The sequence below is a fragment of the Hoplias malabaricus genome, chromosome 13 (genome assembly GCF_029633855.1).
Source record: "Hoplias malabaricus isolate fHopMal1 chromosome 13, fHopMal1.hap1, whole genome shotgun sequence".
NCBI lineage: Eukaryota > Metazoa > Chordata > Actinopteri > Characiformes > Erythrinidae > Hoplias > Hoplias malabaricus.
In genome coordinates, this window is record NC_089812.1 from 3537596 (window position 1) to 3609684 (window position 72089).

Sequence of the window (72089 nt, forward strand, 5' to 3'; positions counted from 1 at the left end):
GTATAACTGTAAATTTCATGATAGGATTCCTACTTCCAGTGAAGCTAGGTAAACACAAGAGTAAAAGGGTGCGATCAGAAAAGCCTAGTCAGTCCAATATATCCTACAATGCATCTGTATTTTGCTTTATTGGACATATAACAAGCTCATAAATTTAATTCCAAAATATTCAACACCAATAAACCTATTGAGAGAAAATCCAAGTTACGTTAGTCCTCATATCTCAGCTTTGGGATGAGATAGGCTGAAAATAATCACACCTTTGTGGAAGTCAGGACCTGCCTAATCAACATCGTGAGATTGGAAGAAATCTGAGACGGTCAAAAATTTAGTCTAAAAAACACAAAGGGGTACCCCTTAGAGTTTTTTTGGGTGAAATATGTGACCTTCTCAGATCTTCTTCAAACCCACACCGTGTGTCAGGGAGGTCCTGACAAAGACAGTGGTGTGGTAATTGTTGCCCTACCACATCCAAAAGCTGAGATATAGGGACATGTTGTGCTGCATAAAATATATAACTGTAAATTTCATGATGGGATTCCTACTTCCAGTGAAGCTAGGTAAACACAAGAGTAGAAGGGTGCGATCAGAAAAGCCTAGTCAGTCCAATATATCCTACATTGCATCTGTATTTTGCTTTATTGGACGTATAAAAAGCTCATAAATTGATTTCAATATATTCAACACCAATAAACCTATTGAGAGAAAATCCCAGTTAAGTTTGTCCTCATATCTCAGCTTTGGGATGAGATAGGCTGAAAATAATCACACCTTTGTGTAAGTCAGGACCTGCCTAATCAACATCGCAAGTTTGGAAGAAATCTGAGACGGTCGAAAATTTAGTCTAAAAAACACAAAGGGGTACCCCTTAGTGTTTTTTTGGGTGAAATATGTGACCTCCTCAGCTCTTCTTCAAACCCACACCGTGTGTCAGAGAGGTCCTGACGAAGACAGTGGTGTGGTAATTGTTGTCCTACCACATCCCAAAGCTGAGATATAGGGACATGTTGTGCTCCATAAAATGTATAACTGCAAATTTCATGATAGGATTCCTACTTCCAGTGAAGCTAGGTAAACACAAGAGTAAAAGGGTGCGATCAGAAAAGCCTAGTCAGTCCAATATATCCTACAATGCATCTGTATTTTGCTTTATTGGACATATAACAAGCTCATAAATTTAATTCCAAAATATTCAACACCAATAAACCTATTGAGAGAAAATCCAAGTTACGTTAGTCCTCATATCTCAGCTTTGGGATGAGATAGGCTGAAAATAATCACACCTTTGTGTAAGTCAGGACCTGCTTAATCAACATCGTGAGTTTGGAAGAAATCTGAGACGGTCAAAAATTTAGTCTGAAAAAACACAAAGGGGTACCCCTTAGTGTTTTTTGGGTGAAATATGTGACCTCCTCAGCTCTTCTTCAAACCAACACCGTGTATCAGGGAGGTCCTGACAAAGACAGTGGTGTGGTAATTTTTGCCCTACCACATCCCAAAGCTAAGATATAGGGACATGCTCTGCTGCATAAAATATATAACTGTAAATTTCATGATGGGATTCCTAATTTCAGTGAAGCTAGGTAAACACATGAGTAGAAGGATGCGATCAGAAAAGCCTAGTCAGTCCAATATATCCTACATTGCATCTGTATTTTGCTTTATTGGACGTATAAAAAGCTCATAAATTGATTTCAATATATTCAACACCAATAAACCTATTGAGAGAAAATCCAAGTTACGTTAGTCCTCATATCTCAGCTTTGGGATGAGATAGGCTGAAAATAATCACACCTTTGTGTAAGTCAGGACCTACTTAATCAACATCGTGAGTTTGGAAGAAATCTGAGACGGTCAAAAATTTAGTCTGAAAAAACACAAAGGGGTACCCTTTAGTGTTTTTTTGGGTGAAATATGTGACCTCCTCAGCTCTTCTTCAAACCCACACCATGTGTCAGAGAGGTCCTGACGAAGACAGTGGTGTGGTAATTTTTGCCCTACCACATCCCAAAGCTAAGATATAGGGACATGCTGTGCTGCATATAATTAATAACTGTAAATTTCATGGTGGGATTCCTACTTCCAGTGAAGCTAGGTAAACACATGAGTAGAAGGATGCGATCAGAAAAGCCTAGTCAGTCCAATATATCCTACATTGCATCTGTATTTTGCTTTATTGGACATATAAAAAGCTCATAAATTGAATTCCAATATATTCAACACCAATAAACCTATTGAGAGAAAATCCCAGTTAAGTTTGTCCTCATATCTCAGCTTTGGGATGAGATAGGCTGAAAATAATCACACCTTTGTGTAAGTCAGGACCTGCCTAATCAACATCGTGAGTTTGGAAGAAATCTGAGACGGTCAAAAATTTAGTCTAAAAAAACACAAAGGGGAACCCCTTAGTGTTTTTTTGGGGTGAAATATGTGACCTCCTCCGATCTTCTTCAAACCCACACCGTGTATCAGGGAGGTCCTGACAAAGACAGTGGTGTGGTAATTTTTGCCCTACCACATCCCAAAGCTGAGATATAGGGACATGTTGTGCTGCATAAAATGTATAACTGTAAATTTCATGATGGGATTCCTACTTCCAGTGAAGCTAGGTAAACACATGAGTAGAAGGGTGCGATCAGAAAAGCCTAGTCAGTCCAATATATCCTACATTGCATCTGTATATTGCTTTATTGGACGTATAAAAAGCTCATAAATTGATTTCCAATATATTCAACACCAATAAACCTATTGAGAGAAAATCCCAGTTAAGTTTGTCCTCATATCTCAGCTTTGGGATGAGATAGGCTGAAAATAATCACACCTTTGTGTAAGTCAGGACCTGCCTAATCAACATCGCGAGTTTGGAAGAAATCTGAGACGGTCAAAAATTTAGTCTAAAAAAACACAAAGGGGAACCCCTTAGTGTTTTTTTGGGTGAAATATGTGACCTCATCAGCTCTTCTTCAAACCCACACCGTGTGTCAGAGAGGTCCTGACAAAGACAGTGGTGTGGTAATTTTTGCCCTACCACATCCCAAAGCTAAGATATAGGGACATGCTGTGCTGCATATAATTAATAACTGTAAATTTCATGATGGGATTCCTACTTCCAGTGAAGCTAGGTAAACACATGAGTAGAAGGGTGCGATCAGAAAAGCCTAGTCAGTCCAATATATCCTACATTGCATCTGTATTTTGCTTTATTGGACGTATAAAAAGCTCATAAATTGATTTCCAATATATTCAACACCAATAAACCTATTGAGAGAAAATCCCAGTTAAGTTTGTCCTCATATCTCAGCTTTGGGATGAGATAGGCTGAAAATAATCACACCTTTGTGTAAGTCAGGACCTGCTTAATCAACATCGTGAGTTTGGAAGAAATCTGAGACGGTCAAAAATTAGGTCAAAAAAAACACAAAGGGGATCCCCTTAGTGTTTTTTTGGGTGAAATATGTGACCTCCTCAGATCTTCTTCAAACCCACACCGTGTGTCAGGGAGGTCCTGACAAAGACAGTGGTGTGGTAATTTTTGCCCTACCACATCCCAAAGCTGAGAAATAGGGACATGTTGTGCTGCATAAAATGTATAACTGTAAATTTCATGATGGGATTCCAACTTCCAGTGAAGCTAGGTAAACACATGATTAGAAGGGTGTGATCAGAAAAGCCTAGTCAGTCCAATATATCCTACATTGCATCTGTATTTTGCTTTATTGGACGTATAAAAAGCTCATAAATTGATTTCAATATATTCAACACCAATAAACCTATTGAGAGAAAATCCCAGTTAAGTTTGTCCTCATATCTCAGCTTTGGGATGAGATAGGCTAAAAAATAATCACACCTTTGTGTAAGTCAGGACCTGCCTAATCAACATCGCGAGTTTGGAAGAAATCTGAGACGGTCAAAAATTTAGTCTAAAAAAATAAAAAGGGGTACCCCTTAGTGTTTTTTTGGGTGAAATATGTGACCTCATCAGCTCTTCTTCAAACCCACACCGTGTGTCAGAGAGGTCCTGACGAAGACAGTGGTGTGGTATATGTTGCCCTACCACATCCCAAAGCTGAGATATAGGGACATGTTGTGCTGCAAAAAATGTATAACTGTAAATTTCATGATGGGATTCCTACTTCCAGTGAAGCTAGGTAAACACAAGAGTAGAAGGGTGCGATCAGAAAAGCCTAGTCAGTCCAATATATCCTACATTGCATCTGTATTTTGCTTTATTGGACATATAACAAGCTCATAAATTTAATTCCAAAATATTCAAGACCAATAAACCTATTGAGAGAAAATCCAAGTTATGTTAGTCCTCACATCTCAGCTTTGGGATGAGATAGGCTGAAAATAATCACACCTTTGTGTAAGTCAGGACCCGTTTAATCAACATCGTGAGTTTGGAAGAAATCTGAGACGGTCAAAAATTTAGTCTGAAAAAACACAAAGGGGTACCCTTTAGTGTTTTTTTGGGTGAATTATGTGACCTCCTCAGCTCTTCTTCAAACCCACACCATGTGTCAGAGAGGTCCTGACGAAGACAGTGGTGTGGTAATTTTTGCCCTACCACATCCCAAAGCTAAGATATAGGGACATGCTGTGCTGCATAAAATTAATAACTGTAAATTTCATGATGGGATTCCTACTTCCAGTGAAGCTAGGTAAACACATGAGTAGAAGGGTGCGATCAGAAAATCCTAGTCAGTCCAATATATCCTACATTGCATCTGTATTTTGCTTTATTGGACGTATAAAAAGCTCATAAATTGAATTCCAATATATTCAACACCAATAAACCTATTGAGAGAAAATCCCAGTTAAGTTTGTCCTCATATCTCAGCTTTGGGATGAGATAGGCTGAAAATATTCACACCTTTGTGGAAGTCAGGACCTGCCTAATCAACATCGCGAGTTTGGAAGAAATCTGAGACGGTCAAAAATTTAGTCTAAAAAAACAAAAAGGGGTACCCCTTAGTGTTTTTTGGGGTGAAATATGTGACCTCCTCAGCTCTTCTTCAAAAAAACAAACTGTGTGTCAGAGAGGTCCTGACGAAGACAGTGGTGTAGTAATTGTTGCCCTACCACATCCCAAAGCTGAGATATAGGGACATGTTGTGCTGCATAAAATATATAAATGTAAATTTCATGATGGGATTCCTACTTCCAGTGAAGCTAGGTAAACACAAGAGTAGAAGGGTGCGATCAGAAAAGCCTAGTCACTCCAATATATCCTACATTGCATCTGTATTTTGCTTTATTGGACGTATAAAAAGCTCATAAATTGAATTCCAATATATTTAACACCAATAAACCTATTGAGAGAAAATCCCAGTTAAGTTTGTCCTCATATCTCAGCTTTGGGATGAGATAGGCTGAAAATAATCACACCTTTGTGTAAGTCAGGACCTGCCTAATCAACATCGTGAGTTTGGAAGAAATCTGAGACGGTCAAAAATTTTGTCTAAAAAAACACAAAGGGGAACCCCTTAGTGTTTTTTTGGGTGAAATATGTGACCTCCTCAGCTCTTCTTCAAAAAAACAAACTGTGTGTCAGAGAGGTCCTGACGAAGACAATGGTGTGGTAATTTTTGCCCTACCACATCCCAAAGCTGAGATATAGGGACATGTTGTGCTGCATAAAATATATAACTGTAAATTTCATGATGGGATTCCTACTTCCAGTGAAGCTAGGTAAACACATGAGTAGAAGGATGCGATCAGAAAAGCCTAGTCAGTCCAATATATCCTACATTGCATCTGTATTTTGCTTTATTGGACGTATAAAAAGCTCATAAATTGAATTCCAATATGTTCAACACCAATAAACCTATTGAGAGAAAATCCCAGTTAAGTTTGTCCTCATATCTCAGCTTTGGGATGAGATAGGCTGAAAATAATCACACCTTTGTGTAAGTCAGGACCTGCCTAATCAACATCGCGAGTTTGGAAGAAATCTGAGACGGTCAAAAATTTAGTCTAAAAAACACAAAGGGGAACCCCTTAGTGTTTTTTTGGGTGAAATATTTGACCTCCACAGCTCTTCTTCAAACCCACACCGTGTGTCAGAGAGTTCCTGACGAAGACAGTGGTGTGGTAATTGTTGCCCTACCACATCCCAAAGCTGAGATATAGGGACATGTTGTGCTGCATAAAATATATAACTGTAAATTTCATGATGGGATTCCTACTTCCAGTGAAGCTAGGTAAACACAAGAGTAGAAGGGTGCGATCAGAAAAGCCTAGTCAGTCCAATATATCCTACATTGCATCTGTATTTTGCTTTATTGGACGTATAAAAATCTCATAAATTGAATTCCAATATATTCAACACCAATAAACCTATTGAGAGAAAATCCCAGTTAAGTTTGTCCTCATATCTCAGCTTTGGGATGAGATAGGCTGAAAATAATCACACCTTTGTGTAAGTCAGGACCTGCCTAATCAACATCGCGAGTTTGGAAGAAATCTGAGACGGTCAAAAATTTAGTCTAAAAAACAAAAAGGGGAACCCCTTAGTGTTTTTTTGGGTGAAATATTTGACCTCCTCAGCTCTTCTTCAAACCCACACCGTGTGTCAGAGAGGTCCTGACGAAGACAGTTGTGTGGTAATTGTTGCCCTACCACATCCCAAAGCTGAGATATAGGGACATGTTGTGCTGCATAAAATGTATAACTGTAAATTTCATGATGGGATTCCTACTTCCAGTGAAGCTAGGTAAACACAAGAGTAGAAGGGTGCGATCAGAAAAGCCTAGTCAGTCCAATATATCCTACATTGCATCTGTATTTTGCTTTATTGGACGTATAAAAAGCTCATAAATTGAATTCCAATATATTCAACACCAATAAACCTATTGAGAGAAAATCCCAGTTAAGTTTGTCCTCATATCTCAGCTTTGGGATGAGATAGGCTGAAAATAATCACACCTTTGTGTAAGTCAGGACCTGCTTAATCAACATCGTGAGTTTGGAAGAAATCTGAGACGGTCAAAAATTTAGTCTGAAAAAACACAAAGGGGTACCCTTTAGTGTTTTTTTGGGTGAATTATGTGACCTCCTCAGCTCTTCTTCAAACCCACACCATGTGTCAGAGAGGTCCTGACGAAGACAGTGGTGTGGTAATTTTTGCCCTACCACATCCCAAAGCTAAGATATAGGGACATGCTGTGCTGCATAAAATTAATAACTGTAAATTTCATGATGGGATTCCTACTTCCAGTGAAGCTAGGTAAACACATGAGTAGAAGGGTGCGATCAGAAAATCCTAGTCAGTCCAATATATCCTACATTGCATCTGTATTTTGCTTTATTGGACGTATAAAAAGCTCATTAATTGAATTCCAATATATTCAACACCAATAAACCTATTGAGAGAAAATCCCAGTTAAGTTTGTCCTCATATCTCAGCTTTGGGATGAGATAGGCTGAAAATATTCACACCTTTGTGGAAGTCAGGACCTGCCTAATCAACATCGCGAGTTTGGAAGAAATCTGAGACGGTCAAAAATTTAGTCTAAAAAAACACAAAGGGGAACCCCTTAGTGTTTTTTGGGGTGAAATATGTGACCTCCTCAGCTCTTCTTCAAAAAAACAAACTGTGTGTCAGAGAGGTCCTGACGAAGACAGTGGTGTAGTAATTGTTGCCCTACCACATCCCAAAGCTGAGATATAGGGACATGTTGTGCTGCATAAAATATATAAATGTAAATTTCATGATGGGATTCCTACTTCCAGTGAAGCTAGGTAAACACAAGAGTAGAAGGGTGCGATCAGAAAAGCCTAGTCACTCCAATATATCCTACATTGCATCTGTATTTTGCTTTATTGGACGTATAAAAAGCTCATAAATTGAATTCCAATATATTTAACACCAATAAACCTATTGAGAGAAAATCCCAGTTAAGTTTGTCCTCATATCTCAGCTTTGGGATGAGATAGGCTGAAAATAATCACACCTTTGTGTAAGTCAGGACCTGCCTAATCAACATCGCGAGTTTGGAAGAAATCTGAGACGGTCAAAAATTTAGTCTAAAAAACACAAAGGGGAACCCCTTAGTGTTTTTTTGGGTGAAATATTTGACCTCCTCAGCTCTTCTTCAAACCCACACCGTGTGTCAGAGAGTTCCTGACGAAGAAAGTGGTGTGGTAATTGTTGCCCTACCACATCCCAAAGCTGAGATATAGGGACATGTTGTGCTGCATAAAATATATAACTGTAAATTTCATGATGGGATTCCTACTTCCAGTGAAGCTAGGTAAACACAAGAGTAGAAGGGTGCGATCAGAAAAGCCTAGTCAGTCCAATATATCCTACATTGCATCTGTATTTTGCTTTATTGGACGTATAAAAAGCTCATAAATTGAATTCCAATATATTCAACACCAATAAACCTATTGAGAGAAAATCCCAGTTAAGTTTGTCCTCATATCTCAGCTTTGGGATGAGATAGGCTGAAAATAATCACACCTTTGTGTAAGTCAGGACCTGCCTAATCAACATCGCGAGTTTGGAAGAAATCTGAGACGGTCAAAAATTTAGTCTAAAAAACACAAAGGGGATCCCCTTAGTGTTTTTTTGGGTGAAATATTTGACCTCCTCAGCTCTTCTTCAAACCCACACCGTGTGTCAGAGAGTTCCTGACGAAGACAGTTGTGTGGTAATTGTTGCCCTACCACATCCCAAAGCTGAGATATAGGGACATGTTGTGCTGCATAAAATGTATAACTGTAAATTTCATGATGGGATTCCTACTTCCAGTGAAGCTAGGTAAACACAAGAGTAGAAGGGTGCGATCAGAAAAGCCTAGTCAGTCCAATATATCCTACATTGCATCTGTATTTTGCTTTATTGGACGTATAAAAAGCTCATAAATTGAATTCCAATATATTCAACACCAATAAACCTATTGAGAGAAAATCCCAGTTAAGTTTGTCCTCATATCTCAGCTTTGGGATGAGATAGGCTGAAAATAATCACACCTTTGTGTAAGTCAGGACCTGCCTAATCAACATCGCGAGTTTGGAAGAAATCTGAGACGGTCAAAAATTTAGTTTAAAAAACACAAAGGGGTACCCCTTAGTGTTTTTTTGGGTGAAATATTTTACCTCCTCAGCTCTTCTTCAAACCCACACTGTGTGTCAGAGAGGTCCTGACGAAGACAGTGGTGTGGTAATTGTTGCCCTACCACATCCCAAAGCTGAGATATAGGGACATGTTGTGCTGCATAAAATGTATAACTGTAAATTTCATGATGGGATTCCTACTTCCAGTGAAGCTAGGTAAACACAAGAGTAGAAGGGTGCGATCAGAAAAGCCTAGTCAGTCCAATATATCCTACATTGCATCTGTATTTTGCTTTATTGGACATATAACAAGCTCATAAATTTAATTCCAAAATATTCAAGACCAATAAACCTATTGAGAGAAAATCCCAGTTAAGTTTGTCCTCATATCTCAGCTTTGGGATGAGATAGGCTGAAAATAATCACACCTTTGTGTAAGTCAGGACCTGCCTAATCAACATCATGAGTTTGGAAGAAATCTGAGACGGTCGAAAATTTAGTCTAAAAAAACACAAAGGGGAACCCCTTAGTGTTTTTTGGGTGAAATATGTGACCTCCTCAGCTCTTCTTCAAAAAAACAAACCGTGTGTCAGAGAGGTCCTGACGAAGACAGTGGTGTGGTAATTTTTGCCCTACCACATCCCAAAGCTAAGACATAGGGACATGCTGTGCTGCATAAAATTAATAACTGTAAATTTCATGATGGGATTCCTACTTCCAGTGAAGCTAGGTAAACACATGAGTAGAAGGGTGCGATCAGAAAATCCTAGTCAGTCCAATATATCCTACATTGCATCTGTATTTTGCTTTATTGGACGTATAAAAAGCTCATAAATTTAATTCCAATATATTCAACACCAATAAACCTATTGAGAGAAAATCCCAGTTAAGTTTGTCCTCATATCTCAGCTTTGGGATGAGATAGGCTGAAAATATTCACACCTTTGTGGAAGTCAGGACCTGCCTAATCAACATCGTGAGATAGGAAGAAATCTGAGACGGTCAAAAATTTAGTCTAAAAAACACAAAGGGGTACCCCTTAGTGTTTTTTTGGGTGAAATATGTGACCTCCTCAGATCTTCTTCAAACCCACACCGTGTGTCAGGGAGGTCCTGACAAAGACAGTGGTGTGGTAATTGTTGCCCTACCACATCCCAAAGCTGAGATATAGGGACATGTTGTGCTGCATAAAATATATAACTGTAAATTTCATGATGGGATTCCTACTTCCAGTGAAGCTAGGTAAACACAAGAGTAGAAGGGTGCGATCAGAAAAGCCTAGTCAGTCCAATATATCCTACATTGCATCTGTATTTTGCTTTATTGGACGTATAAAAAGCTCATAAATTTAATTCCAATATATTCAACACCAATAAACCTATTGAGAGAAAATCCCAGTTAAGTTTGTCCTCATATCTCAGCTTTGGGATGAGATAGGCTGAAAATAATCACACCTTTGTGTAAGTCAGGACCTGCCTAATCAACATCATGAGTTTGGAAGAAATCTGAGACGGTCGAAAATTTAGTCTAAAAAAACACAAAGGGGAACCCCTTAGTGTTTTTTGGGTGAAATATGTGACCTCCTCAGCTCTTCTTCAAAAAAACAAACCGTGTGTCAGAGAGGTCCTGACGAAGACAGTGGTGTGGTAATTTTTGCCCTACCACATCCCAAAGCTAAGACATAGGGACATGTTGTGCTGCATAAAATTAATAACTGTAAATTTCATGATGGGATTCCTACTTCCAGTGAAGCTAGGTAAACACAAGAGTAGAAGGGTGCGATCAGAAAAGCCTAGTCAGTCCAATATATCCTACATTGCATCTGTATTTTGCTTTATTGGACGTAAAAAAAGCTCATTCTTTGTGTTTTTTAGACTAAATTTTTGACCGTCTCAGATTTCTTCCAAACTCGCGATGTTGATTAGGCAGGTCCTGACTTACACAAAGGTGTGATTATTTTCAGCCTATCTCATCCCAAAGCTGAGATATGAGGACAAACTTAACTGGGATTTTCTCTCAATAGGTTTATTGGTGTTGAATATATTGGAATTAAATTTATGAGCTTTTTATACGTCCAATAAAGCAAAATACAGATGCAATGAAGGATATATTGGACTGACTAGGCTTTTCTGATCGCACCCTTCTACTCTTGTGTTTACCTAGCTTCACTGGAAGTAGGAATCCCATCATGAAATTTACAGTTATATATTTTATGCAGCACAACATGTCCCTATATCTCAGCTTTGGGATGTGGTAGGGCAACAATTACCACAAAACTGTCTTTGTCAGGACCTCCCTGACACACGGTGTGGGTTTGAAGAAGAGCTGAGGAGGTCACATATTTCACCCAAAAAAACACTAAGGGGTACCCCTTTGTGTTTTTTATAGACTAAAATTTTGACCGTCTCAGATTTCTTCCAAACTCACGATGTTGATTAGGCAGATCCTGACTTACACAAAGGTGTGATTATTTTCAGCCTATCTCATCCCAAAGCTGAGATATGAGGACAAACTTAACTGGGATTTTCTCTCAATAGGTTTATTGGTGTTGAATATATTGGAATTCAATTTATGAGCTTTTTATACGTCCAATAAAGCAAAGTACAGATGCAATGTAGGATATATTGGAGTGACTAGGCTTTTCTGATCGCACCCTTCTACTCTTGTGTTTACCTAGCTTCACTGGAAGTAGGAATCCCATCATGAAATTTACATTTATATATTTTATGCAGCACAACATGTCCCTATATCTCAGCTTTGGGATGTGGTAGGGCAACAATTACTACACCACTGTCTTCGTCAGGACCTCTCTGACACACAGTTTGTTTTTTTAAAGAAGAGCTGAGGAGGTCACATATTTCACCCAAAAAAACACTAAGGGGTACCCCTTTTTGTTTTTTTAAACTAAATTTTTGACCGTCTCAGATTTCTTCCAAACTCGCGATGTTGATTAGGCAGGTCCTGACTTACACAAAGGTGTGATTATTTTCAGCCTATCTCATCCCAAAGCTGAGATATGAGGACAAACTTAACTGGGATTTTCTCTCAATAGGTTTATTGGTGTTGAATATATTGGAATTAAATTTATGAGCTTTTTATACGTCCAATAAAGCAAAATACAGATGCAATGTAGGATATATTGGACTGACTAGGCTTTTCTGATCGCACCCGTCTACTCTTGTGTTTACCTAGCTTTACTGGAAGTAGGAATCCCATCATGAAATTTACAGTTATACATTTTATGCAGCACAACATGTCCCTATATCTCAGCTTTGGGATGTGGTAGGGCAAAAATTACCACACCACTGTCTTTGTTAGGACCTCCCTGATACACGGTGTGGGTTTGAAGAAGATCTGAGGAGGTCACATATTTCACCCCAAAAAAACACTAAGGGGTTCCCCTTTGTGTTTTTTTAGACTAAATTTTTGACCGTCTCAGATTTCTTCCAAACTCGCTATGTTGATTAGGCAGGTCCTGACTTACACAAAGGTGTGATTATTTTCAGCCTATCTCATCCCAAAGCTGAGATATGAGGACAAACTTAACTGGGATTTTCTCTCAATAGGTTTATTGGTGTTGAATATATTGGAATTAAATTTATGAGCTTTTTATACGTCCAATAAAGCAAAATACAGATGCAATGTAGGATATATTGGACTGACTAGGATTTTCTGATCGCACCCTTCTACTCATGTGTTTACCTAGCTTCACTGGAAGTAGGAATCCCATCATGAAATTTACAGTTATTAATTTTATGCAGCACAGCATGTCCCTATGTCTTAGCTTTGGGATGTGTTAGGGCAAAAATTACCACACCACTGTCTTCGTCAGGACCTCTCTGACACACGGTTTGTTTTTTTGAAGAAGAGCTGAGGAGGTCACATATTTCACCCAAAAAACACTAAGGGGTTCCCCTTTGTGTTTTTTTAGACTAAATTTTCGACCGTCTCAGATTTCTTCCAAACTCATGATGTTGATTAGGCAGGTCCTGACTTACACAAAGGTGTGATTATTTTCAGCCTATCTCATCCCAAAGCTGAGATATGAGGACAAACTTAACTGGGATTTTCTCTCAATAGGTTTATTGGTCTTGAATATTTTGGAATTAAATTTATGAGCTTGTTATATGTCCAATAAAGCAAAATACAGATGCAATGTAGGATATATTGGACTGACTAGGCTTTTCTGATCGCACCCTTCTACTCTTGTGTTTACCTAGCTTCACTGGAAGTAGGAATCCCATCATGAAATTTACAGTTATACATTTTATGCAGCACAACATGTCCCTATATCTCAGCTTTGGGATGTGGTAGGGCAACAATTACCACACCACTGTCTTCGTCAGGACCTCTCTGACACACAGTGTGGGTTTGAAGAAGAGCTGAGGAGGTAAAATATTTCACCCAAAAAAACACTAAGGGGTACCCCTTTGTGTTTTTTAAACTAAATTTTTGACCGTCTCAGATTTCTTCCAAACTCGCGATGTTGATTAGGCAGGTCCTGACTTACACAAAGGTGTGATTATTTTCAGCCTATCTCATCCCAAAGCTGAGATATGAGGACAAACTTAACTGGGATTTTCTCTCAATAGGTTTATTGGTGTTGAATATATTGGAATTCAATTTATGAGCTTTTTATACGTCCAATAAAGCAAAATACAGATGCAATGTAGGATATATTGGACTGACTAGGCTTTTCTGATCGCACCCTAAGGGGTTAGTGTTTTTTTGGGTGAAATATTTGACCTCCTCAGCTCTTCTTCAAACCCACACTGTGTGTCAGAGAGTTCCTGACGAAGACAGTGGTGTGGTAATTGTTGCCCTACCACATCCCAAAGCTGAGATATAGGGACATGTTGTGCTGCATAAAATGTATAACTGTAAATTTCATGGTGGGATTCCTACTTCCAGTGAAGCTAGGTAAACACATGAGTAGAAGGATGTGATCAGAAAAGCCTAGTCAGTCCAATAAATCCTACAATGCATCTGTATTTTGCTTTATTGGACGTATAAAAAGCTCATAAATTGAATTCCAATATATTCAACACCAATAAACCTATTGAGAGAAAATCCCAGTTAAGTTTGTCCTCATATCTCAGCTTTGGGATGAGATAGGCTGAAAATAATCACACCTTTGTGTAAGTCAGGACCTGCCTAATCAACATCGTGAGTTTGGAAGAAATCTGAGACGGTCAAAAATTTAGTCTAAAAAAACACAAAGGGGTACCCCTTAGTGTTTTTTTGGGTGAAATATGTGACCTCCTCAGCTCTTCTTCAAGCCCACACCGTGTGTCAGAGAGGTCCTGACGAAGACAGTGGTGTAGTAATTGTTGCCCTACCACATCCCAAAGCTGAGATATAGGGACATGTTGTGCTGCATAAAATGTATAACTGTAAATTTCATGATGGGATTCCTACTTCCAGTGAAGCTAGGTAAACACATGAGTAGAAGGATGCGATCAGAAAAGCCTAGTCAGTCCAATATATCCTACATTGCATCTGTATTTTGCTTTATTGGACGTATAAAAAGCTCATAAATTGAATTCCAATATGTTCAACACCAATAAACCTATTGAGAGAAAATCCCAGTTAAGTTTGTCCTCATATCTCAGCTTTGGGATGAGATAGGCTGAAAATAATCACACCTTTGTGTAAGTCAGGACCTGCCTAATCAACATTGTGAGTTTGGAAGAAATCTGAGATGGTCAAAATTTTAGTCTATAAAAAGCACAAAGGGGTACCCCTTAGTGTTTTTTTGGGTGAAATATGTGACCTCATCAGCTCTTCTTCAAACCCACACCGTGTGTCAGGGAGGTCCTGACAAAGACAGTTTTGTGGTAATTGTTGCCCTACCACATCCCAAAGCTGAGATATAGGGACATGTTGTGCTGCATAAAATATATAACTGTAAATTTCATGATGGGATTCCTACTTCCAGTGAAGCTAGGTAAACACAAGAGTAGAAGGGTGCGATCAGAAAAGCCTAGTCAGTCCAATATATCCTACATTACATCTGTATTTTGCTTTATTGGACGTATAAAAAGCTCATGAATTTAATTCCAATATATTCAACACCAATAAACCTATTGAGAGAAAATCCCAGTTAAGTTTGTCCTCATATCTCAGCTTTGGGATGAGATAGGCTGAAAATAATCACACCTTTGTGTAAGTCAGGACCTGCCTAATCAACATCGCGAGTTTGGAAGAAATCTGAGACGGTCAAAAATTTAGTCTAAAAAACACAAAGGGGAACCCCTTAGTGTTTTTTTGGGTGAAATATTTGACCTCCTCAGCTCTTCTTCAAACCCACACCGTGTGTCAGAGAGTTCCTGACGAAGACAGTGGTGTGGTAATTGTTGCCCTACCACATCCCAAAGCTGAGATATAGGGACATGTTGTGCTGCATAAAATATATAACTGTAAATTTCATGATGGGATTCCTACTTCCAGTGAAGCTAGGTAAACACAAGAGTAGAAGGGTGCGATCAGAAAAGCCTAGTCAGTCCAATATATCCTACATTGCATCTGTATTTTGCTTTATTGGACGTATAAAAAGCTCATAAATTGAATTCCAATATATTCAACACCAATAAACCTATTGAGAGAAAATCCCAGTTAAGTTTGTCCTCATATCTCAGCTTTGGGATGAGATAGGCTGAAAATAATCACACCTTTGTGTAAGTCAGGACCTGCCTAATCAACATCGTGAGTTTGGAAGAAATCTGAGACGGTCAAAAATTTAGTCTAAAAAAACACAAAGGGGTACCCCTTAGTGTTTTTTTGGGTGAAATATGTGACCTCCTCAGCTCTTCTTCAAGCCCACACCGTGTGTCAGAGAGGTCCTGACGAAGACAGTGGTGTAGTAATTGTTTCCCTACCACATCCCAAAGCTGAGATATAGGGACATGTTGTGCTGCATAAAATATATAAATGTAAATTTCATGATGGGATTCCTACTTCCAGTGAAGCAAGGTAAACACATGAGTAGAAGGGTGCGATCAGAAAAGCCTAGTCAGTCCAATATATCCTACATTGCATCTGTATTTTGCTTTATTGGACATATAACAAGCTCATAAATTGAATTCCAATATATTCAACACCAATAAACCTATTGAGAGAAAATCCCAGTTAAGTTTGTCCTCATATCTCAGCTTTGGGATGAGATAGGCTGAAAATAATCACACCTTTGTGTAAGTCAGGACCTGCTTAATCAACATCGTGAGTTTGGAAGAAATCTGAGACGGTCAAAAATTTAGTCTGAAAAAACATCAAGGGGTACCCCTTAGTGGTTTTTTTGGGTGAAATATGTGACCTCCTCAGATCTTCTTCAAACCCACACAATGTGTCAGGGAGGTCCTGACAAAGACAGTGGTGTGGTAATTGTTGCCCTACTACATACCAAAGCTGAGATATAGGGACATGTTGTGCTGCATAAAATATATAACTGTAAATTTCATGATGGGATTCCTACTTCCAGTGAAGCTAGGTAAACACATGAGTAGAAGGGTGCGATCAGAAAAGCCTAGTCAGTCCAATATATCCTACATTGCATCTGTATTTTGCTTTATTGGATGTATAAAAAGCTCATAAATTGAATTCCAATATATTCAACACCAATAAACCTATTGAGAGAAAATCCCAGTTAAGTTTGTCCTCATATCTCAGCTTTGGGATGAGATAGGCTGAAAATAATCACACATTTGTGTAAGTCAGGACCTGCCTAATCAACATCGTGAGTTTGGAAGAAATCTGAGACGGTCAAAAATTTAGTCTAAAAAAACACAAATGGGTACCCCTTAGTGTTTTTTTGGGTGAAATATGTGACCTCCTCAGATCTTCTTCAAACCCACACCGTGTGTCAGAGAGGTCCTGACGAAGACAGTGGTGTGGTAATTTTTGCCCTACCACATCCCAAAGCTAAGATATAGGGACATCCTGTGCTGCATAAAATTAATAACTGTAAATTTCATGATGGGATTCCTACTTCCAGTGAAGCAAGGTAAACACATGAGTAGAAGGGTGCGATCAGAAAAGCCTAGTCAGTCCAATATATCCTACGTTGCATCTGTATTTTGCTTTATTGGATGTATAAAAAGCTCATAAATTGAATTCCAATATATTCAACACCAATAAACCTATTGAGAGAAAATCCCAGTTAAGTTTGTCCTCATATCTCAGCTTTGGGATGAGATAGGCTGAAAATAATCACACCTTTGTGTAAGTCAGGACCTGCCTAATCAACATTGCGAGTTTGGAAGAAATCTGAGACGGTCAAAAATTTAGTCTAAAAAAACACAAAGGGGTACCCCTTAGTGTTTTTTTGGGTGAAATATTTCACCTCCTCAGCTCTTCTTCAAACCCACACCGTGTGTCAGAGAGGTCCTGACGAAGACAGTGCTGTGGTAATTTTTGCCCTACCACATCCCAAAGCTGAGATATAGGGACATGTTATGCTGCATAAAATGTATAACTGTAAATTTCATGATGGGATTCCTACTTCCAGTGAAGCTAGGTAAACACATGATTAGAAGGGTGTGATCAGAAAAGCCTAGTCAGTCCAATATATCCTACATTGCATCTGTATTTTTCTTTATTGGACGTACAACAAGCTCATAAATTTAATTCCAATATACTCAATACCAATAAACCTATTTAGAGAAAATCCCAGTTACGTTAGTCCTCATATCTCTGCTTTGGGATGAGATAAGCTGAAAATAATCACACCTATGTGTAAGTCAGGACCTGCTTAATCAACATCGCCAGTTTGGAAGAAATCTGAGACGGTCAAAAATTTAGTCTAAAAAACACAAAGGGGTACCCCTTAGTGTTTTTTTGGGTGAGAAATGTGACCTCCTCAGATCTTCTTCAAAACCACACCGTGTGTCAGGGAGGTCCTGGCGAAGAGAGTGGTGTGGTCATTTTTGCCCTACCACATCCCAAAGCTGAGATATAGGGACATGTTGTGCTGCATAAAATGTATAACTGTAAATTTCATGATGGGATTCCTACTTCCAGTGAAGCTAGGTAAACACATGAGTAGAAGGGTATGATCAGAAATGCCTAGTCAGTCCAATATATCCTACATTGCATCTGTATTTTTCTTTATTGGACGTACAAGCTCATAAATTTAATTCCAATATACTCAATACCAATAAACCTATTGAGAGAAAATCCTAGTTACGTTAGTCCTCATATCTCAGCTTTGGGATGAGATAAGCTGAAAATAATCACACCCCTGTGTAAGTCAGGACCTGCTTAATCAACATCGTGAGTTTGGAAGAAATCTGAGACGGTCAAAAATTTAGTCTAAAAAACACAAAGGGGTACCCCTTAGTGTTTTTTTGGGTGAGAAATGTGACCTCCTCAGATCTTCTTCAAACCCACACCGTGTGTCTGGGTGGTCCTGGCGAAGAGAGTGGTGTAGTCATTTTTGCCCTACCACATTCCAAAGCTGAGATATAGGGACATGTTATGCTGCATAAAATGTATAACTGTAAATTTCATGATGGGATTCCTACTTCCAGTGAAGCTAGGTAAACACATGATTAAAAGGGGGTGATCAGAAAAGCCTAGTCAGTCCAATATATCCTACATTGCATCTGTATTTTTCTTTATTGGACGTACAACAAGCTCATACATTTAATTCCAATATACTCAACACCAGTAAACCTATTGAGAGAAAATCCTAGTTACGTTAGTCCTCATATCTCAGCTTTGGGATGAGATAAGCTGAAAGTAATCACACCCCTGTGTAAGTCAGGACCTGCTTAATCAACATCGTGAGTTTGGAAGAAATCTGAGACGGTCAAAAATTTAGTCTAAAAAACACAAAGGGGTACCCCTTAGTGTTTTTTTGGGTGAGAAATGTGACCTCCTCAGATCTTCTTCAAACCCACACCGTGTGTCTGGGTGGTCCTGGCGAAGAGAGTGGTGTAGTCATTTTTGCCCTACCACATTCCAAAGCTGAGATATAGGGACATGTTATGCTGCATAAAATGTATAACTGTAAATTTCATGATGGGATTCCTACTTCCAGTGAAGCTAGGTAAACACATGATTAAAAGGGGGTGATCAGAAAAGCCTAGTCAGTCCAATATATCCTACATTGCATCTGTATTTTTCTTTATTGGACGTACAACAAGCTCATACATTTAATTCCAATATACTCAATACCAGTAAACCTATTGAGAGAAAATCCTAGTTACGTTAGTCCTCATATCTCAGCTTTGGGATGAGATAAGCTGAAAGTAATCACACCCCTGTGTAAGTCAGGACCTGCTTAATCAACATCGTGAGTTTGGAAGAAATCTGAGACGGTCAAAAATTTTGTCTAAAAAACACAAAGGGGTACCCCTTAGTGTTTTTTTGGGTGAGAAATGTGACCTCCTCAGATCTTCTTCAAACCCACACCGTGTGTCTGGGTGGTCCTGGAGAAGAGAGTGGTGTGGTCATTTTTGCCCTACCACATTCCAAAGCTGAGATATAGGGACATGTTGTGCTGCATATAATGTATAACTGTAAATTTCATGATGGGATTCCTGCTTCCAGTGAAGCTAGGTAAACACATGAGTAGAAGGGTATGATCAGAAAAGCCTAGTCAGTCCAATATATCCTACATTGCATCTGTATTTTTCTTTATTGGACGTACAACAAGCTCATGAATTTAATTCCAATATACTCAATACCAATAAACCTATTGAGAGAAAATCCCAGTTACGTTAGTCCTCATATCACAGCTTTGGGATGAGATAAGCTGAAAATAATCACACCTCTGTGTAAGTCAGGACCTGCTTAATCAACATAGTGAGTTTGGAAGAAATCTGAGACGGTCAAAAATTTAGTCTAAAAAACACAAAGGGGTACCCCTTAGTTTTTTTTGGGTGAAAAATGTGACCTCCTCAGATCTTCTTCAAAACCCACACCGTGTGTCTGGGTGGTCCTGGCGAAGAGAGTGGTGTAGTCATTTTTGCCCTACCACATTCCAAAGCTGAGATATAGGGACATGTTGTGCTGCATAAAATGTATAACTGTAAATTTCATGATGGGATTCCTACTTCCAGTGAAGCTAGGTAAACACATGATTAGAAGGGTTTCATCAGCAAAGCCTAGTCAGTCCAATATATCCTACATTGCATCTGTATTTTTCTTTATTGGATGTACAACAAGCTCATAAATTTAATTCCAATATACTCAATACCAATAAACCTATTGAGAGAAAATCCCAGTTACGTTAGTCCTCATATCTCTGCTTTGGGATGAGATAAGCTGAAAATAATCACACCTCTGTGTAAGTCAGGACCTGCTTAATCAACATCGCGAGTTTGGAAGAAATCTGAGACGGTCAAAAATTTAGTCTAAAAAACACAAAGGGGTACCCTTAGTTTTTTTTGGGTGAAAAATGTGACCTCCTCAGATCTTCTTCAAAACCCACATCGTGTGTCAGGGAGGTCCTGGCGAAGAGAGTGGTGTGGTCATTTTTGCCCTACTACATCCCAAAGCTGAGATATAGGGACATGTTGTGCTGCATAAAATGTATAACTCTAAATTTCATGATGGGATTCCTACTTCCAGTGAAGCTAGGTAAACACATGATTAGAAGGGTGTCATCAGAAAAGCCTAGTCAGTCCAATATATCCTACATTGCATCTGTATTTTTCTTTATTGGACGTACAACAAGCTCATAAATTTAATTCCAATATACTCAATACCAATAAACCTATTGAGAGAAAATCCCAGTTACGTTAGTCCTCATATCTCTGCTTTGGGATTAGATGAGCTGAAAATAATCACACCTCTGTGTAAGTCAGGACCTGCTTAAGCAACATCGCGAGTTTGGAAGAAATGTGAGATGGTCAAAAATTTAGTCTAAAAAAACACAAAGGGGTACCCCTTAGTTTTTTTGGGGTGAAAAATGTGACCTCCTCAGATCTTCTTCAAAACCCACACCGTGTGTCAGGGAGGACCTGGCGAAGAGAGTGGTGTGGTCATTTTTGCCCTACCACATCCCAAAGCTGAGATATAGGGACATGTTGTGCTGCATAAAATGTATAACTGTAAATTTCATGATGGGATTCCTACTTCCAGTGAAGCTAGGTAAACACATGATTAGAAGGGTGTCATCAGAAAAGCCTAGTCAGTCCAATATATCCTACATTGCATCTGTATTTTTCTTTATTGGACGTACAACAAGCTCATAAATTTAATTCCAATATACTCAATACCAATAAACCTATTTAGAGAAAATCCCAGTTACGTTAGTCCTCATATCTCTGCTTTGGGATGAGATAAGCTGAAAATAATCACACCTATGTGTAAGTCAGGACCTGCTTAATCAACATCGTGAGTTTGGAAGAAATCTGAGACGGTCAAAAATTTAGTCTAAAAAACACAAAGGGGTACCCCTTAGTGTTTTTTTGGGTGAGAAATGTGACCTCCTCAGATCTTCTTCAAACCCACACCGTGTGTCTGGGTGGTCCTGGCGAAGAGAGTGGTGTAGTCATTTTTGCCCTACCACATTCCAAAGCTGAGATATAGGGACATGTTATGCTGCATAAAATGTATAACTGTAAATTTCATGATGGGATTCCTACTTCCAGTGAAGCTAGGTAAACACATGATTAGAAGGGGGTGATCAGAAAAGCCTAGTCAGTCCAATATATCCTACATTGCATCTGTATTTTTCTTTATTGGACGTACAACAAGCTCATAAATTTAATTCCAATATACTCAATACCAGTAAACCTATTGAGAGAAAATCCTAATTACGTTAGTCCTCATATCTCAGCTTTGGGATGAGATAAGCTGAAAGTAATCACACCCCTGTGTAAGTCAGGACCTGCTTAATCAACATCGTGAGTTTGGAAGAAATCTGAGACGGTCAAAAATTTTGTCTAAAAAACACAAAGGGGTACCCCTTAGTGTTTTTTTGGGTGAGAAATGTGACCTCCTCAGATCTTCTTCAAACCCACACCGTGTGTCTGGGTGGTCCTGGAGAAGAGAGTGGTGTGGTCATTTTTGCCCTACCACATTCCAAAGCTGAGATATAGGGACATGTTGTGCTGCATATAATGTATAACTGTAAATTTCATGATGGGATTCCTGCTTCCAGTGAAGCTAGGTAAACACATGAGTAGAAGGGTATGATCAGAAAAGCCTAGTCAGTCCAATATATCCTACATTGCATCTGTATTTTTCTTTATTGGACGTACAACAAGCTCATGAATTTAATTCCAGTATTCTCAATACCAATAAACCTATTGAGAGAAAATCCCAGTTACGTTAGTCCTCATATCACAGCTTTGGGATGAGATAAGCTGAAAATAATCACACCTCTGTGTAAGTCAGGACCTGCTTAATCAACATAGTGAGTTTGGAAGAAATCTGAGACGGTCAAAAATTTAGTCTAAAAAAACACAAAGGGGTACCCCTTAGTTTTTTTTGGGTGAAAAATGTGACCTCCTCAGATCTTCTTCAAAACCCACACCGTGTGTCAGGGAGGTCCTGGCGAAGAGAGTGGTGTGGTCATTTTTGCCCTACTACATCCCAAAGCTGAGATATAGGGACATGTTGTGCTGCATAAAATGTATAACTCTAAATTTCATGATGGGATTCCAACTTCCAGTGAAGCTAGGTAAACACATGATTAGAAGGGGGTGATCAGAAAAGCCTAGTCAGTCCAATATATCCTACATTGCATCTGTATTTTTCTTTATTGGACGTACAACAAGCTCATAAATTTAATTCCAATATACTCAATACCAATAAACCTAATGAGAGAAAATCCCAGTTACGTTAGTCCTCATATCTCTGCTTTGGGATGAGATAAGCTGAAAATAATCACAGCTCTGTGTAAGTCAGGACCTGCTTAATCAACATCGCGAGTTTGGAAGAAATCTGAGACGGTCAAAAATTTAGTCTAAAAAACACAAAGGGGTACCCCTTAGTTTTTTTTGGGTGAAAAATGTGACCTCCTCAGATCTTCTTCAAAACCCACACCGTGTGTCTGGGTGGTCCTGTCGAAGAGAGTGGTGTAGTCATTTTTGCCCTACCACATTCCAAAGCTGAGATATAGGGACATGTTGTGCTGCATAAAATGTATAACTGTAAATTTCATGATGGGATTCCTACTTCCAGTGAAGCTAGGTAAACACATGATTAGAAGGGTTTCATCAGCAAAGCCTAGTCAGTCCAATATATCCTACATTGCATCTGTATTTTTCTTTATTGGATGTACAACAAGCTCATAAATTTAATTCAAATATACTCAATACCAATAAACCTATTGAGAGAAAATCCCAGTTACGTTAGTCCTCATATCTCTGCTTTGGGATGAGATAAGCTGAAAATAATCACACCTCTGTGTAAGTCAGGACCTGCTTAATCAACATCGCGAGTTTGGAAGAAATCTGAGACGGTCAAAAATTTAGTCTAAAAAACACAAAGGGGTACCCCTTAGTTTTTTTTGGGTGAAAAATGTGACCTCCTCAGATCTTCTTCAAAACCCACATCGTGTGTCAGGGAGGTCCTGGCGAAGAGAGTGGTGTGGTTATTTTTGCCCTACCACATCACAAAGCTGAGATATAGGGACATGTTGTGCTGCATAAAATGTATAACTGTAAATTTCATGATGGGATTCCTACTTCCAGTGAAGCTAGGTAAACACATGATTAGAAGGGTGTCATCAGAAAAGCCTAGTCAGTCCAATATATCCTACATTGCATCTGTATTTTTCTTTATTGGACGTACAACAAGCTCATAAATTTAATTCCAATATACTCAATACCAATAAACCTATTGAGAGAAAATCCCAGTTACGTTAGTCCTCATATCTCTGCTTTGGGATTAGATGAGCTGAAAATAATCACACCTCTGTGTAAGTCAGGACCTGCTTAAGCAACATCGCGAGTTTGGAAGAAATGTGAGATGGTCAAAAATTTAGTCTAAAAAAACACAAAGGGGTACCCCTTAGTGTTTTTTTGGGTGAGAAATGTGACCTCCTCAGATCTTCTTCAAACCCACACCGTGTGTCTGGGAGGTCCTGGCGAAGAGAGTGGTGTGGTCATTTTTGCCCTACCACATCCCAAAGCTGAGATATAGGGACATGTTGTGCTGCATAAAATGTATAACTGTAAATTTCATGATGGGATTCCTACTTCCAGTGAAGCTAGGTAAACACATGATTAGAAGGGTGTCATCAGAAAAGCCTAGTCAGTCCAATATATCCTACATTGCATCTGTATTTTTCTTTAGTGGACGTACAACAAGCTCATAAATTTAATTCCAATATACTCAATACCAATAAACCTATTTAGAGAAAATCCCAGTTACGTTAGTCCTCATATCTCTGCTTTGGGATGAGATAAGCTGAAAATAATCACACCTATGTGTAAGTCAGGACCTGCTTAATCAACATCGCCAGTTTGGAAGAAATGTGAGATGGTCAAAAATTTAGTCTAAAAAACACAAAGGGGTACCCCTTAGTGTTTTTTTGGGTGAGAAATGTGACCTCCTCAGATCTTCTTCAAAACCCACACCGTGTGTCAGGAAGGTCCTGGCGAAGAGAGTGGTGTGGTCATTTTTGCCCTACCACATCCCAAAGCTGAGATATAGGGACATGTTGTGCTGCATAAAATGTATAACTGTAAATTTCATGATGGGATTCCTACTTCCAGTGAAGCTAGGTAAACACATGATTAGAAGGGTGTCATCAGAAAAGCCTAGTCAGTCCAATATATCCTACATTGCATCTGTATTTTTCTTTATTGGACGTAAAACAAGCTCATTAAATTTAATTCCAATATACTCAATACCAATAAACCTATTAAGAGAAAATCCTAGTTATGTTAGTCCTCATATCTCAGCTTTGGGATGAGATAAGCTGAAAATAATCACACCCCTGTGTAAGTCAGGACCTGCTTAATCAACATCGTGAGTTTGGAAGAAATCTGAGACGGTCAAAAATTTAGTCTAAAAAACACAAAGGGGTACCCCTTAGTGTTTTTTTGGGTGAGAAATGTGACCTCCTCAGATCTTCTTCAAAACCCACACCGTGTGTCAGGAAGGTCCTGGCGAAGAGAGTGGTGTGGTCATTTTTGCCCTACCACATCCCAAAGCTGAGATATAGGGACATGTTGTGCTGCATAAAATGTATAACTGTAAATTTCATGATGGGATTCCTACTTCCAGTGAAGCTAGGTAAACACATGATTAGAAGGGTGTCATCAGAAAAGCCTAGTCAGTCCAATATATCCTACATTGCATCTGTATTTTTCTTTATTGGACGTACAACAAGCTCATTAAATTTAATTCCAATATACTCAATACCAATAAACCTATTGAGAGAAAATCCTAGTTACGTTAGTCCTCATATCTCAGCTTTGGGATGAGATAAGCTGAAAATAATCACACCCCTGTGTAAGTCAGGACCTGCTTAATCAACATCGTGAGTTTGGAAGAAATCTGAGACGGTCAAAAATTTAGTCTAAAAAACACAAAGGGGTACCCCTTAGTGTTTTTTTGGGTGAGAAATGTGACCTCCTCAGATCTTCTTCAAAACCCACACCGTGTGTCAGGAAGGTCCTGGCGAAGAGAGTGGTGTGGTCATTTTTGCCCTACCACATCCCAAAGCTGAGATATAGGGACATGTTGTGCTGCATAAAATGTATAACTGTAAATTTCATGATGGGATTCCTACTTCCAGTGAAGCTAGGTAAACACATGATTAGAAGGGTGTCATCAGAAAAGCCTAGTCAGTCCAATATATCCTACATTGCATCTGTATTTTTCTTTATTGGACGTACAACAAGCTCATTAAATTTAATTCCAATATACTCAATACCAATAAACCTATTGAGAGAAAATCCTAGTTACGTTAGTCCTCATATCTCAGCTTTGGGATGAGATAAGCTGAAAATAATCACACCCCTGTGTAAGTCAGGACCTGCTTAATCAACATCGTGAGTTTGGAAGAAATCTGAGACGGTCAAAAATTTAGTCTAAAAAACACAAAGGGGTACCCCTTAGTGTTTTTTTGGGTGAGAAATGTGACCTCCTCAGATCTTCTTCAAACCCACACCGTGTGTCTGGGTGGTCCTGGCGAAGAGAGTGGTGTAGTCATTTTTGCCCTACCACATTCCAAAGCTGAGATATAGGGACATGTTGTGCTGCATAAAATGTATAACTGTAAATTTCATGATGGGATTCCTACTTCCAGTGAAGCTAGGTAAACACATGAGTAGAAGGGTATGATCAGAAATGCCTAGTCAGTCCAATATATCCTACATTGCATCTGTATTTTTCTTTATTGGACGTACAACAAGCTCATAAATTTAATTCCAATATACTCAATACCAGTAAACCTATTGAGAGAAAATCCTAGTTACGTTAGTCCTCATATCTCAGCTTTGGGATGAGATAAGCTGAAAGTAATCACACCCCTGTGTAAGTCAGGACCTGCTTAATCAACATCGTGAGTTTGGAAGAAATCTGAGACGGTCAAAAATTTAGTCTAAAAAACACAAAGGGGTACCCCTTAGTGTTTTTTTGGGTGAGAAATGTGACCTCCTCAGATCTTCTTCAAACCCACACCGTGTGTCTTGCCCTACCACATTCCAAAGCTGAGATATAGGGACATGTTGTGCTGCATATAATGTATAACTGTAAATTTCATGATGGGATTCCTGCTTCCAGTGAAGCTAGGTAAACACATGAGTAGAAGGGTATGATCAGAAAAGCCTAGTCAGTCCAATATATCCTACATTGCATCTGTATTTTTCTTTATTGGACGAACAACAAGCTCATGAATTTAATTCCAATATACTCAATACCAATAAACCTATTGAGAGAAAATCCCAGTTACGTTAGTCCTCATATCACAGCTTTGGGATGAGATAAGCTGAAAATAATCACACCTCTGTGTAAGTCAGGACCTGCTTAATCAACATAGTGAGTTTGGAAGAAATCTGAGACGGTCAAAAATTTAGTCTAAAAAAACACAAAGGGGTACCCCTTAGTTTTTTTTTGGGTGAAAAATGTGACCTCCTCAGATCTTCTTCAAAACCCACACCGTGTGTCAGGGAGGTCCTGGCGAAGAGAGTGGTGTGGTCATTTTTGCCCTACTACATCCCAAAGCTGAGATATAGGGACATGTTGTGCTGCATAAAATGTATAACTGTAAATTTCATGATGGGATTCCTACTTCCAGTGAAGCTAGGTAAACACATGATTAGAAGGGTTTCATCAGCAAAGCCTAGTCAGTCCAATATATCCTACATTGCATCTGTATTTTTCTTTATTGGATGTACAACAAGCTCATAAATTTAATTCCAATATACTCAATACCAATAAACCTATTGAGAGAAAATCCCAGTTACGTTAGTCCTCATATCTCTGCTTTGGGATGAGATAAGCTGAAAATAATCACACCTCTGTGTAAGTCAGGACCTGCTTAAGCAACATCGCGAGTTTGGAAGAAATGTGAGATGGTCAAAAATTTAGTCTAAAAAAACACAAAGGGGTACCCCTTAGTTTTTTTGGGGTGAAAAATGTGACCTCCTCAGATCTTCTTCAAAACCCACACCGTGTGTCAGGGAGGTCCTGGCGAAGAGAGTGGTGTGGTCATTTTTGCCCTACCACATCCCAAAGCTGAGATATAGGGACATGTTGTGCTGCATAAAATGTATAACTGTAAATTTCATGATGGGATTCCTACTTCCAGTGAAGCTAGGTAAACACATGATTAGAAGGGTGTCATCAGAAAAGCCTAGTCAGTCCAATATATCCTACATTGCATCTGTATTTTTCTTTATTGGACGTACAACAAGCTCATAAATTTAATTCCAATATACTCAATACCAATAAACCTATTGAGAGAAAATCCCAGTTACGTTAGTCCTCATATCTCTGCTTTGGGATGAGATAAGCTGAAAATAATCACACCTCTGTGTAAGTCAGGACCTGCTTAAGCAACATCGCGAGTTTGGAAGAAATGTGAGATGGTCAAAAATTTAGTCTAAAAAAACACAAAGGGGTACCCCTTAGTTTTTTTGGGGTGAAAAATGTGACCTCCTCAGATCTTCTTCAAAACCCACACCGTGTGTCAGGGAGGTCCTGGCGAAGAGAGTGGTGTGGTCATTTTTGCCCTACCACATCCCAAAGCTGAGATATAGGGACATGTTGTGCTGCATAAAATGTATAACTGTAAATTTCATGATGGGATTCCTACTTCCAGTGAAGCTAGTTAAACACATGATTAGAAGGGTGTCATCAGAAAAGCCTAGTCAGTCCAATATATCCTACATTGCATCTGTATTTTTCTTTATTGGACGTACAACAAGCTCATAAATTTAATTCCAATATAATCAATATCAGTAAACCTATTGAGAGAAAATCCCAGTTACGTTAGTCCTCATATATTAGCTTTGGGATGAGATAAGCTGAAAATAATCACACCGCTGTGTAAGTATGGACCTGCTTAATCAACATCGTGAGTTTGGAAGAAATCTGAGATGGTCAAAAATTTAGTCTAAAAAACACAAAGGGGTACCCCTTAGTTTTTTTTGGGTGAAAAATGTGACCTCCTCAGATCTTCTTCAAAACCCACACCGTGTGTCTGGGTGGTCCTGGCGAAGAGAGTGGTGTAGTCATTTTTGCCCTACCACATTCCAAAGCTGAGATATAGGGACATGTTGTGCTGCATAAAATGTATAACTGTAAATTTCATGATGGGATTCCTACTTCCAGTGAAGCTAGGTAAACACATGATTAGAAGGGTTTCATCAGCAAAGCCTAGTCAGTCCAATATATCCTACATTGCATCTGTATTTTTCTTTATTGGATGTACAACAAGCTCATAAATTTAATTCCAATATACTCAATACCAATAAACCTATTGAGAGAAAATCCCAGTTACGTTAGTCCTCATATCTCTGCTTTGGGATGAGATAAGCTGAAAATAATCACACCTCTGTGTAAGTCAGGACCTGCTTAAGCAACATCGCGAGTTTGGAAGAAATGTGAGATGGTCAAAAATTTAGTCTAAAAAAACACAAAGGGGTACCCCTTAGTTTTTTTGGGGTGAAAAATGTGACCTCCTCAGATCTTCTTCAAAACCCACACCGTGTGTCAGGGAGGTCCTGGCGAAGAGAGTGGTGTGGTCATTTTTGCCCTACCACATCCCAAAGCTGAGATATAGGGACATGTTGTGCTGCATAAAATGTATAACTGTAAATTTCATGATGGGATTCCTACTTCCAGTGAAGCTAGGTAAACACATGATTAGAAGGGTGTCATCAGAAAAGCCTAGTCAGTCCAATATATCCTACATTGCATCTGTATTTTTCTTTATTGGACGTACAACAAGCTCATAAATTTAATTCCAATATACTCAATACCAATAAACCTATTGAGAGAAAATCCCAGTTACGTTAGTCCTCATATCTCTGCTTTGGGATGAGATAAGCTGAAAATAATCACACCTCTGTGTAAGTCAGGACCTGCTTAAGCAACATCGCGAGTTTGGAAGAAATGTGAGATGGTCAAAAATTTAGTCTAAAAAAACACAAAGGGGTACCCCTTAGTTTTTTTGGGGTGAAAAATGTGACCTCCTCAGATCTTCTTCAAAACCCACACCGTGTGTCAGGGAGGTCCTGGCGAAGAGAGTGGTGTGGTCATTTTTGCCCTACCACATCCCAAAGCTGAGATATAGGGACATGTTGTGCTGCATAAAATGTATAACTGTAAATTTCATGATGGGATTCCTACTTCCAGTGAAGCTAGGTAAACACATGATTAGAAGGGTGTCATCAGAAAAGCCTAGTCAGTCCAATATATCCTACATTGCATCTGTATTTTTCTTTATTGGACGTACAACAAGCTCATAAATTTAATTCCAATATAATCAATATCAGTAAACCTATTGAGAGAAAATCCCAGTTACGTTAGTCCTCATATATTAGCTTTGGGATGAGATAAGCTGAAAATAATCACACCGCTGTGTAAGTATGGACCTGCTTAATCAACATCGTGAGTTTGGAAGAAATCTGAGATGGTCAAAAATTTAGTCTAAAAAACACAAAGGGGTACCCCTTAGTTTTTTTTGGGTGAAAAATGTGACCTCCTCAGATCTTCTTCAAAACCCACACCGTGTGTCTGGGTGGTCCTGGCGAAGAGAGTGGTGTAGTCATTTTTGCCCTACCACATTCCAAAGCTGAGATATAGGGACATGTTGTGCTGCATAAAATGTATAACTGTAAATTTCATGATGGGATTCCTACTTCCAGTGAAGCTAGGTAAACACATGATTAGAAGGGTTTCATCAGCAAAGCCTAGTCAGTCCAATATATCCTACATTGCATCTGTATTTTTCTTTATTGGATGTACAACAAGCTCATAAATTTAATTCCAATATACTCAATACCAATAAACCTATTGAGAGAAAATCCCAGTTACGTTAGTCCTCATATCTCTGCTTTGGGATGAGATAAGCTGAAAATAATCACACCTCTGTGTAAGTCAGGACCTGCTTAAGCAACATCGCGAGTTTGGAAGAAATGTGAGATGGTCAAAAATTTAGTCTAAAAAAACACAAAGGGGTACCCCTTAGTTTTTTTGGGGTGAAAAATGTGACCTCCTCAGATCTTCTTCAAAACCCACACCGTGTGTCAGGGAGGTCCTGGCGAAGAGAGTGGTGTGGTCATTTTTGCCCTACCACATCCCAAAGCTGAGATATAGGGACATGTTGTGCTGCATAAAATGTATAACTGTAAATTTCATGATGGGATTCCTACTTCCAGTGAAGCTAGGTAAACACATGATTAGAAGGGTGTCATCAGAAAAGCCTAGTCAGTCCAATATATCCTACATTGCATCTGTATTTTTCTTTATTGGACGTACAACAAGCTCATAAATTTAATTCCAATATACTCAATACCAATAAACCTATTGAGAGAAAATCCCAGTTACGTTAGTCCTCATATCTCTGCTTTGGGATGAGATAAGCTGAAAATAATCACACCTCTGTGTAAGTCAGGACCTGCTTAAGCAACATCGCGAGTTTGGAAGAAATGTGAGATGGTCAAAAATTTAGTCTAAAAAAACACAAAGGGGTACCCCTTAGTTTTTTTGGGGTGAAAAATGTGACCTCCTCAGATCTTCTTCAAAACCCACACCGTGTGTCAGGGAGGTCCTGGCGAAGAGAGTGGTGTGGTCATTTTTGCCCTACCACATCCCAAAGCTGAGATATAGGGACATGTTGTGCTGCATAAAATGTATAACTGTAAATTTCATGATGGGATTCCTACTTCCAGTGAAGCTAGGTAAACACATGATTAGAAGGGTGTCATCAGAAAAGCCTAGTCAGTCCAATATATCCTACATTGCATCTGTATTTTTCTTTATTGGACGTACAACAAGCTCATAAATTTAATTCCAATATACTCAATACCAATAAACCTATTGAGAGAAAATCCCAGTTACGTTAGTCCTCATATCTCTGCTTTGGGATGAGATAAGCTGAAAATAATCACACCTCTGTGTAAGTCAGGACCTGCTTAAGCAACATCGCGAGTTTGGAAGAAATGTGAGATGGTCAAAAATTTAGTCTAAAAAAACACAAAGGGGTACCCCTTAGTTTTTTTGGGGTGAAAAATGTGACCTCCTCAGATCTTCTTCAAAACCCACACCGTGTGTCAGGGAGGTCCTGGCGAAGAGAGTGGTGTGGTCATTTTTGCCCTACCACATCCCAAAGCTGAGATATAGGGACATGTTGTGCTGCATAAAATGTATAACTGTAAATTTCATGATGGGATTCCTACTTCCAGTGAAGCTAGGTAAACACATGATTAAAAGGGTGTCATCAGAAAAGCCTAGTCAGTCCAATATATCCTACATTGCATCTGTATTTTTCTTTATTGGACGTACAACAAGCTCATAAATTTAATTCCAATATACTCAATACCAATAAACCTATTGAGAGAAAATCCTAGTTACATTAGTCCTCATATGTCAGCTTTGGGATGAGATAAGCTGAAAATAATCACACCCCTGTGTAAGTCTGGACCTGCTTAATCAACATCGTGAGTTTGGTAGAAATCTGAGACGGTCAAAAATTTAGTCTAAAAAACACAAAGGGGTACCCCTTAGTTTTTTTTGGGGTGAGAAATGTGACCTCCTCAGATCTTCTTCAAACCCACACCGTGTGTCTGGTTGGTCCTGGAGAAGAGAGTGGTGTGGTCATTTTTGCCCTACCACATTCCAAAGCTGAGATATAGGGACATGTTGTGCTGCATAAAATGTATAACTGTAAATTTCATGATGGGATTCCAACTTCCAGTGAAGCTAGGTAAACACATGATTAGAAGGGTGTGATCAGAAAAGCCTAGTCAGTCCAATATATCCTACATTGCATCTGTATTTTTCTTTATTGGACGTACAACAAGCTCATAAATTTAATTCCAATATACTCAATACCAATAAACCTATTGAGAGAAAGTCCCAGTTACGTTAGTCCTCATATCTCTGCTTTGGGATGAGATAAGCTGAAAATAATCACACCTCTGTGTAAGTCAAGACCTGCTTAATCAACATCGCGAGTTTGGAAGAAATCTGAGACGGTCAAAAATTTAGTCTAAAAAACACAAAGGGTAGTTTTTTTTGGGTGAAAAATGTGACCTCCTCAGATCTTCTTCAAAACCCACACAGTGTGTCAGGGAGGTCCTGGCGAAAAGAGTGGTGTGGTCATTTTTGCCCTACAACATCCCAAAGCTGAGATATAGGGACATGTTGTGCTGCATAAAATGTATAACTGTAAATTTCATGATGGGATTCCTACTTCCAGTGAAGCTAGGTAAACACATGAGTAGAAGGGTATGATCAGAAAAGCCTAGTCAGTCCAATATATCCTACATTGCATCTGTATTTTTCTTTATTGGACGTACAACAAGCTCATAAATTTAATTCCAATATACTCAATACCAATAAACCTATTGAGAGAAAATCCCAGTTACGTTAGTCCTCATATCTCTGCTTTGGGATGAGATAAGCTGAAAATAATCACACCTCTGTGTAAGTCAGGACCTGCTTAATCAACATCGTGAGTTTGGAAGAAATCTGAGACGGTCAAAAATTTAGTCTAAAAAAACACAAAGGGGTACCCCTTAGTTTTTTTTGGGTGAAAAATGTGACCTCCTCAGATCTTCTTCAAAACCCACACCGTGTGTCAGGGAGGTCCTGGCGAAGAGAGTGGTGTGGTCATTTTTGCCCTACTACATCCCAAAGCTGAGATATAGGGACATGTTGTGCTGCATAAAATGTATAACTGTAAATTTCATGATGGGATTCCAACTTCCAGTGAAGCTAGGTAAACACATGATTAGAAGGGTGTGATCAGAAAAGCCTAGTCAGTCCAATATATCCTACATTGCATCTGTATTTTTCCTTATTGGACGTACAACAAGCTCATAAATTTAATTCCAATATACTCAATACCAATAAACCTATTGAGAGAAAATCCCAGTTACGTTAGTCCTCATATCTCTGCTTTGGGATGAGATAAGCTGAAAATAATCACACCTCTGTGTAAGTCAGGACCTGCTTAATCAACATCGTGAGTTTGGAAGAAATCTGAGACGGTCAAAAATTTAGTCTAAAAAACACAAAGGGGTACCCCTTAGTGTTTTTTTGGGTGAGAAATGTGACCTCCTCAGATCTTCTTCAAAACCCACACCGTGTGTCAGGAAGGTCCTGGCGAAGAGAGTGGTGTGGTCATTTTTGCCCTACCACATCCCAAAGCTGAGATATAGGGACATGTTGTGCTGCATAAAATGTATAACTGTAAATTTCATGATGGGATTCCAACTTCCAGTGAAGCTAGGTAAACACATGATTAGAAGGGTGTGATCAGAAAAGCCTAGTCAGTCCAATATATCCTACATTGCATCTGTATTTTTCTTTATTGGACGTACAACAAGCTCATAAATTTAATTCCAATATACTCAATACCAATAAACCTATTGAGAGAAAATCCCAGTTACGTTAGTCCTCATATCTCTGCTTTGGGATGAGATAAGCTGAAAATAATCACACCTCTGTGTAAGTCAGGACCTGCTTAATCAACATCGTGAGTTTGGAAGAAATCTGAGACGGTCAAAAATTTAGTCTAAAAAACACAAAGGGGTACCCCTTAGTTTTTTTTTGGTGAAAAATGTGACCTCCTCAGATCTTCTTCAAAACCCACACAGTGTGTCAGGGAGGTCCTGGCGAAAAGAGTGGTGTGGTCATTTTTGCCCTACAACATCCCAAAGCTGAGATATAGGGACATGTTGTGCTGCATAAAATGTATAACTGTAAATTTCATGATGGGATTCCTACTTCCAGTGAAGCTAGGTAAACACATGAGTAGAAGGGTATGATCAGAAAAGCCTAGTCAGTCCAATATATCCTACATTGCATCTGTATTTTTCTTTATTGGACGTACAACAAGCTCATAAATTTAATTCCAATATACTCAATACCAACAAACCTATTGAGAGAAAATCCCAGTTACGTTAGTCCTCATATCTCTGCTTTGGGATGAGATAAGCTGAAAATAATCACACCTCTGTGTAAGTCAGGACCTGCTTAATCAACATCGCGAGTTTGGAAGAAATCTGAGACGGTCAAAAATTTAGTCTAAAAAACACAAAAGGGTACCCCTTAGTGTTTTTTTGGGTGAAAAATGTGACCTCCTCAGATCTTCTTCAAAACGCACACCGTGTGTCAGGGAGGTTCTGGCGAAGAGAGTGGTGTGGTCATTTTTGCCCTACTACATCCCAAAGCTGAGATATAGGGACATGTTGTGCTGCATAAAATGTATAACTGTAAATTTCATGATGGGATTCCTACTTCCAGTGAAGCTAGGTAAACACATGATTAGAAGGGGGTGTTCAGAAAAGCCTAGTCAGTCCAATATATCCTACATTGCATCTGTATTTTTCTTTATTGGACGTACAACAAGCTCATAAACTTAATTCCAATATACTCAATACCAATAAACCTATTGAGAGAAAATCCCAGTTACGTTAGTCCTCATATATTAGCTTTGGGATGAGATAAGCTGAAAATAATCACACCCCTGTGTAAGTCCGGACCTGCTTAATCAACATCGTGAGTTTGTAAGAAATCTGAGACGGTCAAAAATTTAGTCTAAAAAACACAAAGGGGTACCCCTTAGTTTTTTTTGGGTGAGAAATGTGACCTCCTCAGATCTTCTTCAAACCCACACCGTGTGTCTGGGTGGTCCTGGCGAAGAGAGTCGTGTGGTCATTTTTGCCCTACCACATTCCAAAGCTGAGATATAGGGACATGTTGTGCTGCATAAAATGTATAACTGTAAATTTCATGATGGGATTCCTACTTCCAGTGAAGCTAGGTAAACACATGAGTAGAAGGGTATGATCAGAAAAGCCTAGTCAGTCCAATATATCCTACATTGCATCTGTATTTTTCTTTATTGGACGTACAACAAGCTCATAAATTTAATTCCAATATACTCAATACCAATAAACCTATTGAGAGAAAATCATAGTTACATTAGTCCTCATATCTCAGCTTTGGGATGAGATAAGCTGAAAATAATCACACCCCTGTGTAAGTCAGGACCTGCTTAATCAACATCGTGAGTTTGGAAGAAATCTGAGACGGTCAAAAATTTAGTCTAAAAACACAAAGGGGTACCCCTTAGTGTTTTTTTGGGTGAGAAATGTGACCTCCTCAGATCTTCTTCAAACCCACACCGTGTGTCTGGGTGGTCCTGGCGAAGAGAGTGGTGTGATCATTTTTGCCCTACCACATCCCAAAGCTGAGATATAGGGACATGTTGTGCTGCATAAAATGTATAACTGTAAATTTCATGATGGGATTCCTACTTCCAGTGAAGCTAGGTAAACACATGAGTAGAAGGGTATGATCAGAAAAGCCTAGTCAGTCCAATATATCCTACATTGCATCTGTATTTTGCTTTATTGGATGTATAACAAGCTCATAAATTTAATTCCAATATACTCAATACCAATAAACCTATTGAGAGAAAATCCCAGTTACGTTAGTCCTCATATATTAGCTTTGGGATGAGATAAGCTGAAAATAATCACACCCCTGTGTAAGTATGGACCTGCTTAATCAACATCGTGAGTTTGGAAGAAATCTGAGACGGTCAAAAATTTAGTCTAAAAAACACAAAGGGGTACCCCTTAGTGTTTTTTTGGGTGAGAAATGTGACCTCCTCAGATCTTCTTCAAACCCACACCGTGTGTCTGGGTGGTCCTGGCGAAGAGAGTGGTGTGGTCATTTTTGCCCTACTACATCCCAAAGCTGAGATATAGGGACATGTTGTGCTGCATAAAATGTATAACTGTAAATTTCATGATGGGATTCCTACTTCCAGTGAAGCTAGGTAAACACATGAGTAGAAGGGTATGATCAGAAAAGCCTAGTCAGTCCAATATATCCTACATTGCATCTGTATTTTTCTTTATTGGACGTACAACAAGCTCATAAATTTAATTCCAATATACTCAATACCAACAAACCTATTGAGAGAAAATCCCAGTTACGTTAGTCCTCATATCTCTGCTTTGGGATGAGATAAGCTGAAAATAATCACACCTCTGTGTAAGTCAGGACCTGCTTAATCAACATCGCGAGTTTGGAAGAAATCTGAGACGGTCAAAAATTTAGTCTAAAAAACACAAAAGGGTACCCCTTAGTGTTTTTTTGGGTGAAAAATGTGACCTCCTCAGATCTTCTTCAAAACCCACACCGTGTGTCAGGGAGGTCCTGGCGAAGAGAGTGGTGTGGTCATTTTTGCCCTACTACATCCCAAAGCTGAGATATAGGGACATGTTGTGCTGCATAAAATGTATAACTGTAAATTTTATGATGGGATTCCTACTTCCAGTGAAGCTAGGTAAACACATGATTAGAAGGGGGTGTTCAGAAAAGCCTAGTCAGTCCAATATATCCTACATTGCATCTGTATTTTTCTTTATTGGACGTACAACAAGCTCATAAACTTAATTCCAATATACTCAATACCAATAAACCTATTGAGAGAAAATCCCAGTTACGTTAGTCCTCATATATTAGCTTTGGGATGAGATAAGCTGAAAATAATCACACCCCTGTGTAAGTCCGGACCTGCTTAATCAACATCGTGTGTTTGTAAGAAATCTGAGACGGTCAAAAATTTAGTCTAAAAAACACAAAGGGGTACCCCTTAGTTTTTTTTGGGTGAGAAATGTGACCTCCTCAGATCTTCTTCAAACCCACACCGTGTGTCTGGGTGGTCCTGGCGAAGAGAGTCTTGTGGTCATTTTTGCCCTACCACATTCCAAAGCTGAGATATAGGGACATGTTGTGCTGCATAAAATGTATAACTGTAAATTTCATGATGGGATTCCTACTTCCAGTGAAGCTAGGTAAACACATGAGTAGAAGGGTATGATCAGAAAAGCCTAGTCAGTCCAATATATCCTACATTGCATCTGTATTTTTCTTTATTGGACGTACAACAAGCTCATAAATTTAATTCCAATATACTCAATACCAATAAACCTATTGAGAGAAAATCATAGTTACATTAGTCCTCATATCTCAGCTTTGGGATGAGATAAGCTGAAAATAATCACACCCCTGTGTAAGTCAGGACCTGCTTAATGAACATCGTGAGTTTGGAAGAAATCTGAGACGGTCAAAAATTTAGTCTAAAAACACAAAGGGGTACCCCTTAGTGTTTTTTTGGGTGAGAAATGTGACCTCCTCAGATCTTCTTCAAACCCACACCGTGTGTCTGGGTGGTCCTGGCGAAGAGAGTGGTGTGATCATTTTTGCCCTACCACATCCCAAAGCTGAGATATAGGGACATGTTGTGCTGCATAAAATGTATAACTGTAAATTTCATGATGGGATTCCTACTTCCAGTGAAGCTAGGTAAACACATGAGTAGAAGGGTATGATCAGAAAAGCCTAGTCAGTCCAATTGATCCTACATTGCATCTGTATTTTGCTTTATTGGATGTATAACAAGCTCATAAATTTAATTCCAATATACTCAATACCAATAAACCTATTGAGAGAAAATCCCAGTTACGTTAGTCCTCATATCTCTGCTTTGGGATGAGATAAGCTGAAAATAATCACACCCCTGTGTAAGTATGGACCTGCTTAATCAACATCGTGAGTTTGGAAGAAATCTGAGACGGTCAAAAATTTAGTCTAAAAAACACAAAGGGGTACCCCTTAGTGTTTTTTTGGGTGAGAAATGTGACCTCCTCAGATCTTCTTCAAACCCACACCGTGTGTCTGGGTGGTCCTGGCGAAGAGAGTCGTGTGGTCATTTTTGCCCTACTACATCCCAAAGCTGAGATATAGGGACATGTTGTGCTGCATAAAATGTATAACTGTAAATTTCATGATGGGATTCCTACTTCCAGTGAAGCTAGGTAAACACATGAGTAGAAGGGTATGATCAGAAAAGCCTAGTCAGTCCAATATATCCTACATTGCATCTGTATTTTTCTTTATTGGACGTACAACAAGCACATAAATTTAATTCCAATATACTCAATACCAATAAACCTATTGAGAGAAAATCATAGTTACATTAGTCCTCATATCTCAGCTTTGGGATGAGATAAGCTGAAAATAATCACACCCCTGTGTAAGTCAGGACCTGCTTAATCAACATCGTGAGTTTGGAAGAAATCTGAGACGGTCAACAATTTAGTCTAAAAACACAAAGGGGTACCCCTTAGTGTTTTTTTGGGTGAGAAATGTGACCTCCTCAGATCTTCTTCAAACCCACACCGTGTGTCTGGGTGGCCCTGGCGAAGAGAGTCGTGTGGTCATTTTTGCCCTACCACATCCCAAAGCTGAGATATAGGGACATGTTGTGCTGCATAAAATGTATAACTGTAAATTTCATGATGGGATTCCTACTTCCAGTGAAGCTAGGTAAACACATGATTAGAAGGGGGTGATCAGAAAAGCCTAGTCAGTCCAATATATCCTACATTGCATCTGTATTTTTCTTTATTGGACGTACAACAAGCTCATAAATTTAATTCCAATATACTCAATACCAATAAACCTATTGAGAGAAAATCCTAGTTACGTTAGTCCTCATATCTCAGCTTTGGGATGAGATAAGCTGAAAATAATCACACCCCTGTGTAAGTCAGGACCTGCTTAATCAACATCGTGAGTTTGGAAGAAATCTGAGATGGTCAAAAATTTAGTCTAAAAAACACAAAGGGGTACCCCTTAGTGTTTTTTTGGGTGAGAAATGTGACCTCCTCAGATCTTCTTCAAACCCACACCGTGTGTCTGGGTGGTCCTGGCGAAGAGAGTGGTGTGGTCATTTTTGCCCTACTACATCCCAAAGCTGAGATATAGGGACATGTTGTGCTGCATAAAATGTATAACTGTAAATTTCATGATGGGATTTCTACTTCCAGTGAAGCTAGGTAAACACATGATTAGAAGGGGGTGATCAGAAAAGCCTAGTCTGGCCAATATATCCTACATTGCATCTGTATATTTCTGTATTGGACGTACAACAAGCTCATAAATTTAGTTCCAATATACTCAATACCAATAAACCTATTGAGAGAAAATCCTAGTTATGTTAGTCCTCATATCTCAGCTTTGGGATGAGATAAGCTGAAAGTAATCACACCCCTGTGTAAGTCAGGACCTGCTTAATCAACATCGTGAGTTTGGAAGAAATCTGAAACGGTCAAAAATTTAGTCTAAAAAACACAAAGGGGTACCCCTTAGTGTTTTTTTGGGTGAGAAATGTGACCTCCTCAGATCTTCTTCAAACCCACACCGTGTGTCTGGGTGGTCCTGGCGAAGAGAGTCGTGTGGTCATTTTTGGCCTACCACATTCCAAAGCTGAGATATAGGGACATGTTGTGCTGCATAAAATGTATAACTGTAAATTTCATGATGGGATTCCTACTTCCAGTGAAGCTAGGTAAACACATGATTAGAAGGGTGTCATCAGAAAAGCCTAGTCAGTCCAATATATCCTACATTGCATCTGTATTTTTCTTTATTGGACGTACAACAAGCTCATAAATTTAATTCCAATATACTCAATACCAATAAACCTATTGAGAGAAAATCATAGTTACATTAGTCCTCATATCTCAGCTTTGGGATGAGATAAGCTGAAAATAATCACACCCCTGTGTAAGTCAGGACCTGCTTAATCAACATCGTGAGTTTGGAAGAAATCTGAGACGGTCAACAATTTAGTCTAAAAACACAAAGGGGTACCCCTTAGTGTTTTTTTGGGTGAGAAATGTGACCTCCTCAGATCTTCTTCAAACCCACACCGTGTGTCTGGGTGGCCCTGGCGAAGAGAGTCGTGTGGTCATTTTTGCCCTACCACATCCCAAAGCTGAGATATAGGGACATGTTGTGCTGCATAAAATGTATAACTGTAAATTTCATGATGGGATTCCTACTTCCAGTGAAGCTAGGTAAACACATGAGTAGAAGGATATGATCAGAAAAGCCTAGTCAGTCCAATATATCCTACATTGCATCTGTATTTTTCTTTATTGGACGTACAACAAGCTCATAAATTTAATTCCAATATACTCAATACCAATAAACCTATTGAGAGAAAATCATAGTTACATTAGTCCTCATATCTCAGCTTTGGGATGAGATAAGCTGAAAATAATCACACCCCTGTGTAAGTATGGACCTGCTTAATCAAAATTGTGAGTTTGGAAGAAATCTGAGACGGTCAAAAATTTAGTCTAAAAAAACACAAAGGGGTACCCCTTAGTTTTTTTTTGGGTGAAAAATGTGACCTCCTCAGATCTTCTTCAAAACCCACACCGTGTGTCAGGGAGGTCCTGGCGAAGAGAGTGGTGTGGTCATTTTTGCCCTACTACATCCCAAAGCTGAGATATAGGGACATGTTGTGCTGCATAAAATGTATAACTGTAAATTTCATGATGGGATTCCTACTTCCAGTGAAGCTAGGTAAACACATGATTAGAAGGGGGTGATCAGAAAAGCCTAGTCAGTCCAATATATCCTACATTGCATCTGTATTTTTCTTTATTGGACGTACAACAAGCTCATAAATTTAATTCCAATATACTCAATACCAATAAACCTATTGAGAGAAAATCATAGTTACATTAGTCCTCATATCTCAGCTTTGGGATGAGATAAGCTGAAAATAATCACACCCCTGTGTAAGTCAGGACCTGCTTAATCAACATCGTGAGTTTGGAAGAAATCTGAGACGGTCAAAAATTTAGTCTAAAAACACAAAGGGGTACCCCTTAGTGTTTTTTTGGGTGAGAAATGTGACCTCCTCAGATCTTCTTCAAACCCACACCGTGTGTCTGGGTGGTCCTGGCGAAGAGAGTGGTGTGATCATTTTTGCCCTACCACATCCCAAAGCTGAGATATAGGGACATGTTGTGCTGCATAAAATGTATAACTGTAAATTTCATGATGGGATTCCTACTTCCAGTGAAGCTAGGTAAACACATGAGTAGAAGGGTATGATCAGAAAAGCCTAGTCAGTCCAATATATCCTACATTGCATCTGTATTTTGCTTTATTGGATGTATAACAAGCTCATAAATTTAATTCCAATATACTCAATACCAATAAACCTATTGAGAGAAAATCCCAGTTACGTTAGTCCTCATATCTCTGCTTTGGGATGAGATAAGCTGAAAATAATCACACCCCTGTGTAAGTCAGGACCTGCTTAATCAACATCGTGAGTTTGGAAGAAATCTGAGACGGTCAACAATTTAGTCTAAAAACACAAAGGGGTACCCCTTAGTGTTTTTTTGGGTGAGAAATGTGACCTCCTCAGATCTTCTTCAAACCCACACCGTGTGTCTGGGTGGCCCTGGCGAAGAGAGTCGTGTGGTCATTTTTGCCCTACCACATCCCAAAGCTGAGATATAGGGACATGTTGTGCTGCATAAAATGTATAACTGTAAATTTCATGATGGGATTCCTACTTCCAGTGAAGCTAGGTAAACACATGATTAGAAGGGGGTGATCAGAAAAGCCTAGTCAGTCCAATATATCCTACATTGCATCTGTATTTTTCTTTATTGGACGTACAACAAGCTCATAAATTTAATTCCAATATACTCAATACCAATAAACCTATTGAGAGAAAATCCTAGTTACGTTAGTCCTCATATCTCAGCTTTGGGATGAGATAAGCTGAAAATAATCACACCCCTGTGTAAGTCAGGACCTGCTTAATCAACATCGTGAGTTTGGAAGAAATCTGAGATGGTCAAAAATTTAGTCTAAAAAACACAAAGGGGTACCCCTTAGTGTTTTTTTGGGTGAGAAATGTGACCTCCTCAGATCTTCTTCAAACCCACACCGTGTGTCTGGGTGGTCCTGGCGAAGAGAGTGGTGTGGTCATTTTTGCCCTACTACATCCCAAAGCTGAGATATAGGGACATGTTGTGCTGCATAAAATGTATAACTGTAAATTTCATGATGGGATTTCTACTTCCAGTGAAGCTAGGTAAACACATGATTAGAAGGGGGTGATCAGAAAAGCCTAGTCTGGCCAATATATCCTACATTGCATCTGTATATTTCTGTATTGGACGTACAACAAGCTCATAAATTTAGTTCCAATATACTCAATACCAATAAACCTATTGAGAGAAAATCCTAGTTATGTTAGTCCTCATATCTCAGCTTTGGGATGAGATAAGCTGAAAGTAATCACACCCCTGTGTAAGTCAGGACCTGCTTAATCAACATCGTGAGTTTGGAAGAAATCTGAAACGGTCAAAAATTTAGTCTAAAAAACACAAAGGGGTACCCCTTAGTGTTTTTTTGGGTGAGAAATGTGACCTCCTCAGATCTTCTTCAAACCCACACCGTGTGTCTGGGTGGTCCTGGCGAAGAGAGTCGTGTGGTCATTTTTGCCCTACCACATTCCAAAGCTGAGATATAGGGACATGTTGTGCTGCATAAAATGTATAACTGTAAATTTCATGATGGGATTCCTACTTCCAGTGAAGCTAGGTAAACACATGATTAGAAGGGTGTCATCAGAAAAGCCTAGTCAGTCCAATATATCCTACATTGCATCTGTATTTTTCTTTATTGGACGTACAACAAGCTCATAAATTTAATTCCAATATACTCAATACCAATAAACCTATTGAGAGAAAATCATAGTTACATTAGTCCTCATATCTCAGCTTTGGGATGAGATAAGCTGAAAATAATCACACCCCTGTGTAAGTCAGGACCTGCTTAATCAACATCGTGAGTTTGGAAGAAATCTGAGACGGTCAACAATTTAGTCTAAAAACACAAAGGGGTACCCCTTAGTGTTTTTTTGGGTGAGAAATGTGACCTCCTCAGATCTTCTTCAAACCCACACCGTGTGTCTGGGTGGCCCTGGCGAAGAGAGTCGTGTGGTCATTTTTGCCCTACCACATCCCAAAGCTGAGATATAGGGACATGTTGTGCTGCATAAAATGTATAACTGTAAATTTCATGATGGGATTCCTACTTCCAGTGAAGCTAGGTAAACACATGAGTAGAAGGATATGATCAGAAAAGCCTAGTCAGTCCAATATATCCTACATTGCATCTGTATTTTTCTTTATTGGACGTACAACAAGCTCATAAATTTAATTCCAATATACTCAATACCAATAAACCTATTGAGAGAAAATCATAGTTACATTAGTCCTCATATCTCAGCTTTGGGATGAGATAAGCTGAAAATAATCACACCCCTGTGTAAGTCAGGACCTGCTTAATCAACATCGTGAGTTTGGAAGAAATCTGAGACGGTCAACAATTTAGTCTAAAAACACAAAGGGGTACCCCTTAGTGTTTTTTTGGGTGAGAAATGTGACCTCCTCAGATCTTCTTCAAACCCACACCGTGTGTCTGGGTGGCCCTGGCGAAGAGAGTCGTGTGGTCATTTTTGCCCTACCACATCCCAAAGCTGAGATATAGGGACATGTTGTGCTGCATAAAATGTATAACTGTAAATTTCATGATGGGATTCCTACTTCCAGTGAAGCTAGGTAAACACATGAGTAGAAGGGTATGATCAGAAAAGCCTAGTCAGTCCAATATATCCTACATTGCATCTGTATTTTGCTTTATTGGATGTATAACAAGCTCATAAATTTAATTCCAATATACTCAATACCAATAAACCTATTGAGAGAAAATCCCAGTTACGTTAGTCCTCATATATTAGCTTTGGGATGAGATAAGCTGAAAATAATCACACCCCTGTGTAAGTATGGACCTGCTTAATCAAAATTGTGAGTTTGGAAGAAATCTGAGACGGTCAAAAATTTAGTCTAAAAAAACACAAAGGGGTACCCCTTAGTTTTTTTTGGGTGAAAAATGTGACCTCCTCAGATCTTCTTCAAAACCCACACCGTGTGTCAGGGAGGTCCTGGCGAAGAGAGTGGTGTGGTCATTTTTGCCCTACTACATCCCAAAGCTGAGATATAGGGACATGTTGTGCTGCATAAAATGTATAACTGTAAATTTCATGATGGGATTCCTACTTTCAGTGAAGCTAGGTAAACACATGATTAGAACGGGGTGATCAGAAAAGCCTAGTCAGTCCAATATATCCTACATTGCATCTGTATTTTTCTTTATTGGACGTATAACAAGCTCATAAATTTAATTCCAATATACTCAATACCAATAAACCTATTGAGAGAAAATCCCAGTTACGTTAGTCCTCATATATTAGCTTTGGAATGAGATAAGCTGAAAATAATCACACCCCTGTGTAAGTATGGACCTGCTTAATCAAAATTGTGAGTTTGGAAGAAATCTGAGACGGTCAAAAATTTAGTCTAAAAAAACACAAAGGGGTACCCCTTAGTTTTTTTTTGGGTGAAAAATGTGACCTCCTCAGATCTTCTTCAAAACCCACACCGTGTGTCAGGGAGGTCCTGGCGAAGAGAGTGGTGTGGTCATTTTTGCCCTACTACATCCCAAAGCTGAGATATAGGGACATGTTGTGCTGCATAAAATGTATAACTGTAAATTTCATGATGGGATTCCTACTTCCAGTGAAGCTAGGTAAACACATGATTAGAAGGGGGTGATCAGAAAAGCCTAGTCAGTCCAATATATCCTACATTGCATCTGTATTTTTCTTTATTGGACGTACAACAAGCTCATAAATTTAATTCCAATATACTCAATACCAATAAACCTATTGAGAGAAAATCATAGTTACATTAGTCCTCATATCTCAGCTTTGGGATGAGATAAGCTGAAAATAATCACACCCCTGTGTAAGTCAGGACCTGCTTAATCAACATCGTGAGTTTGGAAGAAATCTGAGACGGTCAAAAATTTAGTCTAAAAACACAAAGGGGTACCCCTTAGTGTTTTTTTGGGTGAGAAATGTGACCTCCTCAGATCTTCTTCAAACCCACACCGTGTGTCTGGGTGGTCCTGGCGAAGAGAGTGGTGTGATCATTTTTGCCCTACCACATCCCAAAGCTGAGATATAGGGACATGTTGTGCTGCATAAAATGTATAACTGTAAATTTCATGATGGGATTCCTACTTCCAGTGAAGCTAGGTAAACACATGAGTAGAAGGGTATGATCAGAAAAGCCTAGTCAGTCCAATATATCCTACATTGCATCTGTATTTTGCTTTATTGGATGTATAACAAGCTCATAAATTTAATTCCAATATACTCAATACCAATAAACCTATTGAGAGAAAATCCCAGTTACGTTAGTCCTCATATCTCTGCTTTGGGATGAGATAAGCTGAAAATAATCACACCCCTGTGTAAGTATGGACCTGCTTAATCAACATCGTGAGTTTGGAAGAAATCTGAGACGGTCAAAAATTTAGTCTAAAAAACACAAAGGGGTACCCCTTAGTGTTTTTTTGGGTGAGAAATGTGACCTCCTCAGATCTTCTTCAAACCCACACCGTGTGTCTGGGTGGTCCTGGCGAAGAGAGTCGTGTGGTCATTTTTGCCCTACTACATCCCAAAGCTGAGATATAGGGACATGTTGTGCTGCATAAAATGTATAACTGTAAATTTCATGATGGGATTCCTACTTCCAGTGAAGCTAGGTAAACACATGAGTAGAAGGGTATGATCAGAAAAGCCTAGTCAGTCCAATATATCCTACATTGCATCTGTATTTTTCTTTATTGGACGTACAACAAGCTCATAAATTTAATTCCAATATACTCAATACCAATAAACCTATTGAGAGAAAATCATAGTTACATTAGTCCTCATATCTCAGCTTTGGGATGAGATAAGCTGAAAATAATCACACCCCTGTGTAAGTCAGGACCTGCTTAATCAACATCGTGAGTTTGGAAGAAATCTGAGACGGTCAACAATTTAGTCTAAAAACACAAAGGGGTACCCCTTAGTGTTTTTTTGGGTGAGAAATGTGACCTCCTCAGATCTTCTTCAAACCCACACCGTGTGTCTGGGTGGCCCTGGCGAAGAGAGTCGTGTGGTCATTTTTGCCCTACCACATCCCAAAGCTGAGATATAGGGACATGTTGTGCTGCATAAAATGTATAACTGTAAATTTCATGATGGGATTCCTACTTCCAGTGAAGCTAGGTAAACACATGATTAGAAGGGGGTGATCAGAAAAGCCTAGTCAGTCCAATATATCCTACATTGCATCTGTATTTTTCTTTATTGGACGTACAACAAGCTCATAAATTTAATTCCAATATACTCAATACCAATAAACCTATTGAGAGAAAATCCTAGTTACGTTAGTCCTCATATCTCAGCTTTGGGATGAGATAAGCTGAAAATAATCACACCCCTGTGTAAGTCAGGACCTGCTTAATCAACATCGTGAGTTTGGAAGAAATCTGAGATGGTCAAAAATTTAGTCTAAAAAACACAAAGGGGTACCCCTTAGTGTTTTTTTGGGTGAGAAATGTGACCTCCTCAGATCTTCTTCAAACCCACACCGTGTGTCTGGGTGGTCCTGGCGAAGAGAGTGGTGTGGTCATTTTTGCCCTACTACATCCCAAAGCTGAGATATAGGGACATGTTGTGCTGCATAAAATGTATAACTGTAAATTTCATGATGGGATTTCTACTTCCAGTGAAGCTAGGTAAACACATGATTAGAAGGGGGTGATCAGAAAAGCCTAGTCTGGCCAATATATCCTACATTGCATCTGTATATTTCTGTATTGGACGTACAACAAGCTCATAAATTTAGTTCCAATATACTCAATACCAATAAACCTATTGAGAGAAAATCCTAGTTATGTTAGTCCTCATATCTCAGCTTTGGGATGAGATAAGCTGAAAGTAATCACACCCCTGTGTAAGTCAGGACCTGCTTAATCAACATCGTGAGTTTGGAAGAAATCTGAAACGGTCAAAAATTTAGTCTAAAAAACACAAAGGGGTACCCCTTAGTGTTTTTTTGGGTGAGAAATGTGACCTCCTCAGATCTTCTTCAAACCCACACCGTGTGTCTGGGTGGTCCTGGCGAAGAGAGTCGTGTGGTCATTTTTGCCCTACCACATTCCAAAGCTGAGATATAGGGACATGTTGTGCTGCATAAAATGTATAACTGTAAATTTCATGATGGGATTCCTACTTCCAGTGAAGCTAGGTAAACACATGATTAGAAGGGTGTCATCAGAAAAGCCTAGTCAGTCCAATATATCCTACATTGCATCTGTATTTTTCTTTATTGGACGTACAACAAGCTCATAAATTTAATTCCAATATACTCAATACCAATAAACCTATTGAGAGAAAATCATAGTTACATTAGTCCTCATATCTCAGCTTTGGGATGAGATAAGCTGAAAATAATCACACCCCTGTGTAAGTCAGGACCTGCTTAATCAACATCGTGAGTTTGGAAGAAATCTGAGACGGTCAACAATTTAGTCTAAAAACACAAAGGGGTACCCCTTAGTGTTTTTTTGGGTGAGAAATGTGACCTCCTCAGATCTTCTTCAAACCCACACCGTGTGTCTGGGTGGCCCTGGCGAAGAGAGTCGTGTGGTCATTTTTGCCCTACCACATCCCAAAGCTGAGATATAGGGACATGTTGTGCTGCATAAAATGTATAACTGTAAATTTCATGATTGGATTCCTACTTCCAGTGAAGCTAGGTAAACACATGAGTAGAAGGATATGATCAGAAAAGCCTAGTCAGTCCAATATATCCTACATTGCATCTGTATTTTTCTTTATTGGACGTACAACAAGCTCATAAATTTAATTCCAATATACTCAATACCAATAAACCTATTGAGAGAAAATCATAGTTACATTAGTCCTCATATCTCAGCTTTGGGATGAGATAAGCTGAAAATAATCACACCCCTGTGTAAGTCAGGACCTGCTTAATCAACATCGTGAGTTTGGAAGAAATCTGAGACGGTCAACAATTTAGTCTAAAAACACAAAGGGGTACCCCTTAGTGTTTTTTTGGGTGAGAAATGTGACCTCCTCAGATCTTCTTCAAACCCACACCGTGTGTCTGGGTGGTCCTGGCGAAGAGAGTGGTGTGATCATTTTTGCCCTACCACATCCCAAAGCTGAGATATAGGGACATGTTGTGCTGCATAAAATGTATAACTGTAAATTTCATGATGGGATTCCTACTTCCAGTGAAGCTAGGTAAACACATGAGTAGAAGGGTATGATCAGAAAAGCCTAGTCAGTCCAATATATCCTACATTGCATCTGTATTTTGCTTTATTGGATGTATAACAAGCTCATAAATTTAATTCCAATATACTCAATACCAATAAACCTATTGAGAGAAAATCCCAGTTACGTTAGTCCTCATATATTAGCTTTGGGATGAGATAAGCTGAAAATAATCACACCCCTGTGTAAGTATGGACCTGCTTAATCAAAATTGTGAGTTTGGAAGAAATCTGAGACGGTCAAAAATTTAGTCTAAAAAAACACAAAGGGGTACCCCTTAGTTTTTTTTGGGTGAAAAATGTGACCTCCTCAGATCTTCTTCAAAACCCACACCGTGTGTCAGGGAGGTCCTGGCGAAGAGAGTGGTGTGGTCATTTTTGCCCTACTACATCCCAAAGCTGAGATATAGGGACATGTTGTGCTGCATAAAATGTATAACTGTAAATTTCATGATGGGATTCCTACTTTCAGTGAAGCTAGGTAAACACATGATTAGAACGGGGTGATCAGAAAAGCCTAGTCAGTCCAATATATCCTACATTGCATCTGTATTTTTCTTTATTGGACGTATAACAAGCTCATAAATTTAATTCCAATATACTCAATACCAATAAACCTATTGAGAGAAAATCCCAGTTACGTTAGTCCTCATATATTAGCTTTGGAATGAGATAAGCTGAAAATAATCACACCCCTGTGTAAGTATGGACCTGCTTAATCAAAATTGTGAGTTTGGAAGAAATCTGAGACGGTCAAAAATTTAGTCTAAAAAAACACAAAGGGGTACCCCTTAGTTTTTTTTTGGGTGAAAAATGTGACCTCCTCAGATCTTCTTCAAAACCCACACCGTGTGTCAGGGAGGTCCTGGCGAAGAGAGTGGTGTGGTCATTTTTGCCCTACTACATCCCAAAGCTGAGATATAGGGACATGTTGTGCTGCATAAAATGTATAACTGTAAATTTCATGATGGGATTCCTACTTCCAGTGAAGCTAGGTAAACACATGATTAGAAGGGGGTGATCAGAAAAGCCTAGTCTGGCCAATATATCCTACTTTGCATCTGTATATTTCTGTATTGGACGTACAACAAGCTCATAAATTTAGTTCCAATATACTCAATACCAATAAACCTATTGAGAGAAAATCCTAGTTATGTTAGTCCTCATATCTCAGCTTTGGGATGAGATAAGCTGAAAGTAATCACACCCCTGTGTAAGTCAGGACCTGCTTAATCAACATCGTGAGTTTGGAAGAAATCTGAAACGGTCAAAAATTTAGTCTAAAAAACACAAAGGGGTACCCCTTAGTGTTTTTTTGGGTGAGAAATGTGACCTCCTCAGATCTTCTTCAAACCAACACCGTGTGTCTGGGTGGTCCTGGCGAAGAGAGTCGTGTGGTCATTTTTGCCCTACCACATTCCAAAGCTGAGATATAGGGACATGTTGTGCTGCATAAAATGTATAACTGTAAATTTCATGATGGGATTCCTACTTCCAGTGAAGCTAGGTAAACACATGAGTAGAAGGGTATGATCAGAAAAGCCTAGTCAGTCCAATATATCCTACATTGCATCTGTATTTTTCTTTATTGGACGTACAACAAGCTCATAAATTTAATTCCAATATACTCAATACCAATAAACCTATTGAGAGAAAATCATAGTTACATTAGTCCTCATATCTCAGCTTTGGGATGAGATAAGCTGAAAATAATCACACCCCTGTGTAAGTCAGGACCTGCTTAATCAACATCGTGAGTTTGGAAGAAATCTGAGACGGTCAAAAATTTAGTCTAAAAACACAAAGGGGTACCCCTTAGTGTTTTTTTGGGTGAGAAATGTGACCTCCTCAGATCTTCTTCAAACCCACACCGTGTGTCTGGGTGGTCCTGGCGAAGAGAGTGGTGTGATCATTTTTGCCCTACCACATCCCAAAGCTGAGATATAGGGACATGTTGTGCTGCATAAAATGTATAACTGTAAATTTCATGATGGGATTCCTACTTCCAGTGAAGCTAGGTAAACACATGAGTAGAAGGGTATGATCAGAAAAGCCTAGTCAGTCCAATATATCCTACATTGCATCTGTATTTTGCTTTATTGGATGTATAACAAGCTCATAAATTTAATTCCAATATACTCAATACCAATAAACATATTGAGAGAAAATCCCAGTTATAGTCATAGTTACATTAGTCCTCATATCTCAGCTTTGGGATGAGATAAGCTGAAAATAATCACACCCCTGTGTAAGTATGGACCTGCTTAAACAAAATTGTGAGTTTGGAAGAAATCTGAGACGGTCAAAAATTTAGTCTAAAAAAACACAAAGGGGTACCCCTTAGTTTTTTTTGGGTGAAAAATGTGACCTCCTCAGATCTTCTTCAAAACCCACACCGTGTGTCAGGGAGGTCCTGGCGAAGAGAGTGGTGTGGTCATTTTTGCCCTACTACATCCCAAAGCTGAGATATAGGGACATGTTGTGCTGCATAAAATGTATAACTGTAAATTTCATGATGGGATTCCTACTTTCAGTGAAGCTAGGTAAACACATGATTAGAAGGGGGTGATCAGAAAAGCCTAGTCAGTCCAATATATCCTACATTGCATCTGTATTTTTCTTTATTGGACGTACAACAAGCTCATAAATTTAATTCCAATATACTCAATACCAATAAACCTATTGAGAGAAAATCCTAGTTACGTTAGTCCTCATATCTCAGCTTTGGAATGAGATAAGCTGAAAGTAATCACACCCCTGTGTAAGTCAGGACCTGCTTAATCAACATCGTGAGTTTGGAAGAAATCTGAGATGGTCAAAAATTTAGTCTAAAAAACACAAAGGGGTACCCCTTAGTGTATTTTTGGGTGAGAAATGTGACCTCCTCAGATCTTCTTCAAACCCACACCGTGTGTCTGGGTGGTCCTGGCGAAGAGAGTGGTGTGGTCATTTTTGCCCTACCACATCCCAAAGCTGAGATATAGGGACATGTTGTGCTGCATAAAATGTATAACTGTAAATTTCATGATGGGATTCCTACTTCCAGTGAAGCTAGGTAAACACATGAGTAGAAGGGTATGATCAGAAAAGCCTAGTCAGTCCAATATATCCTACATTGCATCTGTATTTTGCTTTATTGGATGTATAACAAGCTCATAAATTTAATTCCAATATACTCAATACCAATAAACATATTGAGAGAAAATCCCAGTTACGTTAGTCCTCATATATTAGCTTTGGGATGAGATAAGCTGAAAATAATCACACCCCTGTGTAAGTATGGACCTGCTTAATCAACATCGTGAGTTTGGAAGAAATCTGAGACGGTCAAAGATTTAGACTAAAAAACACAAAGGGGTACCCCTTAGTGTTTTTTTGGGTGAGAAATGTGACCTCCTCAGATCTTCTTCAAACCCACACTGTGTGTCTGGGTGGTCCTGGCGAAGAGAGTGGTGTGGTCATTTTTGCCCTACCACATCCCAAAGCTGAGATATAGGGACATGTTGTGCTGCATAAAATGTATAACTGTAAATTTCATGATGGGATTCCTACTTCCAGTGAAGCTAGGTAAACACATGATTAGAAGGGTGTGATCAGAAAAGCCTAGTCAGTCCAATATATCCTACATTGCATCTGTATTTTTCTTTATTGGACGTACAACAAGCTCATAAATTTAATTCCAATATACTCAATACCAATAAACCTATTGAGAGAAAATCCCAGTTACGTTAGTCCTCATATCTCAGCTTTGGGATGAGATAAGCTGAAAATAATCACACCTCTGTGTAAGTCAGGACCTGTTTAATCAACATCGCGAGTTTGAAAGAAATCTGAAACGGTCAAAAATTTAGTCTAAAAAGCACAAAGGGGTACCCCTTAGTTTTTTTTTGGGGTGAAAAATGTGACCTCCTCAGATCTTCTTCAAAACCCACACCGTGTGTCAGGGAGGTCCTGGCGAAGAGAGTGGTGTGGTCATTTTTGCCCTACCACATCCCAAAGCTGAGATATAGGGACATGTTGTGCTGCATAAAATGTATAACTGTAAATTTCATGATGGGATTCCTACTTCCAGTGAAGCTAGGTAAACACATGATTAGAAGGGTGTCATCAGAAAAGCCTAGTCAGTCCAATATATCCTACATTGCATCTGTATTTTTCTTTATTGGACGTACAACAAGCTCATAAATTTAATTCCAATATACTCAATATCAATAAACCTATTGAGAGAAAATCCTAGTTACGTTAGTCCTCATATCTCAGGTTTGGGATGAGATAAGCTGAAAATAATCACACCCCTGTGTAAGTATGGACCTGCTTAATCAACCTCGTGAGTTTGGAAGAAATCTTAGACGGTCAAAAATTTAGTCTAAAAAAACACAAAGGGGTACCCCTTAGTGTTTTTTTAGGTGAGAAATGTGACCTCCTCAGATCTTCTTCAAAACCCACACCGTGTGTCTGGGAGGTCCTAGCAAAGAGAGTGGTGTGGTCATTTTTGCCCTACTACATCCCAAAGCTGAGATATAGGGACATGTTGTGCTGCATAAAATGTATAACTGTAAATTTCATGATGGGATTCCTACTTCCAGTGAAGCTAGGTAAACACATGATTAGAAGGGTGTGATCAGAAAAGCCTAGTCAGTCCAATATATCCTACATTGCATCTGTATTTTTCTTTATTGGACGTACAACAAGCTCATAAATTTAATTCCAATATACTCAATACCAATAAACCTATTGAGAGAAAATCCCAGTTACGTTAGTCCTCATATCTCTGCTTTGGGATGAGATAAGCTGAAAATAATCACACCTCTGTGTAAGTCAGGACCTGCTTAATCAACATCGTGAGTTTGGAAGAAATCTGAGACGGTCAAAAATTTAGTCTAAAAAAACACAAAGGGGTACCCCTTAGTTTTTTTTGGGTGAAAAATGTGACCTCCTCAGATCTTCTTCAAAACCCACACAGTGTGTCAGGGAGGTCCTGGCGAAGAGAGTGGTGTGGTCATTTTTGCCCTACTACATCCCAAAGCTGAGATATAGGGACATGTTGTGCTGCATAAAATGTATAACTGTAAATTTCATGATGGGATTCCTACTTCCAGTGAAGCTAGGTAAACACATGAGTAGAAGGGTATGATCAGAAAAGCCTAGTCAGTCCAATATATCCTACATTGCATCTGTATTTTTCTTTATTGGACGTACAACAAGCTCATAAATTTAATTCCAATATACTCAATACCAACAAACCTATTGAGAGAAAATCCCAGTTACGTTAGTCCTCATATCTCTGCTTTGGGATGAGATAAGCTGAAAATAATCACACCTCTGTGTAAGTCAGGACCTGCTTAATCAACATCGTGAGTTTGGAAGAAATCTGAGACGGTCAAAAATTTAGTCTAAAAAAACACAAAGGGGTACCCCTTAGTTTTTTTTGGGTGAAAAATGTGACCTCCTCAGATCTTCTTCAAAACCCACACCGTGTGTCAGGGAGGTCCTGGCGAAGAGAGTGGTGTGGTCATTTTTGCCCTACTACATCCCAAAGCTGAGATATAGGGACATGTTGTGCTGCATAAAATGTATAACTGTAAATTTCATGATGGGATTCCAACTTCCAGTGAAGCTAGGTAAACACATGATTAGAAGGGTGTGATCAGAAAAGCCTAGTCAGTCCAATATATCCTACATTGCATCTGTATTTTTCTTTATTGGACGTACAACAAGCTCATAAATTTAATTCCAATATACTCAATACCAATAAACCTATTGAGAGAAAATCCCAGTTACGTTAGTCCTCATATCTCTGCTTTGGGATGAGAAAAGCTGAAAATAATCACACCCCTGTGTAAGTATGGACCTGCTTAATCAACATCGTGAGTTTGGAAGAAATCTGAGACGGTCAAAAATTTAGTCTAAAAAACACAAAGGGGTACCCCTTAGTGTTTTTTTGGGTGAGAAATGTGACCTCCTCAGATCTTCTTCAAACCCACACCGTGTGTCTGGGTGGTCCTGGCGAAGAGAGATGTGTGGTCATTTTTGCCCTATTACATCCCAAAGCTGAGATATAGGGACATGTTGTGCTGCATAAAATGTATAACTGTAAATTTCATGATGGGATTCCTACTTCCAGTGAAGCTAGGTAAACACATGATTAGAAGGGGGTGATCAGAAAAGCCTAGTCAGTCCAATATATCCTACATTGCATCTGTATTTTTCTTTATTGGACGTACAACAAGCTCATAAATTTAATTCCAATATACTCAATACCAATAAACCTATTGAGAGAAAATCCTAGTTACGTTAGTCCTCATATCTCAGCTTTGGGATGAGATAAGCTGAAAATAATCACACCCCTGTGTAAGTATGGACCTGCTTAATCAACCTCGTGAGTTTGGAAGAAATCTTAGACAGTCAAAAATTTAGTCTAAAAAAACACAAAGGGGTACCCCTTAGTGTTTTTTTAGGTGAGAAATGTGACCTCCTCAGATCTTCTTCAAAACCCACACCGTGTGTCTGGGAGGTCCTAGCAAAGAGAGTGGTGTGGTCATTTTTGCCCTACTACATCCCAAAGCTGAGATATAGGGACATGTTGTGCTGCATAAAATGTATAACTGTAAATTTCATGATGGGATTCCTACTTCCAGTGAAGCTAGGTAAACACATGATTAGAAGGGTGTGATCAGAAAAGCCTAGTCAGTCCAATATATCCTACATTGCATCTGTATTTTTCTTTATTGGACGTACAACAAGCTCATAAATTTAATTCCAATATACTCAATTCCAATAAACCTATTGAGAGAAAATCCCAGTTACGTTAGTCCTCATATATTAGCTTTGGGATGAGATAAGCTGAAAATAATCACACCCCTGTGTAAGTATGGACCTGCTTAATCAACATCGTGAGTTTGGAAGAAATCTGAGACGGTCAAAAATTTAGTCTAAAAAACACAAAGGGGTACCCCTTAGTGTTGTTTTGGGTGAGAAATGTGACCTCCTCAGATCTTCTTCAAACCCACACCGTGTGTCTGGGTGGTCCTGGCGAAGAGAGTGGTGTGGTCATTTTTGCCGTACCACATTCCAAAGCTGAGATATAGGGACATGTTGTGCTGCATAAAATGTATAACTGTAAATTTCATGATGGGATTCCTACTTCCAGTGAAGCTAGGTAAACACATGATTAGAAGGGTGTGATCAGAAAAGCCTAGTCAGTCCAATATATCCTACATTGCATCTGTATTTTTCTTTATTGGACGTACAACAAGCTCATAAATTTAATTCCAATATACTCAATACCAATAAACCTATTGAGAGAAAATCCCAGTTACGTTAGTCCTCATATCTCAGCTTTGGGATGAGATAAGCTGAAAATAATCACACCTCTGTGTAAGTCAGGACCTGCTTAATCAACATCGCGAGTTTGAAAGAAATCTGAAACGGTCAAAAATTTAGTCTAAAAAACACAAAGGGGTACCCCTTAGTGTTTTTTTGGGTGAGAAATGTGACCTCCTCAGATCTTCTTCAAACCCACACCGTGTGTCTGAGTGGTCCTGGCGAAGAGAGTGGTGTGGTCATTTTTGCCCTACCACATTCCAAAGCTGAGATATAGGGACATGTTGTGCTGCATAAAATGTATAACTGTAAATTTCATGATGGGATTCCTACTTCCAGTGAAGCTAGGTAAACACATGAGTAGAAGGGTATGATCAGAAAAGCCTAGTCAGTCCAATATATCCTACATTGCATCTGTATTATTCTTTATTGGACGTACAACAAGCTCATAAATTTAATTCCAATATACTCAATATCAATAAACCTATTGAGAGAAAATCCCAGTTACGTTAGTCCTCATATATTAGCTTTGGGATGAGATAAGCTGAAAATAATCACACCCCTGTGTAAGTATGGACCTGCTTAATCAACATCGTGAGTTTGGAAGAAATCTGAGACGGTCAAAAATTTAGTCTAAAAAACACAAAGGGGTACCCCTTAGTTTTTTTTTGGGTGAGAAATGTGACCTCCTCAGATCTTCTTCAAACCCACACCGTGTGTCTGGGTGGTCCTGGCGAAGAGAGTGGTGTGGTCATTTTTGCCCTACCACATCCCAAAGCTGAGATATAGGGACATGTTGTGCTGCATAAAATGTATAACTGTAAATTTCATGATGGGATTCCTACTTCCAGTGAAGCTAGGTAAACACATGATTAGAAGGGTGTCATCAGAAAAGCCTAGTCAGTCCAATATATCCTACATTGCATCTGTATTTTTCTTTATTGGACGTACAACAAGCTCATAAATTTAATTCCAATATACTCAATATCAATAAACCTATTGAGAGAAAATCCTAGTTACGTTAGTCCTCATATCTCAGGTTTGGGATGAGATAAGCTGAAAATAATCACACCCCTGCGTAAGTATGGACCTGCTTAATCAACCTCGTGAGTTTGGAAGAAATCTTAGACAGTCAAAAATTTAGTCTAAAAAAACACAAAGGGGTACCCCTTAGTGTTTTTTTAGGTGAGAAATGTGACCTCCTCAGATCTTCTTCAAAACCCACACCGTGTGTCAGGGAGGTCCTAGCAAAGAGAGTGGTGTGGTCATTTTTGCCCTACTACATCCCAAAGCTGAGATATAGGGACATGTTGTGCTGCATAAAATGTATAACTGTAAATTTCATGATGGGATTCCTACTTCCAGTGAAGCTAGGTAAACACATGATTAGAAGGATGTGATCAGAAAAGCCTAGTCAGTCCAATATATCCTACATTGCATCTGTATTTTTCTTTATTGGACGTACAACAAGCTCATAAATTTAATTCCAATATACTCAATACCAATAAACCTATTGAGAGAAAATCCCAGTTACGTTAGTCCTCAAATATTAGCTTTGGGATGAGATAAGCTGAAAATAATCACACCCCTGTGTAAGTATGGACCTGCTTAATCAACATCGTGAGTTTGGAAGAAATCTGAGACGGTCAAAAATTTAGTCTAAAAAACACAAAGGGGTACCCCTTAGTGTTTTTTTGGGTGAGAAATGTGACCTCCTCAGATCTTCTTCAAACCCACACCGTGTGTCTGGGTGGTCCTGGCGAAGAGAGTGGTGTGGTCATTTTTGCCCTACCACATTCCAAAGCTGAGATATAGGGACATGTTGTGCTGCATAAAATGTATAACTGTAAATTTCATGATGGGATTCCTACTTCCAGTGAAGCTAGGTAAACACATGAGTAGAAGGGTATGATCAGAAAAGCCTAGTCAGTCCAATATATCCTACATTGCATCTGTATTATTCTTTATTGGACGTACAACAAGCTCATAAATTTAATTCCAATATACTCAATATCAATAAACCTATTGAGAGAAAGTCCCAGTTACGTTAGTCCTCATATATTAGCTTTGGGATGAGATAAGCTGAAAATAATCACACCCCTGTGTAAGTATGGACCTGCTTAATCAACATCGTGAGTTTGGAAGAAATCTGAGACGGTCAAAAATTTAGTCTAAAAAACACAAAGGGGTACCCCTTAATTTTTTTTTGGGTGAGAAATGTGACCTCCTCAGATCTTCTTCAAACCCACACCGTGTGTCTGGGTGGTCCTGGCGAAGAGAGTGGTGTGGTCATTTTTGCCCTACCACATCCCAAAGCTGAGATATAGGGACATGTTGTGCTGCATAAAATGTATAACTGTAAATTTCATGATGGGATTCCTACTTCCAGTGAAGCTAGGTAAACACATGATTAGAAGGGTGTGATCAGAAAAGCCTAGTCAGTCCAATATATCCTACATTGCATCTGTATTTTTCTTTATTGGACGTACAACAAGCTCATAAATTTAATTCCAATATACTCAATACCAATAAACCTATTGAGAGAAAATCCCAGTTACGTTAGTCCTCATATATCAGCTTTGGGATGAGATAAGCTGAAAATAATCACACCCCTGTGTAAGTCCGGACCTGCTTAATCAACATCGTGAGTTTGGAAGAAATCTGAGACGGTCAAAAATTTAGTCTAAAAAACACAAAGGGGTACCCCTTAGTGTTTTTTTGGGTGAGAAATGTGACCTCCTCAGATCTTCTTCAAACCCACACCGTGTGTCTGGGTGGTCCTGGCGAAGAGAGTGGTGTGATCATTTTTGCCCTACCACATCCCAAAGCTTAGATATAGGGACATGTTGTGCTGCATAAAATGTATAACTGTAAATTTCATGATGGGATTCCTACTTCCAGTGAAGCTAGGTAAACACATGAGTAGAAGGGTATGATCAGAAAAGCCTAGTCAGTCCAATATATCCTACATTGCATCTGTATTTTTCTTTATTGGACGTACAACAAGCTCATAAATTTAATTCCAATATACTCAATACCAATAAACCTATTGAGAGAAAATCCCAGTTACGTTAGTCCTCATATATTAGCTTTGGGATGAGATAAGCTGAAAATAATCACACCCCTGTGTAAGTCCGGACCTGCTTAATCAACATCGTGAGTTTGGAAGAAATCTGAGACGGTCAAAAATTTAGTCTAAAAAACACAAAGGGGTACCCCTTAGTGTTTTTTTGGGTGAGAAATGTGACCTCCTCAGATCTTCTTCAAACCCACACCGTGTGTCTGGGTGGTCCTGGCGAAGAGAGTGGTGTGATCATTTTTGCCCTACCACATCCCAAAGCTGAGATATAGGGACATGTTGTGCTGCATAAAATGTATAACTGTAAATTTCATGATGGGATTCCTACTTCCAGTGAAGCTAGGTAAACACATGAGTAGAAGGGTATGATCAGAAAAGCCTAGTCAGTCCAATATATCCTACATTGCATCTGTATTTTGCTTTATTGGATGTATAACAAGCTCATAAATTTAATTCCAATATACTCAATACCAATAAACCTATTGAGAGAAAATCCCAGTTACGTTAGTCCTCATATATTAGCTTTGGGATGAGATAAGCTGAAAATAATCACACCTCTGTGTAAGTATGGACCTGCTTAATCAACATCGTGAGTTTGGAAGAAATCTGAGACGGTCAAAAATTTAGTCTAAAAAACACAAAGGGGTACCCCTTAGTGTTTTTTTGGGTGAGAAATGTGACCTCCTCAGATCTTCTTCAAACCCACACCGTGTGTCTGGGTGGTCCTGGCGAAGAGAGTCGTGTGGTCATTTTTGCCCTACTACATCCCAAAGCTGAGATATAGGGACATGTTGTGCTGCATAAAATGTATAACTGTAAATTTCATGATGGGATTCCAACTTCCAGTGAAGCTAGGTAAACACATGATTAGAATAGTGTGATCAGAAAAGCCTAGTCAGTCCAATATATCCTACATTGCATCTGTATTTTTCTTTATTGGACGTACAACAAGCTCATAAATTTAATTCCAATATACTCAATACCAATAAGCCTATTGAGAGAAAGTCCCAGTTACGTTAGTCCTCATATCTCTGCTTTGGGATGAGATAAGCTGAAAATAATCACACCTCTGTGTAAGTCAAGACCTGCTTAATCAACATCGCGAGTTTGGAAGAAATCTGAGACGGTCAAAAATTTAGTCTAAAAAACACAAAGGGGTACCCCTTAGTTTTTTTTGGGTGAAAAATGTGACCTCCTCAGATCTTCTTCAAAACCCACACAGTGTGTCAGGGAGGTCCTGGCGAAGAGAGTGGTGTGGTCATTTTTGCCCTACAACATCCCAAAGCTGAGATATAGGGACATGTTGTGCTGCATAAAATGTATAACTGTAAATTTCATGATGGGATTCCTACTTCCAGTGAAGCTAGGTAAACACATGAGTAGAAGGGTATGATCAGAAAAGCCAAGTCAGTCCAATATATCCTACATTGCATCTGTATTTTTCTTTATTGGACGTACAACAAGCTCATAAATTTAATTCCAATATACTCAATACCAATAAACCTATTGAGAGAAAATCCCAGTTACGTTAGTCCTCATATCTCTGCTTTGGGATGAGATAAGCTGAAAATAATCACACCTCTGTGTAAGTCAGGACCTGCTTAATCAACATCGTGAGTTTGGAAGAAATCTGAGATGGTCAAAAATTTAGTCTAAAAAAACACAAAGGGGTACCCCTTAGTTTTTTTTGGGTGAAAAATGTGACCTCCTCAGATCTTCTTCAAACCCACACTGTGTGTCTGGGTGGTCCTGGCGAAGAGAGTGGTGTGGTCATTTTTGCCCTACCACATCCCAAAGCTGAGATATAGGGACATGTTGTGCTGCATAAAATGTATAACTGTAAATTTCATGATGGGATTCCTACTTCCAGTGAAGCTAGGTAAACACATGATTAGAAGGGTGTCATCAGAAAAGCCTAGTCAGTCCAATATATCCTACATTGCATCTGTATTTTTCTTTATTGGAAGTACAACAAGCTCATAAATTTAATTCCAATATACTCAATACCAATAAACCTATTGAGAGAAAATCCCAGTTACGTTAGTCCTCATATATCAGCTTTGGGATGAGATAAGCTGAAAATAATCACACCCCTGTGTAAGTATGGACCTGCTTAATCAACCTCGTGAGTTTGGAAGAAATCTGAGACGGTCAAAAATTTAGTCTAAAAAACACAAAGGGGTACCCCTTAGTTTTTTTTGAGTGAAAAATGTGACCTCCTCAGATCTTCTTCAAAACCCACACCGTGTGTCAGGGAGGTCCTGGCGAAGAGAGTGGTGTGGTCATTTTTGCCCTACTACATCCCAAAGCTGAGATATAGGGACATGTTGTGCTGCATAAAATGTATAACTGTAAATTTCATGATGGGATTCCTACTTCCAGTGAAGCTAGGTAAACACATGATTAGAAGGGGGTGATCAGAAAAGCCTAGTCAGTCCAATATATCCTACATTGCATCTGTATTTTTCTTTATTGGACGTACAACAAGCTCATAAATTTAATTCCAATATACTCAATACCAATAAACCTATTGAGAGAAAATCCCAGTTACGTTAGTCCTCATATATTAGCTTTGGGATGAGATAAGCTGAAAATAATCACACCCCTGTGTAAGTCCCGACCTGCTTAATCAACATCGCGAGTTTGTAAGAAATCTGAGACGGTCAAAAATTTAGTCTAAAAAACACAAAGGGGTACCCCTTAGTTTTTTTTGGGTGAAAAATGTGACCTCCTCAGATCTTCTTCAAAACCCACACCGTGTGTCAGGGAGGTCCTGGCGAAGAGAGTGGTGTGGTCATTTTTGCCCTACTACATCCCAAAGCTGAGATATAGGGACATGTTGTGCTGCATAAAATGTATAACTGTAAATTTCATGATGGGATTTCTACTTCCAGTGAAGCTAGGTAAACACATGATTAGAAGGGGGTGATCAGAAAAGCCTAGTCAGGCCAATATATCCTACATTGCATCTGTATATTTCTTTATTGGACGTACAACAAGCTCATAAATTTAATTCCAATATACTCAATACCAATAAACCTATTGAGAGAAAATCCTAGTTACGTTAGTCCTCATATCTCAGTTTTGGGATGAGATAAGCTGAAAGTAATCACACCCCTGTGTAAGTCAGGACCTGCTTAATCAACATCGTGAGTTTGGAAGAAATCTGAAACGGTCAAAAATTTAGTCTAAAAAACACAAAGGGGTACCCCTTAGTGTTTTTTTGGGTGAGAAATGTGACCTCCTCAGATCTTCTTCAAACCCACACCGTGTGTCTGGGTGGTTCTGGCGAAGAGAGTCGTGTGGTCATTTTTGCCCTACCACATTCCAAAGCTGAGATATAGGGACATGTTGTGCTGCATAAAATGTATAACTGTAAATTTCATGATGGGATTCCTACTTCCAGTGAAGCTAGGTAAACACATGAGTAGAAGGGTATGATCAGAAAAGCCTAGTCAGTCCAATATATCCTACATTGCATCTGTATTTTTCTTTATTGGACGTACAACAAGCTCATAAATTTAATTCCAATATACTCAATACCAATAAACCTATTGAGAGAAAATCATAGTTACATCAGTCCTCATATCTCAGCTTTGGGATGAGATAAGCTGAAAATAATCACACCCCTGTGTAAGTCAGGACCTGCTTAATCAACATCGTGAGTTTGGAAGAAATCTGAGACGGTCAAAAATTTAGTCTAAAAACACAAAGGGGTACCCCTTAGTGTTTTTTTGGGTGAGAAATGTGACCTCCTCAGATCTTCTTCAAACCCACACCGTGTGTCTGGGTGGTCCTGGCGAAGAGAGTGGTGTGGTCATTTTTGCCCTACTACATCCCAAAGCTGAGATATAGGGACATGTTGTGCTGCATAAAATGTATAACTGTAAATTTCATGATGGGATTCCTGCTTCCAGTGAAGCTAGGTAAACACATGATTAGAAGGGTGTGATCAGAAAAGCCTAGTCAGTCCAATATATCCTACATTGCATCTGTATTTTTCTTTATTGGACGTACAACAAGCTCATAAATTTAATTCCAATATACTCAATATCAATAAACCTATTGAGAGAAAATCCTAGTTACGTTAGTCCTCATATCTCAGGTTTGGGATGAGATAAGCTGAAAATAATCACACCCCTGTGTAAGTATGGACCTGCTTAATCAACCTCGTGAGTTTGGAAGAAATCTTAGACAGTCAAAAATTTAGTCTAAAAAAACACAAAGGGTACCCCTTAGTGTTTTTTTAGGTGAGAAATGTGACCTCCTCAGATCTTCTTCAAAACCCACACCGTGTGTCTGGGAGGTCCTAGCAAAGAGAGTGGTGTGGTCATTTTTGCCCTACTACATCCCAAAGCTGAGATATAGGGACATGTTGTGCTGCATAAAATGTATAACTGTAAATTTCATGATGGGATTCCTACTTCCAGTGAAGCTAGGTAAACACATGATTAGAAGGGTGTGATCAGAAAAGCCTAGTCAGTCCAATATATCCTACACTGCATCTGTATTTTTCTTTATTGGACGTACAACAAGCTCATAAATTTAATTCCAATATACTCAATTCCAATAAACCTATTGAGAGAAAATCCCAGTTACGTTAGTCCTCATATATTAGCTTTGGGATGAGATAAGCTGAAAATAATCACACCCCTGTGTAAGTATGGACCTGCTTAATCAACATCGTGAGTTTGGAAGAAATCTGAGACGGTCAAAAATTTAGTCTAAAAAACACAAAGGGGTACCCCTTAGTGTTTTTTTGGGTGAGAAATGTGACCTCCTCAGATCTTCTTCAAACCCACACCGTGTGTCTGGGTGGTCCTGGCGAAGAGAGTGGTGTGGTAATTTTTGCCGTACCACATTCCAAAGCTGAGATATAGGGACATGTTGTGCTGCATAAAATGTATAACTGTAAATTTCATGATGGGATTCCTACTTCCAGTGAAGCTAGGTAAACACATGATTAGAAGGGTGTGATCAGAAAAGCCTAGTCAGTCCAATATATCCTACATTGCATCTGTATTTTTCTTTATTGGACATACAACAAGCTCATAAATTTAATTCCAATATACTCAATACCAATAAACCTATTGAGAGAAAATCCCAGTTACGTTAGTCCTCATATCTCAGCTTTGGGATGAGATAAGCTGAAAATAATCACACCTCTGTGTAAGTCAGGACCTGCTTAATCAACATCGCGAGTTTGAAAGAAATCTGAAACGGTCAAAAATTTAGTCTAAAAAACACAAAGGGGTACCCCTTAGTGTTTTTTTGGGTGAGAAATGTGACCTCCTCAGATCTTCTTCAAACCCACACCGTGTGTCTGAGTGGTCCTGGCGAAGAGAGTGGTGTGGTCATTTTTGCCCTACCACATTCCAAAGCTGAGATATAGGGACATGTTGTGCTGCATAAAATGTATAACTGTAAATTTCATGATGGGATTCCTACTTCCAGTGAAGCTAGGTAAACACATGAGTAGAAGGGTATGATCAGAAAAGCCTAGTCAGTCCAATATATCCTACATTGCATCTGTATTATTCTTTATTGGACGTACAACAAGCTCATAAATTTAATTCCAATATACTCAATATCAATAAACCTATTGAGAGAAAATCCCAGTTACGTTAGTCCTCATATATTAGCTTTGGGATGAGATAAGCTGAAAATAATCACACCCCTGTGTAAGTATGGACCTGCTTAATCAACATCGTGAGTTTGGAAGAAATCTGAGACGGTCAAAAATTTAGTCTAAAAAACACAAAGGGGTACCCCTTAGTTTTTTTTTGGGTGAGAAATGTGACCTCCTCAGATCTTCTTCAAACCCACACCGTGTGTCTGGGTGGTCCTGGCGAAGAGAGTGGTGTGGTCATTTTTGCCCTACCACATCCCAAAGCTGAGATATAGGGACATGTTGTGCTGCATAAAATGTATAACTGTAAATTTCATGATGGGATTCCTACTTCCAGTGAAGCTAGGTAAACACATGATTAGAAGGGTGTCATCAGAAAAGCCTAGTCAGTCCAATATATCCTACATTGCATCTGTATTTTTCTTTATTGGACGTACAACAAGCTCATAAATTTAATTCCAATATACTCAATATCAATAAACCTATTGAGAGAAAATCCTAGTTACGTTAGTCCTCATATCTCAGGTTTGGGATGAGATAAGCTGAAAATAATCACACCCCTGCGTAAGTATGGACCTGCTTAATCAACCTCGTGAGTTTGGAAGAAATCTTAGACAGTCAAAAATTTAGTCTAAAAAAACACAAAGGGGTACCCCTTAGTGTTTTTTTAGGTGAGAAATGTGACCTCCTCAGATCTTCTTCAAAACCCACACCGTGTGTCAGGGAGGTCCTAGCAAAGAGAGTGGTGTGGTCATTTTTGCCCTACTACATCCCAAAGCTGAGATATAGGGACATGTTGTGCTGCATAAAATGTATAACTGTAAATTTCATGATGGGATTCCTACTTCCAGTGAAGCTAGGTAAACACATGAGTAGAAGGGTATGATCAGAAAAGCCTAGTCAGTCCAATATATCCTACATTGCATCTGTATTATTCTTTATTGGACGTACAACAAGCTCATAAATTTAATTCCAATATACTCAATATCAATAAACCTATTGAGAGAAAATCCCAGTTACGTTAGTCCTCATATATTAGCTTTGGGATGAGATAAGCTGAAAATAATCACACCCCTGTGTAAGTATGGACCTGCTTAATCAACATCGTGAGTTTGGAAGAAATCTGAGACGGTCAAAAATTTAGTCTAAAAAACACAAAGGGGTACCCCTTAGTTTTTTTTTGGGTGAGAAATGTGACCTCCTCAGATCTTCTTCAAACCCACACCGTGTGTCTGGGTGGTCCTGGCGAAGAGAGTGGTGTGGTCATTTTTGCCCTACCACATCCCAAAGCTGAGATATAGGGACATGTTGTGCTGCATAAAATGTATAACTGTAAATTTCATGATGGGATTCCTACTTCCAGTGAAGCTAGGTAAACACATGATTAGAAGGGTGTCATCAGAAAAGCCTAGTCAGTCCAATATATCCTACATTGCATCTGTATTTTTCTTTATTGGACGTACAACAAGCTCATAAATTTAATTCCAATATACTCAATATCAATAAACCTATTGAGAGAAAATCCTAGTTACGTTAGTCCTCATATCTCAGGTTTGGGATGAGATAAGCTGAAAATAATCACACCCCTGCGTAAGTATGGACCTGCTTAATCAACCTCGTGAGTTTGGAAGAAATCTTAGACAGTCAAAAATTTAGTCTAAAAAAACACAAAGGGGTACCCCTTAGTGTTTTTTTAGGTGAGAAATGTGACCTCCTCAGATCTTCTTCAAAACCCACACCGTGTGTCAGGGAGGTCCTAGCAAAGAGAGTGGTGTGGTCATTTTTGCCCTACTACATCCCAAAGCTGAGATATAGGGACATGTTGTGCTGCATAAAATGTATAACTGTAAATTTCATGATGGGATTCCTACTTCCAGTGAAGCTAGGTAAACACATGATTAGAAGGATGTGATCAGAAAAGCCTAGTCAGTCCAATATATGCTACATTGCATCTGTATTTTTCTTTATTGGACGTACAACAAGCTCATAAATTTAATTCCAATATACTCAATACCAATAAACCTATTGAGAGAAAATCCCAGTTACGTTAGTCCTCATATATTAGCTTTGGGATGAGATAAGCTGAAAATAATCACACCCCTGTGTAAGTATGGACCTGCTTAATCAACATCGTGAGTTTGGAAGAAATCTGAGACGGTCAAAAATTTAGTCTAAAAAACACAAAGGGGTACCCCTTAGTGTTTTTTTGGGTGAGAAATGTGACCTCCTCAGATCTTCTTCAAACCCACACCGTGTGTCTGGGTGGTCCTGGCGAAGAGAGTGGTGTGGTCATTTTTGCCCTACCACATTCCAAAGCTGAGATATAGGGACATGTTGTGCTGCATAAAATGTATAACTGTAAATTTCATGATGGGATTCCTACTTCCAGTGAAGCTAGGTAAACACATGAGTAGAAGGGTATGATCAGAAAAGCCTAGTCAGTCCAATATATCCTACATTGCATCTGTATTATTCTTTATTGGACGTACAACAAGCTCATAAATTTAATTCCAATATACTCAATATCAATAAACCTATTGAGAGAAAGTCCCAGTTACGTTAGTCCTCATATATTAGCTTTGGGATGAGATAAGCTGAAAATAATCACACCCCTGTGTAAGTATGGACCTGCTTAATCAACATCGTGAGTTTGGAAGAAATCTGAGACGGTCAAAAATTTAGTCTAAAAAACACAAAGGGGTACCCCTTAGTTTTTTTTTGGGTGAGAAATGTGACCTCCTCAGATCTTCTTCAAACCCACACCGTGTGTCTGGGTGGTCCTGGCGAAGAGAGTGGTGTGGTCATTTTTGCCCTACCACATCCCAAAGCTGAGATATAGGGACATGTTGTGCTGCATAAAATGTATAACTGTAAATTTCATGATGGGATTCCTACTTCCAGTGAAGCTAGGTAAACACATGATTAGAAGGGTGTGATCAGAAAAGCCTAGTCAGTCCAATATATCCTACATTGCATCTGTATTTTTCTTTATTGGACGTACAACAAGCTCATAAATTTAATTCCAATATACTCAATACCAATAAACCTATTGAGAGAAAATCCCAGTTACGTTAGTCCTCATATATCAGCTTTGGGATGAGATAAGCTGAAAATAATCACACCCCTGTGTAAGTCAGGACCTGCTTAATCAACATCGTGAGTTTGGAAGAAATCTGAAACGGTCAAAAATTTAGTCTAAAAAACACAAAGGGGTACCCCTTAGTGTTTTTTTGGGTGAGAAATGTGACCTCCTCAGATCTTCTTCAAACCCACACCGTGTGTCTGGGTGGTCCTGGCGAAGAGAGTCGTGTGGTCATTTTTGCCCTACCACATTCCAAAGCTGAGATATAGGGACATGTTGTGCTGCATAAAATGTATAACTGTAAATTTCATGATGGGATTCCTACTTCCAGTGAAGCTAGGTAAACACATGAGTAGAAGGGTATGATCAGAAAAGCCTAGTCAGTCCAATATATCCTACATTGCATCTGTATTTTTCTTTATTGGTCGTACAACAAGCTCATAAATTTAATTCCAATATACTCAATACCAATAAACCTATTGAGAGAAAATCCCAGTTACGTTAGTCCTCATATATTAGCTTTGGGATGAGATAAGCTGAAAATAATCACACCCCTGTGTAAGTCCGGACCTGCTTAATCAACATCGTGAGTTTGGAAGAAATCTGAGACGGTCAAAAATTTAGTCTAAAAAACACAAAGGGGTACCCCTTAGTGTTTTTTTGGGTGAGAAATGTGACCTCCTCAGATCTTCTTCAAACCCACACCGTGTGTCTGGGTGGTCCTGGCGAAGAGAGTGGTGTGGTCATTTTTGCCCTACCACATTCCAAAGCTGAGATATAGGGACATGTTGTGCTGCATAAAATGTATAACTGTAAATTTCATGATGGGATTCCTACTTCCAGTGAAGCTAGGTAAACACATGAGTAGAAGGGTATGATCAGAAAAGCCTAGTCAGTCCAATATATCCTACATTGCATCTGTATTATTCTTTATTGGACGTACAACAAGCTCATAAATTTAATTCCAATATACTCAATATCAATAAACCTATTGAGAGAAAGTCCCAGTTACGTTAGTCCTCATATATTAGCTTTGGGATGAGATAAGCTGAAAATAATCACACCCCTGTGTAAGTATGGACCTGCTTAATCAACATCGTGAGTTTGGAAGAAATCTGAGACGGTCAAAAATTTAGTCTAAAAAACACAAAGGGGTACCCCTTAGTTTTTTTTTGGGTGAGAAATGTGACCTCCTCAGATCTTCTTCAAACCCACACCGTGTGTCTGGGTGGTCCTGGCGAAGAGAGTGGTGTGGTCATTTTTGCCCTACCACATCCCAAAGCTGAGATATAGGGACATGTTGTGCTGCATAAAATGTATAACTGTAAATTTCATGATGGGATTCCTACTTCCAGTGAAGCTAGGTAAACACATGATTAGAAGGGTGTGATCAGAAAAGCCTAGTCAGTCCAATATATCCTACATTGCATCTGTATTTTTCTTTATTGGACGTACAACAAGCTCATAAATTTAATTCCAATATACTCAATACCAATAAACCTATTGAGAGAAAATCCCAGTTACGTTAGTCCTCATATATCAGCTTTGGGATGAGATAAGCTGAAAATAATCACACCCCTGTGTAAGTCAGGACCTGCTTAATCAACATCGTGAGTTTGGAAGAAATCTGAAACGGTCAAAAATTTAGTCTAAAAAACACAAAGGGGTACCCCTTAGTGTTTTTTTGGGTGAGAAATGTGACCTCCTCAGATCTTCTTCAAACCCACACCGTGTGTCTGGGTGGTCCTGGCGAAGAGAGTCGTGTGGTCATTTTTGCCCTACCACATTCCAAAGCTGAGATATAGGGACATGTTGTGCTGCATAAAATGTATAACTGTAAATTTCATGATGGGATTCCTACTTCCAGTGAAGCTAGGTAAACACATGAGTAGAAGGGTATGATCAGAAAAGCCTAGTCAGTCCAATATATCCTACATTGCATCTGTATTTTTCTTTATTGGTCGTACAACAAGCTCATAAATTTAATTCCAATATACTCAATACCAATAAACCTATTGAGAGAAAATCCCAGTTACGTTAGTCCTCATATATTAGCTTTGGGATGAGATAAGCTGAAAATAATCACACCCCTGTGTAAGTCCGGACCTGCTTAATCAACATCGTGAGTTTGGAAGAAATCTGAGACGGTCAAAAATTTAGTCTAAAAAACACAAAGGGGTACCCCTTAGTGTTTTTTTGGGTGAGAAATGTGACCTCCTCAGATCTTCTTCAAACCCACACCGTGTGTCTGGGTGGTCCTGGCGAAGAGAGTGGTGTGATCATTTTTGCCCTACCACATCCCAAAGCTGAGATATAGGGACATGTTGTGCTGCATAAAATGTATAACTGTAAATTTCATGATGGGATTCCTACTTCCAGTGAAGCTAGGTAAACACATGAGTAGAATAGTGTGATCAGAAAAGCCTAGTCAGTCCAATATATCCTACATTGCATCTGTATTTTTCTTTATTGGACGTACAACAAGCTCATAAATTTAATTCCAATATACTCAATACCAATAAACCTATTGAGAGAAAATCCCAGTTACGTTAGTCCTCATATCTCTGCTTTGGGATGAGATAAGCTGAAAATAATCACACCTCTGTGTAAGTCAGGACCTGCTTAATCAACATCGTGAGTTTGGAAGAAATCTGAGACGGTCAAAAATTTAGTCTAAAAAACACAAAGGGGTACCCCTTAGTGTTTTTTTGGGTGAGAAATGTGACCTCCTCAGATCTTCTTCAAACCCACACCGTGTGTCTGGGTGGTCCTGGCGAAGAGAGTCGTGTGGTCATTTTTGCCCTACTACATCCCAAAGCTGAGATATAGGGACATGTTGTGCTGCATAAAATGTATAACTGTAAATTTCATGATGGGATTCCAACTTCCAGTGAAGCTAGGTAAACACATGATTAGAATAGTGTGATCAGAAAAGCCTAGTCAGTCCAATATATCCTACATTGCATCTGTATTTTTCTTTATTGGACGTACAACAAGCTCATAAATTTAATTCCAATATACTCAATACCAATAAGCCTATTGAGAGAAAGTCCCAGTTACGTTAGTCCTCATATCTCTGCTTTGGGATGAGATAAGCTGAAAATAATCACACCTCTGTGTAAGTCAAGACCTGCTTAATCAACATCGCGAGTTTGGAAGAAATCTGAGATGGTCAAAAATTTAGTCTAAAAAACACAAAGGGGTACCCCTTAGTTTTTTTTGGGTGAAAAATGTGACCTCCTCAGATCTTCTTCAAAACCCACACAGTGTGTCAGGGAGGTCCTGGCGAAGAGAGTGGTGTGGTCATTTTTGCCCTACAACATCCCAAAGCTGAGATATAGGGACATGTTGTGCTGCATAAAATGTATAACTGTAAATTTCATGATGGGATTCCTACTTCCAGTGAAGCTAGGTAAACACATGAGTAGAAGGGTATGATCAGAAAAGCCAAGTCAGTCCAATATATCCTACATTGCATCTGTATTTTTCTTTATTGGACGTACAACAAGCTCATAAATTTAATTCCAATATACTCAATACCAATAAACCTATTGAGAGAAAATCCTAGTTACGTTAGTCCTCATATCTCAGCTTTGGGATGAGATAAGCTGAAAATAATCACACCCCTGTGTAAGTCAGGACCTGCTTAATCAACATCGTGAGTTTGGAAGAAATCTGAGATGGTCAAAAATTTAGTCTAAAAAAACACAAAGGGGTACCCCTTAGTTTTTTTTGGGTGAAAAATGTGACCTCCTCAGATCTTCTTCAAACCCACACTGTGTGTCTGGGTGGTCCTGGCGAAGAGAGTGGTGTGGTCATTTTTGCCCTACCACATCCCAAAGCTGAGATATAGGGACATGTTGTGCTGCATAAAATGTATAACTGTAAATTTCATGATGGGATTCCTACTTCCAGTGAAGCTAGGTAAACACATGATTAGAAGGGTGTCATCAGAAAAGCCTAGTCAGTCCAATATATCCTACATTGCATCTGTATTTTTCTTTATTGGAAGTACAACAAGCTCATAAATTTAATTCCAATATACTCAATACCAATAAACCTATTGAGAGAAAATCCCAGTTACGTTAGTCCTCATATATCAGCTTTGGGATGAGATAAGCTGAAAATAATCACACCCCTGTGTAAGTATGGACCTGCTTAATCAACCTCGT